This window comes from Vigna unguiculata, chromosome 6, assembly GCF_004118075.2.
Source record: "Vigna unguiculata cultivar IT97K-499-35 chromosome 6, ASM411807v1, whole genome shotgun sequence".
Taxonomy (NCBI): Eukaryota; Viridiplantae; Streptophyta; class Magnoliopsida; order Fabales; family Fabaceae; genus Vigna; species Vigna unguiculata.
Genome location: NC_040284.1, coordinates 4,927,910 through 4,999,998, shown reverse-complemented (window position 1 = coordinate 4,999,998; position 72,089 = coordinate 4,927,910). Strand labels below are relative to the sequence as shown.

The 72,089-nt window shown below is 33.8% G+C and overlaps 4 protein-coding genes across 6 annotated transcripts; 3 read left to right on the top strand and 1 right to left on the bottom strand.

Annotated features, from left to right (window-relative positions):
* The first annotated feature begins 33,223 nt into the window (after window positions 1-33,223).
* On the top strand, window positions 33,224-37,066 carry LOC114188658 (zinc finger CCHC domain-containing protein 7-like). The gene is made up of 7 exons (XM_028077234.1): window positions 33,224-33,641; window positions 34,240-34,356; window positions 34,464-34,622; window positions 34,697-34,858; window positions 34,994-35,110; window positions 36,071-36,178; window positions 36,318-37,066. Exons 1-7 carry the CDS (start codon window positions 33,318-33,320, stop codon window positions 36,906-36,908), a joined length of 1,578 nt encoding a protein of 525 aa, XP_027933035.1. The 5' UTR covers window positions 33,224-33,317; the 3' UTR covers window positions 36,909-37,066.
* A 1,664-nt stretch (window positions 37,067-38,730) lies between these two features.
* On the top strand, window positions 38,731-49,965 carry LOC114188319 (cysteine-rich receptor-like protein kinase 25). Its single transcript, XM_028076916.1, has 8 exons — window positions 38,731-39,490; window positions 39,581-39,715; window positions 39,769-39,914; window positions 40,005-40,215; window positions 40,337-40,574; window positions 40,659-40,806; window positions 41,180-41,420; window positions 49,934-49,965. Exons 1-8 carry the CDS (start codon window positions 38,731-38,733, stop codon window positions 49,963-49,965), a joined length of 1,911 nt encoding a protein of 636 aa, XP_027932717.1.
* Window positions 43,409-48,115, bottom strand: LOC114188675 (GPN-loop GTPase 3-like). 2 transcript variants are annotated; one of them, XM_028077262.1, is made up of 10 exons: window positions 47,860-48,114; window positions 47,374-47,583; window positions 47,153-47,261; window positions 46,976-47,057; window positions 46,770-46,855; window positions 46,365-46,468; window positions 46,105-46,235; window positions 45,928-46,021; window positions 45,189-45,244; window positions 43,409-43,746 (listed from the first exon to the last, which is right to left on the bottom strand). In XM_028077262.1, the coding sequence occupies exons 2-10, from the start codon at window positions 47,416-47,418 to the stop codon at window positions 43,650-43,652; spliced, it is 804 nt and encodes a 267-aa protein (XP_027933063.1). In that variant the 5' UTR covers window positions 47,419-47,583; window positions 47,860-48,114; the 3' UTR covers window positions 43,409-43,649. The 2 variants fall into 2 exon arrangements, with proteins under 2 accessions (XP_027933063.1, XP_027933064.1); XM_028077263.1 differs by having other exon boundaries at window positions 43,415-43,746; window positions 47,374-47,431; window positions 47,860-48,115.
* An 11,526-nt stretch (window positions 49,966-61,491) lies between the features above and the next one.
* On the top strand, window positions 61,492-69,375 carry LOC114188082 (lysM domain receptor-like kinase 3). 2 transcript variants are annotated; one of them, XM_028076598.1, is made up of 12 exons: window positions 61,492-62,309; window positions 63,878-63,911; window positions 64,009-64,016; window positions 64,147-64,305; window positions 64,557-64,750; window positions 65,636-65,725; window positions 67,621-67,714; window positions 67,829-67,983; window positions 68,060-68,154; window positions 68,527-68,665; window positions 68,794-68,892; window positions 68,980-69,375. In XM_028076598.1, exons 1-12 carry the CDS (start codon window positions 61,682-61,684, stop codon window positions 69,142-69,144), a joined length of 1,860 nt encoding a protein of 619 aa, XP_027932399.1. In that variant the 5' UTR covers window positions 61,492-61,681; the 3' UTR covers window positions 69,145-69,375. The 2 variants fall into 2 exon arrangements, with proteins under 2 accessions (XP_027932399.1, XP_027932400.1); XM_028076599.1 differs by having other exon boundaries at window positions 61,495-62,309; window positions 64,150-64,305.
* Window positions 69,376-72,089: the final 2,714 nt, after the last annotated feature.

Below are 72,089 nucleotides of genomic sequence, written 5' to 3'. Positions count from 1 at the left end.
AATATGTTTCACCCTCTTTACTTAGATTTTATTAGATAATAAGAAAATTTAACTATTCATATTATCGTAGTAAAGGATAAGTAAAGATAAAAACACTAATTTCGTATGAGTTTCAAAAGGAAATATAACACTAAATAGAAAAGCAAGTAAAGAAACAAACTAAATTAATGATAGACATGACCAATCCCGAGGAAAGGGTCCCTAACCGAAAGATAGAAACTCGGTGACCATTACCATGTAAAGGATCCCGATCCAAAAGAGAACCTACATTTGACCATTTCCTAGCAGAGGGCCAATGGATCAAAGGAAAATCAGAATTCAGCAACTCCCTAGCAGAGGGCTGATATATGAACGAAAACCTGAATTCGATCATTGCCTAGCAGAAGGCTGATATACCAAAAGAAAACCTGAACTTAACCATTGCCTAGTAGAGGGCGAATGGATCAAAGGAAAATCAGAATTCAACCATTGCCTAGTAGAGGGTTGTTATACGAACGAAAACTTGAATTCAACCATTGCCTAGGAGAAGACCAATATACCAAAATAAAACCTGAACTCAACTATGCCTAGCAGAGGGCCGATATACCAAAAGAAAACATGAACTTGACCATTGTCTAGTAGAGGGCCGATATACCAAAAGAAAACCTGAACTTGACCATTACCTAGCAGAGGGCCAATATACAAACGAAAACCTGAATTCTACCATTGCCTAGCAGAGGACCGATATACTAAAAGAAAACCTAAACTCGATCATTGCCTAGCAGAGGGCCGATATACCAAAAGAAAACTTGAACTCAACCATTGCCTAGCAGATGGCCGATATACCAAAGGAAAACCTGAACTCGACCATTGCCTAGCAGAGGGTCGATATACAAATGAAAACCTGAATTCGACCATTGCCTAATAGAGGGTCAATATACCAAAAGAAAACTTGAACTTCATCATTGTCTAGCAGAGGGTCAATATTGAAATGAATGTTTGTAACCATTCAATAAAGAGCATCCTAATATGAAATCAACATGTGAAAGTCAAATTGAATTTTGTGAATGCATGAATGAAAGAGACTCATATTTGTTCTTGACAAATCATGTGATCACTGTATGCTTGAATCTCTAGATGGACAAAATAAATAGGCTTAATTCATCTTTTAGTCCTCTAATTATGATGTGTGGTTCATTTTGGTCCCTTAATTTTTTTAAGGTTCAATTTAGTCCTCTAGTTTGTTAAAATAGTATAATTTGGTCCCTCCCGTTAGTTTTAGTTAAATGGCGTTAGAATAGTGTCACTTTGGAACAGAAACGTGGCAGGTTTTTTAATAGCTGAGCATCAATGTACTATGATGAGGTGGCAACGAAGTATATGGAGGGAGAATTGGTCATTTGCCCTAATTTCACAGTTCATCTTCTTTGTGCGGGAGTTCTTCGACATTTGGTGTATGTTGATTGTGAATGATGTCGAGGGGGCACTATTCTTCTTCTTGGTCGTGTAATTCGCGGGGAATGCAAAATCCTAGCTTATCCAGCCATAGTGGTGGCTTTTCCTCTCACGGTGGTGGCTTTTCCTCTCACGGTGGAGCACAATATTGCAACTGTCGGTAGGTTTTTGTGTTAAGAACAGCTCGAACTGCTAAAAATGGTGGGAGACAATTTTGGGGCTGCCCTAATTACAACGTTAGATCCATCACCCATTTTTTTATGTTTGTTCATGAATAGGTGTTTCCAACTAAAATGAGATTGTTTATTGTTATGACTGTTTTGAATAACAGAACAGAAGTGAATCCTTCATTGGTTATAATTACTTCAAATGGTGCTCCGAAGATGGTGGTGACGATAGGGATGACACTATTATGAGTGATGAGTGCATATTTTTGCCCTCATTTAATGTTTATTTCTGGGTATTTAATTGAATTTGTGTGCTTAAAGAGTGATTTAATTGATAATTCTGATAATTAGGTTGTTTGAGCTTGTGTGATAAAAATGTCTTAAAAAGTGATTTTTAGTTGCATAAATTATTTCTTGGATATTTTAACGTTTGTTGATGCAGCTGAAGTTAAGATTAAGCTCATTCAAGGCTGAACTTAACAAATTCTTCAAAGAAACGGTCAGGAGCTAAATGCACTCCCAATTTTTATTTTACACACTCCTCCTTCAATTAGATCATCCAAAAACCTATTATGCACCCCTAATATTTCTATCTACACACCTCCTTCCACTCAAAGTCCAGCCCCATTTATAAGATGCCATGTGGCAATCCTCCACTAATGAAATTGTCCAACCATGTGTTGCCACGTGTCACTATCCTATCACTCTAAGCATAACCAATGGAAGGTTGCCACCTCATTATTTCCTTCCCATCTCCCAAATGAGAAACCCTAGCTTCCATCAACATCACTGTCAACTACCTATTTCAACGTTCCACCATTCACACTGATCTGCACGCACCTACAATAGCCATCGCGAAACCACAATGGACCACGCCTAAAACATCAATGAACCTGTAGGGACGCAACGCATGCCACAGAAGACACATATCCAGTCAAGAGCGAACCAAGCTTGTTATTCCTACACCTTTGACGACGCATTAGGCACGTTCATGTCACACAAACAACAGTTCTACAGCATCGTCGGAAAACGCGAAGTAGCAACGAACACAACCTCCATGCTCATCACCTTCACGAGCGCAACGAACCAAATTCACTGTAACGCCCTGCACCATCAATGAATCATAACAGATCCGCGCACAACGCACAACTTCACCTACCACATCTCAGTCTCTGATAGGGAAATCAATTGGTCAAATAGTCAACTCTAGGCAACGACTGGTCAAAGTTGGTCAAATTAGAGGGGTTTAAGTGCAAATATTCATGTTTTTGGATTTCCCAACAAATTTGGACTATAGGATTGACAATGACTTATTTAGAAAATTAATGTAAATATTATTTAGTGATAATTTATCAGATATATTTAAATAATTTGTTTATTTAATTATATCATAAATTATTAACCAACTATATTTGTTAAATATTTTTAAAACTAACCATCTCTCCAAATATTTTTAAAATCACTATAAAGATAAATAATATTTATCTTTATTTTAAAAGATATTTGAGAGGTTTTAGCAACCGAAAATCCCAGTCCAAGTCCTATATAAAGAGACTAAGGGAAAAGCTCGAGTTTTAGAACCCTTAAGGGGGCCTAATTTCGTTCCCTTTTCTCTCTATTCTTCTTTCTATTTTTATTTTACTTTTGCATTCTATGGTTTAATAAAATTCTTGGGTTGATTCCATTGTAATTTCATTATGGATTCTGAGATTAGAATGAAATAATTTCTTTGTTCTTTTCATTATTGTTGAGGTTTTAATTCATTTGTCTTTTATCTTTGAATCACGTGAAAAGTAATGGTTTTTACATCATAGGTAATTAGTGAGAAGTTTTAATCTATGTGCATATCAATCATATGAGTTCAAAGGTTTTTAATTTTAATTGAGAATTTACTTTGATTAAATTTAGAAACTTTCATGTGATTGAATGGGTTTTTACCAATGATTGAGAATGTACTTTGATTAGAGGTGAAAACTTTAACTAGAATTAATCAAGAATGTACTTTGATTAATTAACTTTTTTCTTGATTTTAGAGGTAAAAGAATGGACATGATTAAGGATAGTAATATTTAATTGAGAATGTACTTTGATTAAATTTACTATGATTAATCTACAAAGTTCTTGCATTTGATTGAGAATTTACTTTGGTTAATAGTGAGAACGCCAACAAATTAATTGAGAATTTACATTGATTAATTTGTAAATCTATAACAATAATTAATTGAACAATAATCTTTAGATAACCGATGATGGATCTATTTTGAAAAAATAGTGGAATCAATCTATTTTTCTTTATTATTGTTTTTTATCTTTTCATTTTTTTATCTTTTTCAAATTTTATTTCTTTATTCCTTGTTCATTTGATTAACTCTTTTATATAGTTTTTATAAGAACTAATTTGTTAAAAATCAATTCCTTGTTCGTTGGGGGACGACTTAGGTTTACTTTACCCTCTCTATTTTCTTGACTACTATCTTAGCAATACTGAAGTTGCTATAATTTAGTAGTACATATATCCTAGAGAAAGAACTTAAGGGATCCAGAAAGTCAGTTAACATTTTAATAGGGATAGTTTGTTTGTTGGTTGTAGTTAGTTTCATTATGGTGTCACGAATGATGAGAAGTATGTGATATAATCTGTATTGGGTGGGGTTGAATGTTGTATTTTTGTGACTTGACATATGTAATTACAAGTTTGAATTGGTGTATCCTTGAACGTTAGTAAATTAATGAAAAGCTAGCATTAAAGAAATCAATGTGTGCTGACCAATACATCCATTAAAAACACTGATAAACAGAAATTTTGAGAGCCATAAAACATTATATTATATAATCAAACCATTATACTTGATGCTTTCATCACAAAATACATCTAATTGCATAGAATATTGTTCTGGATGTTTTAACTAAAAATGTAAAAGTTGAAATATAAAAGTAGACAAAGCAATCTGAAATTAGAAACTTAAAAGCTACAAAATACATCATAACCCCAATATTCTAAGGTGCAGCAAAAAAGAAAAGCACAAATAAGCTTCATTGCTTCCACACACGTCCTTTCCTATGCTGGAGTTTTTGCCTTTTATTGGGTATAATTATGGTTGGACGAGGAATTGGAGGGTTGCGTGGTTGACTTCCTTCAACTATTGGTGTTGTTGCCTGGTGTGATGTGTGAGTTGCTTCAGTTTGTCGTGGTGGTGGCTGAGATGATTCAGGTAGCTACTGTGATGGTTGAGGTGCTTAACTTTGTGTTGGTGTTGGTTGTTGTGATGATTCAGGTGGTTGGGTCTGTGTTAGTGGTGGTTGTTGTGATGATTCAGGTGGCTGAGTTTGTGTTAGTGGTGGTTGTTGTGATGATTCTGGTCCTTGGCATGTTTGTGGTGGTGGCTAGTCTGATCCCACATTAGTTGGCTGAGTTGTTTGTGTTGGTGGTGCAGACTGAGGTTGTTGAGGACACTTTTTCGATTATGGCCTACTTCTTTACGTATGCCACATTTTTTAGGCTAGCCATGTTTTGTAATCTACTTCTCATTCTTGTTCTTCTCCCAAGCTTCAAGTCTTCTTTTCTTTTTGGGTCTTCCAGGTAGAATTCGTTTAGAAGGGGGCAATACATCTGGAAATTATGTTTCTACCCATAGATACTGACCATTGCAAGGGTCTATGATGGAATTATAGATCTCTTTGTAGGTTGAGATTCTAAACCAATGAGTGATAAAATCTTCTTCATTCAAGTTCAGAAACTTCATTGCAGCCATTACATGACAACAAGGTATCCCTGTGATACTCCACTTCCTACAGGTGCAGTGTTTGTTGCCTATGTTCACCATAAATTTCACCCAAGTAAATGATTTGTGCCTAACCTAAAATATCTGATTTGCTGAGTAGCTATCACATTAAAAAATAATTGAATACAAGTATAAATGGCAACCCAAATACAAGTATAAATTAGATTGATTTCTTGGTGAAGTACCTAGGAATCTAGTTTATGGAATTAGCTGTCTCATTTTTCAATCTGGTCTTAATTCTTGGGCAGATTGAGTTCTTGAATGATTTAGCCTTTGATCTATTTTCAGCCCATCTTTGCATCATATAAAGACGTATTTCCTCCATCATGGACACTATGGGCTTACTCCTTACTTCTACAATTACACTGTTGAATGTCTCACTCATGTTATTGACGATTGTGTCACACAAAGTTCTGGGTATGAACCTTGATTTTGACTAATACCTATTTAAGTGGCATATAGACATCAGAAATGGTTCAAGAAATATTTCACATAAATAGTTCACAGATTTACCTTGGGGTATTGCTAACAGATGTTTCAAAGCATCAATGTTAACTTCTTTAATTTTCCTCATGACTTTCTCCCAATGTTGTGGATAAGTGCTATGAGTTGCTTCCCACATTAAAGCGTTCAAATTCTTTCTCGAGAATTTCTTCCTAAAGTTTGCATATAAATGCCTCATACAAAACCTTTGGTCAGCCCTAGGCAAGAGAGATTGAATATCAGGCAACAAACCCTGCACCAGAAAATTAAATTGAATTAGCAGCAACACCCCATATGTCGTAGTGCACCAGAAAATTTTGGGTGTTCATACTTGACAATTAAAATTACTAAAAACAGCAGTGTGCATAATTAATAGACATACCTTTTGTTGGCCTGACATGAAAGTGTATGATGAACAAATATCTGGTCCTCCAAGATCATCAATTAACAACTTCAAAAACCATGTCCATGTGTCCTTATTCTCCACTTCAACAACACATGCAATTAGTAACATATGGTCGTTGGCATCCCTTCCAACTGTAGTTAGGAGTTCACTCCCATACTTGTTTTTCAGAAAACAGACATCCAAACCAATAAAAGGGCGGCAGGAAATCATATTATCTTTGCATGCTTGGAGACACATATAAAACCTGGCAAAATATTTTTCCCTTTCATTTCCTTCGACCTTCACCTTCGTTGTAGAACCCGGATTTGATTGAAGAATCTTATGTGCGTAGTCATATATTCGTTTAAATTGTTCTACAAAGGACCCATCCATTTGCTCAACAACCAATGTTTTTGCTCTACGAGCCATGGACTTTGTGACAGCAATATTCCAATTCCTAGTTACTTTTTTGCGAATATCAATTGCCCTCAGTCTTGGATTCTCTCTTAATGTGTTTTCCAACCTACTGCTTAACCACACAACATTCAACATTTTTACATTGAATTCTCTGCTGCACTTGTGTTTGTCATTAGTTCTCCTCAACTGCCACATGTTTGTTGCAGCAACATAAGCACAATAGGCAAACCAAGTACATTTTCCTTTCGTACCATAACAAATGACTCTACATCTTCGTTTATCATTTTTTTTTTGAAATTTTAGCCTTCTTACAAATTGCACTCTATATGTCCTTATTGCTTCTACAAATGTCTCTTTATCTTGAAAATATGTTCCAACTTCCCAATTGTATTGGGCCATGCTTTTGGGCATTTTAAAGGTCCCAAAATTTGCCTTACATTTGCTGCCACTGCCTAATGATTGATCACTATTTGAATCATCATTGTCCATCTTATCTGATTCCCAATCATCATCAGATAAACCCCTATCATGGATATCTACATGGACATTGTCATCAAATTCCAACCTTTCATCCTCAACCTCTTCTTCCTCATTACCTTTGCTTAAATTGTCCTCGTAATGAACACTTACATCATGTAGTTCTCCATCACTCACAATATGATCAGAATCAGTTCCTTCATCTTCAATCCTAATTTTTGCCTCAAGTGTAGTAGTTGCATGAACATCAGCATCATGGACAACACCTTCAACCTCAAGTGCAGTATTTCCATGTAGTGGTGGGTGACTTTGGACACCACCTTCTGCTTCAACCTCAATATTTTCTTCAATCACAACTTTAGTTTGTGCTTGAACCTCAGCCTCATTTTGACTCCAATTTCAACATGAACTTCACTTTGAGTTTGCGCCTGAACCCCCACCTCACACTCAATATCCACCATATGATAACTATCAACGTCATCTAGGAATTCAGATTTCATGTGACAATCACCTTGTACCCCTTCTCCTTCTCCTCCATAATTATCTTGTTGTATGTCAACCTTATGAAGGTATCTCCATCCCCACAACCACTATGACCATCCACCTCACCCTAGACCTCAACATTTTCAGTGGCTACTGGTGCAACTACCTCTTTCGAGAAATATTCCAAAAAATTATCCACAACTTCAGCTTCAAAAATTAAGTGAACCACAAACATATGCACCTGCAAATTCCTTCCAGCAATATCAACCATGTGAATTGCACCCTTATCATCAAACATCCTCTGCAAATTGTTCTCCAATACAGCGGACTTACGAAATTTATACCATAACTCCTTAATGTTTACATAAACCATTTCCCTAAGTATTCCAATTATCTAAAAAACTCCACATATTTAGGTCACAAGACAACGTGCTCATTTCCCCATTACTATACTTCAGTGTTTCCTTCATTTCAAAGTATCCCCCATGGTGGACCACCACCTCAAAACTATCATCACACATCCTATCCTATAAAAAAAACATATGAGTTACTCTATGCACTACCAATGCCCACGAATAAAACATATTTTACCACCCATACCCCAAAAAAGTTAAACACACTCTCCTTTGAAAGAGGACCACAACCCACTAACCACAAAGAAACGGGACCACAACCCACTCACCATTAAAAACAAACAAACAAAATCACACATAAAAATAACAACAACCTTCATAAACAACATACTTTCAATAGTAAAAAAGTAAAACGAAACAAATACACAAGCAATTTCCTTCATAACGCAAATACCGCAAAAACTAACCTTCGAATTGGCGACACTATGATTACAACAATGACGGAAAGCCACAGCCAAGGTGACAACGAACACTTCGTCTTAAAATCCTTCTTCTTCGATTGATTATGCTTCTCCACCAAATTCCCAAATTTGTTCTTCAATTCCCTATTTTCTTCGAACCCTAACCCTAACAACATTTATCCCCTTTGAAAACAAAGTTATTTTTTAACTAAATTCCACATCACCCAATCTCAATACACTACCACGTAATGCACAAATGCCATTGTATCACATTAAAACAATCTACTATTAATTTTTTTTAATGTTATTAACGTCGAGGACTAAATTGAACCTCCTTAACAAACTGGAGACTAAGTTGAACCTCAAAAAAATTAGGAGGCCAAAATGAACCACACATAATAATTAGAGGACCAAAATATGAATTAAGCCAAAAAAAATATGAAACCTAAAAATTTGCCCCAATTTATATACATGAAGCAAAAGAGATGACTCAGATGAATTGGTCTGGGAACCTTGATTAACGTAAAAAACAATATGCAAAAAATAATGGCAATGTGTGAAAACTTTGACTAACATAGAAAAAATATGTAGAAACCTTAGCAAGGTGTGGAAAAATGACACAAAAAGAAGGTGTAGAAATCTTGACAAACATAGAAAAAAGGTTTAAAAACCTTGGCAAGGCGTGGAAACCTTGACTGACTTAGAAACAAGGTATAAAAACCTTGGCAAGGTGTAGAAACCTTGACTAGCAAAGCTACAAGGTGTGGGAACCTTGGCAAGGTGTGGAAACCTTGACTCACATAAAAACAAGGTGTGGAAACCTTAGCTCATATAGAAATAAGGTGTACAAACGTTGGAAAGGTGTGTAAACCTTGACTCACATTGAAATAGGGTATGGAAACCTTGTCAAGGTGTGGAAACCTTGTCAAGGTGTGGAAACCTTGACTCACGAAACCAGGTGTGGAAACCTTGGCAAGGTGTGGAAACCTTGACTCATATAGAAACAAGGTGTAGAAACCTTGTCAAGGTGTGGAAACCTTAACTCCCATAAAAATAAGGTGTGGAAACCATGGTAAGGTGTGGAAACCTTGACTCATATAGAAAAAAGGTGTAACACATTTGGCAAGGTGTGGAAACCTTGACTCACATAGAAACAAGGTATGGAAACCTTGACAAGGCATGGAAACCTTTACTTATATAGAAACAAGGTGTAGAAACCTTGACTCACATAGAAACAATGTGTGGAAACCTTGGCAAGGCGTCGAAAACCTTGACTCACTTAGAAACAAGGTGTAGAAATCTTAGCAAGGTGTAGAAACCTTGATTGAGACAAGAGAACCATGATGATTAAAACTAGGTATATTATTATTTGTTTCATTTTTTTTTTTTTGAAAAAGAAAGATTCAACAACCACTCATATGAATGAAGATGGTTTTGGTTCGCACAAATAAAAATGATACCTTGGACATAATGAGAATGCATGATACGTGATAATATATTGTGATTCTTTTTCTTCTTATTTTTTCAAGACTAGAAACTGGGCCTAAAGGTCAAGAAATCTAAGCTTAAGGAGTCAGAGAAAATGGTTATGGGTCAAGCAAAACTGGGCTTAAGAGCCAGTGTGAAATTGGGCTTGGGCCAAACAACGTTGGGCTTAGAAGGCCAATGCAAAACTGGGCTTAGGCCAAACAAACTTGGGCTTAGGGGGTTGTAAGATCCGCATAATTTAATTAATTAAATAAATAATTAATTAATAAATGTGGGTAGGTAGTGTATTTATGACATTAAATTCTGATGGGTATGACGTTGAAAACTACTAGCTCAAGTGGTTGAGAGTACTTTGATTGTATGAAAGGACTTGGGTTCACGTCCTATGTGTGCCAAATTATGTGTTATTTAATTATTATTGTTTTAATAATCTTTTTGCTAAAGATTGGTATGGCATGAATATGAAAAGGTGGAGAGAACCCTAACAGAAGGGGGCGGCTAGGAGGGCTGAAAATAACTTTAAGGCCCCTTTAAAAGGAGAGGATTGTGGCAATTGAGAGCATAGTGAAGGGAAGGTGTTAGGCTGCCTAGTGATCAAGGAGGGATTCCCAACACTCTGCATTTTTCTAAGCAAGGGAAAATTCCAAGTTATGGGAGCTGAACCCGAAATTCTGTGTTAATTGCATTGTCTTGCATGATTTTGATGAAGTTATGCTCTGAAATTCGTGCTGCATGAGAGGGAATTTGGGGTTGTGGGTTTTGGGTATTGTTTCATTGAAATTTGACCTAAATGTATGTATATAATGGGGTGGTGTTCTGTATATTATGTGATTGTGTAAAGTTGGGTCGTTGGGGTATATTTTCGTGTCCAATTATGCTCATATGCCTAACAAAATTATGCTGAATGAATGGTATGAATTTGGAGTGTATTTTGGGTTCAATTGTTGTTGTTGTGTGCGTAAAACAATGCTCAGATTCAGGCTCTGCTCGAGCATCTCGGTCAGGCGAGGTAATTTTGGTCTTGGGCGACAGGCCATCTCGCTTAGGCGAGTGTGCCTCGCCCAAGCGAGAACTCGCGTGTGTTTTGTGTGGCTTGGTTGCACCTCTCGCGCAGGCGAGATTTATTGTTTTGAGCGAAGGCACGTCTCGCTCAAGTGAGAGCCTCTCTCCTAAGCGAGATTTCGAGTGTGGTCCCGCTGTCTCGTTGAACTCATCGCCTAGACGAGGCAGTTTAATCCTGGGCGAGTGAGGGTCTCGCCCAAGCGAGAAAGAGCTCGCTTAAGCGAGACTTCGCGGCTACAGTTATTCTAGAGGCTCGCTCAAGCTAGCTGGCCTAGCTTAAGCGAGATAGGCTGGACTGTTCGAACAAGGGCTTTTAGCCTAAGTGAGCAAGGGTGTTGTTGTGCGTTCAAGGCAAGTGTTACTGTTGTATTGATGGGATGAGATGGAATTTGTAAAGCGTGGTCTATAAGGCTTCTAAGATATCTCAATGGTGGGCTTGCTGATGTTCCTTAGGTTGTGGGCCGGAACGTATCCTTAGGTTGTGGCCCAAGATAGGGGTTAAGCACGTGGCATTCTATAGGTTGTGGCTCGAAATGACTTCCCTTGAGTTGTAGCTAAAGATAGTGGATGAACACGAGGAACTCTTGAGTCGTGGCTCGGGTTGGCGAGTGTTGCCAATGAGTGTGCTGGTTGTGGCCAGTACGGATGGGTCCAGAAGGATTGCCCTCTTTAGTGATTTGCTGACGAGTTTGGTAGTCCTAGGACGTTACGGACTATGTTCGTATTTGGGAACTCCACCTGGCGTTATGGTGTGTGATGCGTAGCATGGTTTCCGCATGTGCTCTATCGGTTGTGGCTGATAGGTGTGGCAGCAAGGCGCCTTGAGATACTCATTAGAAGATGTAGAACACTACTACCATGGTTGTGGCCATGTGGAAAAGCTAGAACGATTCTCCTTGATGTGTACTCATATTATATGGTTATGGTTATGGCCATGTGGAAAGAAGGAAACGAGTCTCCCTTGATGTACATTGATATTACATGGTTGTGGCCATGTGATAGAGAAGGAGAAGGTTCCTTGGTGGTGGAATGATATCATTCATGGTTATGGCCATGCGGGATAAAAGATGGGATTTTATTTTGATGTATTTTATTATATATGTATGATTGATGTATATTTATGTGTTATCTTTTTAGTTCACCCTATCTGCTTGTGTTTGGCGATGATGGTATACGCAGTACACGTGAGCAAATGATATTGCAGGAGGAGCTGGTGAGGCTTAGCCTCAGAGCGTGGGCTAGATTGGGAGTTTTGATGATTTGTATTTTGAATAATAATTTGTAAACATTATGGATATTTATTATACTTTGCGTTTATAAATTATGGAATATTGGACTTTTCCTAGTTTAATAAAGTTTTAAATTTCCCGCGTTGTGACTTAATTACTTTTCTTTAATTTATTATTTAAATCTGTAATATGCGGTCGGAATGTTATAGGGGCTAGTGCGAAACTGGGATTGGAGGCTAGTGCAAAACTGGGATTGGAGGCTAATGCAAAACTGGGCTTCGGTCAATCAAAGTTGGGCTTGAGTTTTAGTGAAAACTGGGCTTGTAGGCTAGTGCGAAACTAGACTTAGGCCAGACAAAGTTGGGTCTGGGCCAGACAAAACTAGGCTTGGGCTAGATGAAGGTAGGCTTGGGCGATACAATGTTGGGCTTGAGGGCCAATGGGAAACTAGACTTGAGGGCTAGACAATGCAAGGCTTGGGAGCTAGTGCGAAATTGGGCTTGAGGGCCAGACAAAGTTGGGTTTGGGGGCTGGTGCAATAATTGGGCCTGAGGATAAGATAAAGCTGGGCTTGAAGGCTAGACAAAGCTAGGCTTGGAGGCCATTGCAAAATTGGGCTTAAGGACATATATATCATTCATATGAATGAAGAGGACCATCAATCCAGAAAACATCAAAGAAGTAGATCTTGTATCTTTCTCATTTTCTTTGTTTTGAAGTAGAAGGATTTGACAACCTTTCATGTGAATGAAGAGGGTTTCAATCCAAAAGTAAAAAGAAATTGTATTTTTGAACGAGGATTCAATAACCATTTATATGAATGAAAAGGGTTTCGATCCAAAGGTAGAATGACTTTTCTTTTTAAAAGAGGATTTGACAACAATTCATATGAATGGAGTGTTTTTGATCCAAGAATGGTAAGAATTTTTTCATTTAAAAAAAAGAACTATGATGCATGATTATTAAGACATATGTTATGAATTTTTCTTTTTGAACATTTAGATGATTGTGCATGCATGAATATGCTAACATAATGTGTATGTGCATGAATATGCTAATATGATATGTGCATGAATATGTTGGCATGTATATGAGTTTTTTTTCTTTTTGAACCAAATATTGCATGGAGCCTAATTTTACTAACACGTGTTTGGATTTTTTTTTGTTTCATAATTGATGTGATATGTGTATGAATGCATGTAGATGCTAACACACATTATGAATTTTCTTTTTATGAATGAATGAAAATGTTGATGCTTATTGTGACTTTTTTTTACTTTTACATGGTATGTGTAAAAATGCTGACACATGCTATGTTTTTTGTTAACATTCATTATGATGTGTGATAATGTTGTTATGTTTATTTCGAACATGCATGATGAATGATAATGTTGGCATGATTCATGGATTTTCCTTTTGAACACTAATACAATATTAGTGTATGATGCACATGTTATGACTTATTTTATTTTTATTTTTTACTTCATATGCATGAACAAAGTTGAAACCTTGATGTATGAATTAATGTATGAATGCATGACGAAAGTTCCTTTGTTTGCTATTTTTTTTTTCTTTTCAAAAAAAAATGAATGATGTATCTTTGATTTTATATGAATCTATGCATGGAGCATGCCCTCTTGTATTTTTTTCACTGTTTACATTGTATGAAACTTATTTCAATTAATCTCCAATTTGTTCTTATTTTTAGATTTATGGAATCCTTCTATTTTGACTTTTTTCTTTGAAAAATATTATTTGGTCTGACCAGTTTATTGAGAAACTCTTTTCTGTATCATTGTTTTTAGAACATTATTTGAGTGACATACATGAAATTACCAAAGGTCTTAGAAGGGTTTAGATGAGATAATTGACTAAGGAGTTGCCCCAATTTGATAGTTAAGAGTTAACTTCGGGGCATAAGGTGTGTTTGGGCTTACCCCAGTTATTGATAAAAAATAGATGGGGACTTAAAAGTTGACCCAATTTGAGGGTATAGATTGGCCTCAGGGCGCAAAAAGTGTTTGAGCTTGCCCAAGTTGTTGATAGAATGAGAATGTTGAAAATGATGGAAGACTACATACTAGTTGCCCCAATGTAAGCCTGACAATCAAAGTCAATAATTACCCAAATTCAAGATAACCAACTATAATGTATGAACAACAAGTAAAACATTTGCCCCAGTGTAGATTCAAAGTGAGAATAATGAATAATGGTAGGAGAAAGGTACATCAAAGTTTAGGCTCAAAGCAGATAATATGATAGGAAACTCATGAAGAATGAAAGAATGAGAGCGAATGGCCTTGATTTAACTTGACTACTCGTATTAATTTTGGATTTCTATGAAAACATGTCAACCAAAAATAAACTGCCCCAGTGTTTAAAAGCAAATCTTTGAACACACTTTTTCAATCTTTTTTTTTACAAACCTCTTACATGACAAAATATTTTTCTCTAAATTAAAGTTTTCAAAGAACAACAACAAATCATTGATTTGTGTGGACTTTATTAGGCTTATATTATGGCCAGGCTAAGGGATATAAAAAAAATGGATAGTGAAGGCTTAAAATAAATGGTGTAAAGGTTATTTAAAACAAGGTTTTTAATTAACGTTGGACCCAAAATTTATTTGACTATCTTTGTTCACCATCTCTTTTTTTTTATAACTTTCAAACTCTTATTTCTCTTTTTTTTTTGCATAACCAATTTTAGTTTTTTGTCTGTCCAAACTTTTTTATTTTTTTATTGGTGAATTACAACAAATGAAATAGATTCAAACATTATGTCAACCTCAGTGTGAAGGTGACCCTTGTTCAGGGTAATTAGAAAAGAAATTTTGATTTTTCATAGGCTCAAAATAGGTAACAAAGGAAGATCATTCTTTCTTGATAAAGAAACATGGCCACACATCATTTCAAGTCATGATTGTTTTACTTTCAAAAGCTTTAATCCAAAGGGGAAAAAATTCAATCACATTAGAGGTTGCCCTTGTTTGCCCTTGCTTTTTTTTTGTATTATTTTCTTCTTTTTTTTGTCTTAATTTTTGCCTAGACCACCCTCTTGGGTTTTCAGTCTAGCAGACTTTTCTTTATTTTATTTTTTTTTTCCTTTTTTTGTGTTCAGATACTCACTTCAATTTGAATTCATTCTAAGGCACATGCCCCCTTTATGATGATCCTCCATGGAATACAAAAGAAAGATTTATGGGGAAAAGGTGATGGGAAAGGAAATGTATTTGAATAATTTCATGTACACAAATTAGAACAATGTTTCAAAAGTATGCCACTTTTCATTTATTCAACTAATGATTTGACCAAAGAATAATTTATTTTCTCCTTTTTTTTCATTTTTCACAAAATTCCATGAATTTATTAACAAAAAAGGTAAACAATTAATTTTGAATTTATTGTAGTGCAAATTTTTTTCAAGATGTTGTGTTGATGCATGTTATATGTTATGCAAAGTGACATGAAAAGGCAAGATGCTACAAATTTCGAAGCTACCTATACACATGTATATATACTAACAACATATGGATGCATGTTATACATTATGCAAAGCGACATAAGGATGCAAATATGAAACATGTTATGTTGAATTTGGAAACTACCTAAATGCACGTGCATGTGAGTGTATGTATGGTATTACTATGAAAAGTGGCATGAAAAAGCAAGGGGGTGAATATTATGCACTGTACATTGTGACTTGAATCCAAAGTGGATCCATGCTACGTGTCATGTGAATGTCAAAATGTTATTTACCTTAAAACTATGTGCATGGTATCATGCATGAATACAAGACGTGGATGTAATGCATTCTTATGGCTGAAGAGGCACTTATTTACATGATATGTTGATGCAATTGTGATGCACTTATTAAAAAGTAGGCTTAAATATACATTTGGTCCCTATCTTCGTTGTTTTTATTCAATTTGGTCCTCATTTTCGTTTGTGTTCAATTAGGTTCTCATTTTCGTGAAATTTTGCTCAATTTGTTCCTTTTCACTGACGGTGTTTAAATTGATAACATTTTTTAACAATACATGCCAAGTGTCAACTCCTGGTTTTTTTGTTTTTTATCAAATTTTTTTCTTTTTTTTTCATTTTTTAAAATTATTAAATTTTTTTTAATTTTAAAAAAAATTATTCATCAAGTCACAATTGTGTCATGTGTCAATTCTAGTGCCACATGTCAGTTTGTGGTTGTGTTATTTTTTTTGTTCAATTTAGTTCCTATATTCGTTATTTTTGTTCAATTTAGTCCCAATTTTTTTTAAAATAAATCAATTTTATCCCTTTCAAATTTACACTAAATTTAATATCTTTTATACAAATTATATTAATATTTTTTCTAAAATTAACATTTTTATTAATTATTTTTTAAATTCAATTATAAATTATTAAATTTAATTATAAATTGAATAAAATTCTTATATTTAATTGCTAAATAGAATATAATTATTTAAAATATCATAAGAATATAATTATTAAATGTTTTTTATAATATTTATATTCTAAAATACTTTTAAAATTAATATTTAAAAATATTCAAAATATTTTAGACAAATAAACTTATATTTGTAAAATTAACATTTAAATATAAAATATTTTAGATTTTAATATGTAAAATGCAATAAAAATATTAAATATTTTATATTTAAATGTTAATTTTACAAATGTTAATATATATTTTTAAAAATTTAGTAATTATATTTTAAAAATATTTAAATAAATATATTTTATTTAACAATTGAATCTAAGAATTATATTCAATTTATAATTAGACAAAAATAGGACCTAATTGAATACAAAACGAAAATGAGAACCAAATTGAATAAAAATAACAAAAATAGGGATCAAATGTATATTTAAGCCTAAAAAAACATGCATGATATGCATTTCACTGACTTGCCTAAAGAGATGTAATGCATGTATGTGCCTCAAGAGGCCCTTATTTACATGATATGTTGATGCAAATGTGACACAATTGAAAATTAACTACTTAATTTTATAAAAAAATGAAAAGATTAAAAAAATATAAAGAAATAATGCACGCTCCCTTTGTGTCCTAGAAGGTGTAGAGAAAACCTAATTTCTAGTCTATAGACTTTTACATGATAATTCCAAGGATAGTTCTAAATAATCTCATATGCCTCTAGAGTTGAAGTCAACCTTAGGACATAATCGACAACGATAGGTGACCTAACATACGTACTAACCTAACGTGTAGTGTGTGAAGAGAGCAACCTAAGACTACCTAAACCCACACCTGCAAAATAACCAGAAAATTCCTAAACAGATATAGCAATTGTCTTCTACCTAGGGTTCAATAATTTCAACAATATAATCATATGAGGATATCAAAGCAAGTAAAGATGACATCAAGACAAACAAAGATAGATAAATACATATATAAAAAATAATAAAGATAAAAAACAAAATCATTTTTTATTTTTTGGCCTGACAAGGATTGTACATCGCTCCTACATATTTCCATTTGAAAAATCAAGGATCACGTAAAAATCTTAATATTTACGATTTGAGATGATGAGTTAAAATTCGAAATTTTAATATTTTTAATTATGAAGGGAATCCAATATTCAACATGATAAAAATCTTATTTATCAAGTAAATTCGAGACTTGAAATGATATTCAATAATTATATAAAAGGAAATATAATTTATAATTTTTATTTTATTTTTATTTCTTAAAATAAGATAATTAAAAGCCTACGAAGGAATATTTTAATTATCAAGCAAATCCAATCATATATTTTTTCAGTACATGAAGATCCCGATGCAACACATTACGTAAATCAAATCATAACATAATATTCATATAATTAATTCTAATTATTACCAGGAATATTTGCTTCTAACTGTCAAAATCGTACCCTTCTCTAACAAACATTATTACTGGGAATATTTGCTTCTAATTATTAAAATTGTATCATTCTTTAAAAAATATTATTACTCAGAATATTTGCTTTTATTATTAAAATCGTACATTTCTCTAAATTCAAAGATTTCAAAATTATCTTCTCGCGACATGTCCTACAAGAGTGAGGGTGAAGATATGTATAAAACCTTTGGGCCATTGTGCTCATGAGATAGGTTGTGAAAAAAAAATAAAAGGGGCTCTTCGTTCTTTTATTATTATTATTATTTTTTACTAAAATTTAAAGTTTGAAAATCTAAAGAAAGATTATTATATATTTTTTCCTTTTTTTTTGTTTTTTCTATCATTAATTAAAAATATATTTTATTTTTTATTTTTTTTAGAACAAATTTATTTATCCGGACAAAATTGGGGGTTGATAATAGGTAAAATAATAGACATGATTAGGCATAGTAATATTTAATTGAGAATGTACTTTTGTTAAATTTACTATGATTAATCTACAAAGTTCTTGCTTTTAATTGATAATGTACTTTGGTTAATCGTGAGAACGCCAACAAATTAATTGAGAATTTGCATTGATTAATTTAAAAATCTAAGACAATAATTAATTGAACGATAATTCTTAGATAACCAATGATGAATCTATTTTGAAAAAGTAGTGGAATCAATCTATTTTCTTTATCATTGTTTTTATATCTTTTATTTTTTTTCCAACTTTATTTCTTTATTTCTTAGTTTATTTGATTAACCATTTTGTATACTTTCTATAAGAACTAATTTGTTAGAAATCAATTTCGCGTTCGTTGGGAAATGACATTGGGTTACTTTACCCATTTTATTTTGTTGACTACTATCTTACCATACTGAAGTTGTTATAATTTAATAATATTAATTTCATCGCATTAGCAACAATATTATCAAATATTCAATTGCATCTTCTCGAATTTCCTAAACAATTATGCAACCTCAACATAAAAATGGCACTTAGACAATCCTCCAATATAATGGCATTAATTTGGAGATCATGAATTAATCAAAGAAAATGTTCCTTTTAGGTATTACTCTACATATAAACATATACAAGGATACAAGTACAATGATTTTCATTATGATGACTACTCCTTTTAGCTACATCCATCAACTTTGATCTTGTAAGAAAATGTGATTATGATGATAGATGTAGGAAAGCAACAAAGTATACAAAACGATTTCATCAGAAGCAAGATTTCCTAACATTATCTTTCTAAACCATATGAAAAGGTATTTGTAGCAAGACGAAATTATGTTCATAATATTAGAGCAAGAGCTTTAGTTAATTAATTAGATTGGATAAGATTAAATTACTTAGTTAGCCAACAAAAAAATGTGAACATGTATCTAGAAAGAAAAAAATAAAAAGAGCTACTAGCCATTGATAATTATGATTATATCAATAAATCCTCAACAAAGGAAAGCAAAAATTTTAATCCCTAACAAGAAAATATACCATCTAAAAATCAAAACCATCTTTAGGCCACCATGCTTGTCATCATTTTAAAAGTGCCTAAACCTACACCTTTATGGGACAAAAACTCAATTATTCAAATTCTATTGTGGTAGAAATAAGATATAAATCTCAAAAAAGAAAAAATCTTCCCTAAACAACTAAGTTACCTTCCTTTAAAGAATTGTTAGTCTAAAGAGAAGGAATGTGAAGAGGAAATGAGTAGTAAAAAAATGAACAAGAAAAAAAAAAGAAAAAACGGGTAATGGGTTTACGTGGAAAGCATAAATCTTTAAAGGGGAAACAAAAAGAATAATGATTCAAACACAAGGAGAGATTCAACTTATTCAACCAGTAAAAAAAATAAAGAACATACCTGGATGGGAGAGGAAGTTTGCGATGAGGAAGGAAGACGCAGAGGCTGGTATGAAGGAAGAAGGAGCACTGACGCGAAGGAGGAGCTACATCAGCAAGTACCGATGTGGAGCAAGAGCAACTACAACACAGACTAACGAACGAACACAATGGAGATGAAGCTCTATGTGGTGTATGTTTGAATCAAAGGCGATACAAGTTAGGGTTTGTGTAAGTCTACGAGGTGAAGCACTCTACGAGTAAGACGAAGCACTTTGCGAGACTTGGGTGATTGTTGTCTTCGAGAAATAAAGGAACATTTAATTAAATTAGGAAACTTAATTATCTTTAATTTAATTAGTTTTTTTAAAATATAGGTGGGGTGGTGGATTAGCTCACTTTAATCCGGCTTGAACCCACATAATCTGTGGTTTAAGAAAGTTGAACACGTTTTTACCCATAGTTGGTAAACTTTTTAGCTTTTCAACCCAACCCAGCTCGAACCCGTGATGAATCGAGTTAGCTCATGGACTTAAGCTCACTTTGACACGTCTATCTCCAACAGAACTAAGGTTCGCTCAATTTTTAACTAAAATTATAAAAAATCTTAACATAAGAATGCACCTAATAATAATAAATAATATAATAAATCTAGCAACGAACCTACTAATTAATCAAAGACATCTAAAGTATTTCTTATCGAAAACACCCTGCTACGAAAATTTAAAAAGTTCCTAAAATTGGTAAAAAGAATGTCTAAGATGAAAAAAATAATGGGAAAGACAAAATATAGCCCATGCCATCACATGTAATAAACATATATAACCAAAATGCAATGTTTTTTTATTCAAAACTAACCTTATATTGAAAACCAAAGTTTAGAACGAAGTGAGTGAAAGCACACAAATAGAGAATTGAAAACAACCTCAACCTATGGGCCTCATCATAGCGCAGGGCGAGTGAACTTAGAGGCTTGAAAACACACTAAACATGAAAACCATTCGGTCAAATCGAAGAAAAAAACACTCTCTATGCATGATAAAGACTACAATGTTGGTATCGCGCAGCGGAATGTTTGAGCGTGCAGACAAAAACTAAGAGGAGGGTGAATTGGATTCTTAATAAAAATTGTGCTTTTAATATTTTCCCTTTTTGTATCAAAGATCAATTAAAAATCTTTCCTTTATTTTAATAAACACAATAAAATAAAGAGAGTAGAGAAGAGAAAATTGCACAAAGTATTTATACTGGTTCAGATCAAAAGACCCTACGTCCAGTTGTTAATCTTTCAAAAACGAGATTAACTAAATCACTAAAATAAACCAAACTTACAATCAATGATAAGAAAGATTAGGGTTTAGAAAACACCTCTCTTGAATCACACAAGAGATGAAGACACCTCCCTTGAAATCCACAAGGGATGAAAACACCTTCCTTGAATCACACAAGGAATGAACACCTCCTTTGAATCCCACAAAGGATGATCGGCTTCTCCTAGCAACAGCAGCAGCACTCAATCACTCAAGATCCCACTTGATGAAAGTTATCGCTCTACCCACACTAGGTTTTTCAAAGCCTTTCCATAGAGAGTTCTCAAGTACTCAGACTTCTCTAACTTCTGTATTTTATAATGAAAGCCTACCACTCTATTTATAGAAGCCTATTTAGAAATTAGGTTAAGAATATGAAAAGTTAAGTCGCAACTGCCATAAATAATCGATTATCATAAGTGATAATCGATTATCACAGAAACTTTTATGAAAATATTTTTCTTGCTGTGATAATCTATTATCAGTCAGGATAATCTATTACCAGCAGGTGATAATCGATTATCAGCAGTGATAATCGATTATTCCAGAGGCTTTTCTCAAAAATCAGTTTTAATTGAGATAATCGATTATCACTAAGAATAATCGATTATTCCAGTGAGTTTTGCAAATATATAAAATTCTCTTACTGCTCTACTACATGGGTTTTGCTTTTTGACTCTTGACATACTAATTTAACTATTTCAAATAACATACACATATTACAAAACCTAAATAACTAAACCCATAAGTCTTCAATGTATCTCTTGAATCGAAGCATTCTTTTAAGTCTTCAACATTTTTTCATGCATCATCATCAAGTCTTCCATACTTTTTCATAAGTCATCATCATCATCAAAACTCCTTATTGGAGGAAGATGTTCATCTTCTTCTTTTTGTCAACAATCTCCCCCTTTTTGATGATGATCAAAATTTGCTGAAGACTTGTGATCTGTCCTGTTCTTAATAAATAACTTAAGAGAAAAGAGTAGTTAATTTAAATAAAAGATAATTAATTTTTCTCTCCTTTTTAAAACATAAGGTATTACAAGATATCAATAAACGCATATCTTCCCCTTTAAATAGGTACAACTTATCACAAGATAATAACACAAATATATCTCCCCCTTTTTGATCATAATCAAAAATGAATTCTTTAGACAACTCCCCCTAAATCAGATAACTTAAGTTCCCCTTAAAAAATATGTTTAAGATATAAAACTCCTCCTACATGTAATATTTCTCCTTTTTGATACAAACATTTCAAGAACAAATACTCCCCCTTTATCAAAGACTCCCCCTAAATGAAAGAGAGACTCTAAAGATTAAAAAATATGGGTTTAAAGAAGGAAATGTTATATTAACAAAATGAACTCCAACATTTAATTTGCATTTATGAAGTACTTAGTGGTTGCTCATGGTCTAAATTTTTGAAAAGCTCACTCAAACGGTAAAAAATTTGAAAATGTGTCCTACTATGCAAGATAATCTATTATCAGCTTAAGATAATCGATTATTGGTTCATACCCATGAACAAAAATTTCCAGATTTGCTGATAATTGATTATTACCTGAGATAATCGATTACTAATAATCGATTATCACCTGAGATAATCGATTATCACAGCGGAGTTTTTCGGAAAACACTGAAATTAATGATTTTTACCACTTTTTCACATATCTAATATTCTCAAACCCATTATAAAATCATATAACTCACCAGGATACCAAAAGTTTGATAAATATACTAGATCTTTGAACATCCAAAGGTACTTTCTTGATTTTTTTTTTTTAATAACCTGTGAGATAGAGAACAATAAAATTTTGGTCCCTAATAAACTTCTTTTGGTCCTTTGAGGTTAGAGACATGTTACTTTATAATAGGAATCCAAGCATATCTTCCATTAGGGACATCAAAATGTTTGATTCTACATTTATTTGAAGTGTGCCCCTTTAGCATACAATAAAAACATGTTACACAATTTATATTCCTAGAATAAGGTTTACCTTTTTCTACCTATACCCTATGGGCTCTTTTATTCTTATTCTTAGGAGCTTGCTTGTTGTTACTTAAATCATTTTTCTTAAAATTAGGCTTTTTAACACTTTTAATTTCTAATGCATCTTCAAGTTGTTTTTCTAGAATATTTAAATCAAACATATAGCTTTTACAAGATGCACATTCAATAATTTCAGTCTCTTTATTTTCTAAAATTGAAATTTTATTTTTCAAAATTTCTTCTTCTTCAAGAGATTTTTCAAACTTACTTCGTAACTCCTTAAAATCATATTTTAATTTCTTGTGAGCAGCATCTAACTTACTAGATTTATGAAGTAGTTGTTGAAATGCATCATACAAAGAATCATAATCATTGTCATTACTACAAGAACTTACCTCACTGTCAGAAGAGTCATGTTCAGCAATCAAACATAGATTTGCTTCCTCATCAGATTCACTAGAGTTGGATGAGCTTGAAGAAGAACTTGAAGAAGAACTTGAATCGTTATCCTCCGATTTCTTTTTATTGAAAACCTTTTTGCCGTTCTTCTCTTTACCCTTTTTAGCATTTGGGCAATCCGTTTTTACGTGACCTGTTTCACCACATCCATAGCAATTGAATTTTGAAACAAAGTTTTGGTTTTCGTTTTTATACCTTTTGTGATGACCTTTGCCATTGCTCTTCATAAACTTTGTGAACTTCTTTATCATTAGACTCATATTCTCATCATCAGAGTCATTATCTTCTTTGGGGCTTTTGCTTTTGATGATCTCAGATTTGAAAGCTATGTTCCTTTTCCTTCCTTGGTCCTCTTCTTCATTTAAACGCCCAAGTTCAAGTTCATGCTCTCTCAATTTACGAAAAAGAGCCGCCATGGACATTGTTGTAAGATTTTGAGATTCAGTGACCGCCGTAACCTTTGGCTGCCATGTCCTGTTCAAAGATTTTAGAATTTTTATATTTAACTCATCAATATCAAAAATTTTACCTAACCCAGAAAGATGATTGACGATGTGCGTAAAACGCTTTTGCACATCACAGATGGTTTCGCCTTGTTGCATTCGGAACATCTCATATTCTTGAATTAATGAGTTCTTCCTTGCACGCTTAACATCATCTGTTCCTTCATGGGTTACTCGTAAAATCTCCCACATTTCCTGGGCACTTGTACAAACTGAAATTCTATAAAATTCATCAAGAGTTAGTGCAAATGATATTATATTTCTGGCCCTAACATCATATTGAGCCCTTCTATTTTCTTCCGCAGTCCATTGGGAAAAAGGCTTAGGTTCCTGCAAATTATTAACAGTAATAGTAGGAACAAAAGGACCATTTAAAATAGCATCCCAAATACCTCTATCAATAGACTCCAAAAAGATTTGCATCCTGATTTTCCATAAAGGATAATTTTCACCAGTAAAAAGTGGAGGTCTGTCAATAGACGCACCCTCAGCAAAAGTTTGATTTTGTCCAACCATTTTCGAAAAATTTGAATAACTATCAAAGCAAGCTCTAATACCAATTGTTGGTATCGCGCAGCGGAATGTTTGAGCGTGCAGACAAAAAACTAAGAGGAGGGTGAATTGGGTTCTTAATAAAAATTGTGCTTTTAATATTTTCCCTTTTTGTATCAAAGATCAATTAAAAATCTTTCCTTTATTTTAATAAACATAATAAAATAAAGAGAGTAGAGAAGAGAAAATTGCACAAAGTATTTATACTGGTTCGGATCAAAAGACCCTACGTCTAGTTGTTAATCTTTCAAAAACGAGATTAACTAAATCACTAAAATAAACCAAACTTACAATCAATGATAAGAAAGATTAGGGTTTAGAAAACACCTCTCTTGAATCACACAAGAGATGAAGACACCTCCCTTGAAATCCACAAGGGATGAAAACACCTTCCTTGAATCACACAAGGAATGAACACCTCCTTTGAATCCCACAAAGGATGATCGGCTTCTCCTAGCAACAGCAGCAGCACTCAATCACTCAAGATCCCACTTGATGAAAGTTATCGCTCTACCCACACTAGGTTTTTCAAAGCCTTTCCATAGAGAGTTCTCAAGTACTCAGACTTCTCTAACTTTTGTATTTTATAATGAAAGCCTACCACTCTATTTATAGAAGCCTATTTAGAAATTAGGTTAAGAATATGAAAAGTTAAGTCGCAACTACCATAAATAATCGATTATCATAAGTGATAATCGATTATCACAGAAACTTTTATGAAAATATTTTTCTTGCTGTGATAATCTATTATCAGTCAGGATAATCTATTACCAGCAGGTGATAATCGATTATCAGCAGTGATAATCGATTATTCCAGAGGCTTTTCTCAAAAATCAGTTTTAATTGAGATAATCGATTATCACTAAGAATAATCGATTATTCCAGTGAGTTTTGCAAATATATAAAATTCTCTTACTGCTCTACTACATGGGTTTTGCTTTTTGACTCTTGACATACTAATTTAACTATTTCAAATAACATACACATATTACAAAACCTAAATAACTAAACCCATAAGTCTTCAATGTATCTCTTGAATTGAAGCATTCTTTTAAGTCTTCAACATTTTTTCATGCATCATCATCAAGTCTTCCATACTTTTTCATAAGTCATCATCATCATCAAAACTCCTTATTGGAGGAAGATGTTCATCTTCTTCTTTTTGTCAATATACAAGGTGAGTAAAAGGAAGCCAAATCACCTTTAAAGCTTATTGCCACTGTCATTGTGTGTGCTTGTGAAGAAACCGCAAAAGAATAGTGCAATGAAATAGGCTCACGCCGTTTCTTCTAAAAATGTAAAAAGCCAATAACATTGAATGGGCTAGGGGCCGACGTCATTTATCTCTTTGACGTCAGGGGGTAGGCAGGTCATCGTAATTAACATCAGAGGGTGAACAAGTCTACTTGGCTAACGTCGTACAAATGATGTTATAGGCTTTTTTGTGTTAGTGAAGCCTTAACTATTCGTTGGAGACCGTCGTCAAAACTGTGTGGATTTTTTGTGGTTGTCGCGTGGCTTGCAATTGTTAGCATGATGGAGGGCGTGTTGTTATAGTGCTTTTCCAGTGACTGGTTATTGGTGGTTGCTACCAGAGCTTTTACAATTTACATGGTATTTCACGCAGAGGTCCTACAAAGGTCCAATGGTTTGATGTTGTAATGTTAAATTGCTAGAGTTTTTTCTTAGCTAGAGTTTTTCTTGGCTAATTGCATTGTTTAGGGTAGATTAAAATGCTAATTAGGAGTTATTGGTCTAGAATTAGTTTAGTTAGGTTGTTAGTCTAGTTTTGCAAAAGTAGTTTATTTAGGTGTTTTTAATGTAGTTTTAGTGTAGTCTTAGGAGTACTATTAGTTATGATAGATGGTAGCATATTAGTTGGTTTTAGTTTGGAGACATAGGCTTAGAAGTAGAGTTGGTTTAGTTTTAGTCTATTTTTAGGAGCTTTTAGGAAGAGTTTAATGTGCATAACATCCAATTTTGAGGTTTTTGAGTTTAATGTAGAGATAAAAGTCAAGAAAGAGTGCAAATGTCCAGGGAAAACCATGAGAGAAGTCAGATCCAACCAAATTGCTCAAAATGGTAGAGTTGACATTTCGGTGCAGGTGTTAACCAAAGTTGACCCAAAGTTGACTTTTTGATTTTCAATTCCAAAAGTTATGGCACTTGTGGGAAAAGTTTTAGGATGTTAAAATACATTTGTGCTAACCTTGGTATGGTTGAAAAATGGTCACTAGATGAATGAAACTCTTGAATCTCAATTTTGCACGTTTGGTTCAATTAGGTGACTTTTAGTTGTAGCATAGCATTGAATTGTAAGTTCTAAACTTGTTTTTTAAGTCCTAAAATGCAAGAAGGAGTGTGTGTTGAAGCTAAATCTAAACCCAAGGAGGATTGTTGAATGGTGTGGAACATGATCAAATGAGCAAAGAGTGGAAATGAGGCCGAGTGAAGGCCCTTTGGAGAAGGAAAGTTAGAGCTGCTATGAGCCAATTGGCTTTGCTTACTTACTGCACCAAGTCCTGGAGTCTAAGATAGCACCCAAACATGATAGAATGGATTTGATTTAGCTAGTGGCAGCTACTGGGAAACCTTCCACCTGAGTTACCAGTTGAGATTGCAAAGTAGTTAGGCAAAATAGGTTAGTTTAGTTAGTTAAAAAAAACTGGTAGAACTAATTACAGGTGTTGCATTGTATTAGGTTTGGTGCCAATCCATTCATTCGGAAAAGTTCAACCACACAACTCACACACACTATCCATTTCCTCCACCATAGAACCACATCTTATTTTCCCTTTACTATTTTTATGCATATGATGCTGCTGATTTGAGGATTCTTGGAGATGTTTTAGAGTGACTCTTTCCATTGCACTGAACCAATTGTTGTAAGCATGTTCTTCTTTAGTAGATTCACATATTCTTTTCATTTTCACCATTCTTTTGCTATGATTTCACGTTTCTTCTTCTAAATTGAACTCGTGATTCAAGAGAGCTTGGTTGAGTGATATTTATCCATTTCAACATTGAAATTCGAATGAAGTATTCTTGAATTTCAGAAGTTGCAATCGTCATCTTATTTAGATATCAAATGTCTTTTGATCTAAGATCAATCATACATAAATCAGGTAGCTTGAATCACGAATTTTAGTTCTGCAAAACTCGTGCACTGTCACACACTGTTTCATTCACATTTCAATTTCAGATTTTGTGATTTTTGTGTTTCTTGTGCTTGATTCATGTTTGTAACTTCATCGTGATGTTATACGTAGTGTTTTTGAACCATTTCCACACTAAATTTACCAAGCATTGCATCCAATTCGTCGTTCACGTGTTTATTCGTTAATACCGTTAATTAGGGTTCATAAATTAGGATTTGCATTTTACCTAATCATTTCGTGTGATTTTGGTTCCTATGTTCAATAAAGATCACTTCCAACTATTTCACATCATTACATTTTAATTTTATGCACTATAATTTGAGCTTTGATGTTGCAATGTACCTACGCATATTAACACTCTCGGGAAATTTTCCAAATTTTTTATTTTTGTATATTTTAGTTTTAAATCGTTTCCAGTGGTTGATTTTGTGTTTCATTTAGATGTTAGAAGCATCCTGTATCCTGTATGTTTAGATTGTATTTAGAACATCCAAATTGTTGATCCATGCATAGACACACACTTAGTTCATCTTGAACTTTCATCAAACACTTTGCATTTACATACATTCATGTCATTTTAGGTGCAATTTAATTTCACTTTTAATAAGAGTTTAGTAAAGTTTGTATAGATTTCCTCCATTTCACAAGACATGTTCAATAAATCATTATTTTTTCCTTGCCTATCTTTCGGATTGATCCTTGGTTGATCACTATAATGTACTAGTTAACATTAGTGAGAAAATCGAGTTTTGATTAAATCTTTACATGATAAGAGGTTTATCAGTGTTGATAAGACATGCATTTTGTGTTCTTCATTTTTCAGCAAGGTGTGTATGCTCAATGGTTGCAACGTTGGTTTTCGACGCAGTGTGTGGTTTGTAATTGTTTCTTCGTTGGAGGCTGACAATGGAGCTACATTTCCCGAAAACAATGGGGAGGTCTGGTCCAATGTGAAACCAAGGTGAAAGCTTTTGATGAGAGAAGGTTTTGATGGGAGAAGATGGAGATGATTTATTTAATTTCACTTTTAATAAGAGTTTAGTAAAGTTTGTATAGATTTCCTCCATTTCACAAGACATGTTCAATAAATCATTATTTTTTCCTTGCCTATCTTTCGGATTGATCCTTGGTTGATCACTATAATGTATTAGTTAACATTAGTGAGAAAATCGAGTTTTGATTAAATCTTTACATGATAAGAGGTTTATCAGTGTTGATAAGACATGCATTTTGTGTTCTTCATTTTTCAGCAAGGTGTGTATGCTTAATGGTTGCAACGTTGGTTTTCGACGCAGTGTGTGGTTTGTAATTGTTTCTTCGTGGAGCTACATTTCCCGAAAACAATGGGGAGGTCTGGTCCAATGTGAAACCAAGGTGAAAGCTTTTGATGAGAGAAGGTTTTGATGGGAGAAGATGGAGATGATTTATGACTCCGGGTTGGTGCAAATTGATGGACACATGGAAGTTTCATAAGGGTTGATTTTGAATGGTAGGAGGGGTAAAAATAGAAAGTTAAGGAGATGTAAAAATAAATGTTAATTGTGTGTCCTATTACTAAATGGGAGCGTATAAGTAAATTAGGCTGTGCAGGACAATTTTTTTTATTGGGGTATAGAGAATATAAACTATGGATGTTTTTAGCCTCTTGTATATTATCTTTTAGGTTTTGCTGATTTTAATCTTATCTTAGAAGTGTTTTGTGGATTTGATCAATTTACACACCAAAAATAATATTTTTAATATATTTGTATGTTAGAAGCTCAATAAATAAAATTTTGACAAATTTTAATTAAATTAATCTTTTAAGCCCCAAAATCAATAAAAAAAATAACATTAAAGACTAAATGAGGGTTCAAATAAAAAAAATGAGAAAAATAAATAAATAAATAAAATAAATAAAAGTTAAAAATAAAAACACGTTACACTTAAACATTATGTATTTTTAAACAAAATTAGAGTTTAGTTGACTTTTTAAAAATAATAATTAAATATTTGTCACCTTAAAAAAAATTATACAATAAAAAATGTAAAATTGTTTCTTTTTATTATTTTTTTATAAAAATTAATTTTAATTTATCAATATTTTTATTTCAATAATTATAAATTCTTTCGTAGTTTATTACAAAATTTTGCTATATAGTAAAAAAAATCGACACAAATGAGTGTTACGAAAATATAAATGTAAGCATAAAAGATTATTAAAATTTATATTAAAGTTATAAACATTATATAATAGAAAACAATAATAAAAATAGTTTTTAATTAATTTTTATAATGTTATTATTATATAATAAGTATAGCTGTAAATTTTTCCAAAATGAAAAATAAAGTTACATTAAAACATATATAAAAAGTCATTATAAATATTTTTAATTTTATCCAAAAAATATATAATTATATTTATATAATGAAAATATTTTTAAAGCTTTTTATAATGGAAACTTAAAAAATTAATACATAAATATAAATATATATATATATATATATATATATAATATAAAAGAGAAAAGAAAAATCAATATTATAATAACTAGTGTAAAAATATCTACTAATATATGTACGATTTTTTTAAATATATATATATATATATATATATATATATATATATGATATTAAGTAATAATATTTTAATATCGCTAAGTGAATATATAAAAACGAAAATAAGGTAACTATATATTAAAATAATTTTTAATTTTAGAAAAATAAAATATTGTAAAGAAAAAATCTCTTTATATTATATATAATATATAATAATATATAGTAATAATATATATACTTACTCTTTATATATATATATATATATATATATATATATATATATATATATATATATATATATGGGGTTTAAATACCTTTTTGGTCCTAATTTTCGTGAGTTTTGTTTCGTTTGGTCCTCATTTTTTTGAAATATTTAAAATGGTCCTAATTTTTGTAATTTGTGTTCAATTTGGTCCTTTTTGCAGACATGCAGTTTAAATCGTTAACGGATGTGATTTTTTTAATTTTTAATTTTTTTTAATTTTAGAAAGTTGTTCACGTGTCAAGTCAGCATTGTGACACGTGGTAGTATCTCGTGGCTTATATTCAATTTGGTCCCAAATTTCGTTAATTTTATTCAATTTAGTCATAATTTTCGTTAATTTTGTTCAAATCAATCACAATTTTGCTCCTCTCCAAATTGACCAAATTTAATTTCTATGTAAGTGTTGTACTGAATCATTTAAAAAATAATGAAGAATTTTCTTTCTAATTTTATAAACAATGAAAATTTTTTCCTCTAATTTTAAACTAACTTTAACATGTACCAAAAATCACCCATATATAATAGTTCCCCTCCAAAAATATAGTTAGGTTTGGTATAAAAATAATGAAAGAAATATTTAAAATAAATGTGGATTTTAATAAAAATAAAATTTTCAATAAAATTTTTGTTAATTTTTTAAATTTGGTCATTTTTTATAGAGACAAAATTAGGACTAGGGATGGCAACGGAGTGGGGCGGGGACGGGTTTCGCTATCCCATACCCATCCCTGTAGAAAAAATTTATCCTCATCCCCATACCCAAATTCAACGCGTATCAAACTTTTGTTCTATCTTCATCCCCATGGGGTAAAGAGTATAATCTCTTACTCATACCCATACCCGTTTTCTTACTACTTCAATATCAATCTTAATTAATTTTTATAAATAAAAAAAATTACGGTAAAGAAAACATAATATTATCAAATATTCAATATTAGGAGGATGGTTTTTTCTTTGATATCAAATACTTTGAAATAAATTATAATTGTTTACATTTTATATTAGAATACTAATTAAAATCTCATGAGAACCAAAACATTTATTAAATTTGCAAACATTAATGAAACCTAATTGATAAAATTTAAAAATATTTTTTTAGAAATATAAAAGGAAAACAAATATTCAAATTAAAATATATTTTAAATGTTTGTTTATTTCAATTTTTTAAATTCTAATAGATCTCTTTTTTATGCACTAATAAAATCTATAATACATCACTTGATCAAAATGACGCAAAGAACAAATAATAAACATAATAATAAAATTTTGACATAGATCTTGTATCTTTTGAACTCCAATATAGGTTTGATGGCGATAACAAAATATTCATGACAATTACATTAAATTTTCATATTTTAGTAAATAAAAGTTATTTATACAATTATAGTGAAAAAATTACACCATGACTAATAATGAGTTAGAAAATAAAAATAATTAGATAAAATATATCCAAATAGTATTCTACTCATGATGAAAATAAACAAATAAAAATATTAAAAAATTAACAAATGTGTGTCTTAGAAACAATTTGAGATACTATTGAAGAAATAGCACAAAGAAAAACAAATGTATAATTAAGAATATGATAAGATAAAAAATACATTAGAGATCTAAGCAAACGTTTCAAATATCAAAATATATACTATATGGTTGAGAAAGAATGAAAATTATTTTAGCGAAATAAAAGAGTTATTCAAATGAAATAAAAATGAATAATTATAAGTAAATATTTTTTTTATGTTACTTAGTAAATGAAATGTTTAGACTATTAAACACTTAAATTAAGAGTATTAAACATTCTTATGTGAAAGAAAAATATACAATAATTAAAAATATTAAAAAATAATATAAATATTCAAATGTAAGACATAAATTTTTTTTAATTAACATACATCATTTTGACATAATTACATAAATGTATGATAAGATGGAAATGCAAATGAGTTTCATGATAAACGAAATAATTAGAAGAAATAAAGAATAGAATATATATATATAATTGTGAATATTTTAATAATTTAAACGGAGATGAATATTATGGTGGGGATATGTACATCTACATACTCATCCTCATACCCAATTGAAAAATCGGAGATTCCCCATTTCCATACCCATACTCCGTCAATGCAGGGAATGGGTTCGGACAATACCCACAAGGGCGAGTTTATTTGTCATCTCTAATTAGGACTGAATTGAACAAAAATAACGAAAATTAGGACTAAATTGAATAAAATTAACGAAAATTGGGATTAAATTTAAAAAAAAAAACACGAGATACTGTCACGTGTCACAATGCTAAATTGACACTTCCATTAACAATTTAAACGATTTCTGCAAAAAGAACCAAATTGAACACAAATTACAAAATTTAAGATCATTTTAAATATTTTAAAAAAATAAAAACCAAATAAAACAAAATTCACAAAAATTAGAAAAAAAAAGGTATTTAAACTTATATATTAAAAGAGAAGATCTTTTTCTTTAGTTTTCAAACTCTGGTCTCTCACTTGTGTCTATATCCTGACAATCCTCGGTAATTAGGGTTTCCATCCTCCAAGTCTGCAGTTGCAATAGCAGGGAATGGGGCGCAAAGAGAAGCCAAAATCGAAGGCAATGGAGGAGCGCGGCGATGACCATTTTACCGGCGCTTCGCCGTCACTTGTCTTCAGCAGCGACGACGACGAAGCCAACCAAGATCTCAGCCTCAAGATTGTCGAAAAAGCCATGCGAATGCGTGCAGCCAAGCACGCCGCCCCAAGCGACGACGTTTTGTCTTCGCAGACACTCGAGCTCGCTGTGGTCCGGAACGTCAGCGTTTCTGATGTGCCCAGTGCAATCGCTGATTCTGAAGTGAAGGAGAAGAAGAAAATAACTAAGTTGAAGATTGAGATTGGGGATGAAAGTGTAAGTCTTATTCCCTGTTTGGCTCATTCCATTTCTTGAGTAAAAAAGTTTGGTTTTTTTTATTTGTTGTTATTTTCATGTGAATTGAACTTTCTTTTGGTTTAATCTACAGGGACCCATACTCTCCTTATGGTTATGACATTGTTTTTGTTTTAGTCAAATAGATTCTGATTGAAGTGAAATTTGGAACAACTGATAAAAGTGGACCAATTGTTATTTGAAAATAGTGCAATTTTTCTTCTCCAAGTCTTTAATTATATGTATTGTTAATCTATTTCACTTGAAATAAAGGTTTTAAATTGCGGTTGTGGTTACAGCTTTGTCACTGATCTTGATGTTGTAAAAAAATTGTGGCTAATGCGGTAGCGAAACTGTGGTTTAGCGAAACTGTAGCGAAACCCTAAACCCTAAACTGTGGTCGTGGAGACCTCAGAAACATTGATAATGCAGCCAAAGTTGCTATTGTGGACCCATTTTTGAAACCTTGCCTATAATTTTTTTTTTCTTTTTGAAATATAATCAAATTTAAATTTCTACTTGCACAACCATGTTCATGATTATGTTTGTTTGAAAAGATGTATTCTTTTGTTTTCTTTAGGTTGTTATAGCCAATGAACAAGAGATGGAGCAGACCATCAAAGATAATGAGAATCATGAGTCTGTGGAAGGAGGTGCAGTTCAGACAGGCGACAATATGGTTCTGCGAAAGCTGCTTGTGAGTTGAAATCTTTGATCTGAAATGACATTTTTGAAAATACTACTGTCCATGAGAAAGGGGTAGTCGGGGATATATCATATCACTCTGTGTTTCTGTTCTATCAGCGGGGCCCGAGGTATTTTGATCCACCAAACAATAGTTGGGGAGCGTGTTTCAACTGTGGCGAGGAAGGTCATGCTGCTGTGAACTGTTCAGTGGCAAAGCGGAAGAAGCCATGCTATGTTTGTGGTGTTTTGGGACACAATGCAAAACAATGTACTAAAGTATGTCTTATTACCAATTTCCATCTTTTTATTGGTATATGAATGTTATTGAAATTTGTATTATGCTCCTGCAGACAAAAGATTGCTTTATCTGTAAGAAAGGTGGTCACCGTGCTAGAGACTGCCCGGAGAAGCATGCAAGTACTCCCGGAACCATTGCAATTTGCTTAAAGTGTGGAAATTCTGGGCATGATATGTTTGGATGCAAGAATGATTATTCATTGGATGATCTTCAGGTTGTTCTGTTCATTCTCCTACTTTTCTGGCAAATTTGGGAAATTTTTTGGTTCAATTTGCTTAAAAATAGTGACTCGCATTGTATGTGAATTGCAAAGTCACTGAGTGTTTGATTCTTTGTTCTGTTAAATTAGGAAATTCAATGTTATGTCTGCAAGAAACTTGGCCACTTGTGCTGTGTCAATTCTGATGATGCAACACCAGGAGAAATTTCTTGTTACAAATGTGGTCGGTTGGGTCATACTGGTTTGGTAAGTTTTACTTAAAGGCTTATTGATCTTGCCTGATGACCTCTTGCATAATCTACGCTACTCTTCCTGTGTGACTCTCCTTAGTTGGGGGACTTTGTTTGATTGTTTCTTTCTTTCTTCGTAATTGTCATCATTTTAATACTAGACCTGCCAGAATGCTTGCAAGATTATTTTTTTAATGGAAATAAACGTGCAAAAAGTTAAAATAGCCTGAAAATATTCAATCATTACTTTTGAAATTACTTGTTAACATGACCAAAAGCCACTACATGAAGGAATGAATCACTGTCCCAAACCTAAAACATCAATGATATCCTTATTGAACTTTCTTTTCAACCTTCAAAATCTGAAGTTGTCCTTTCATTCTTTTAATAGAAATTTTCATGCCTAGGTAACCAAAGGAGACTCTCAAGTCTTAAGCTATAGCACTTGATGATATATGATTGTTGGAGTAGGGACAAATGATCTTATATACTGTCTGTCTCATCTAAAAGCAGCAATGGCTCCTGGTTTTGAGCACTTTGCAGAGCTCAGAAAATGGAAGATTACAAAAAGCTGCCCCAAGACTTCCAGTTAGATATTTCTAAAATAAAAAGATGGCACATCATACACTCAGACCTGATTCATGTGCACTTTGTAATCACCACAAAATATTCCATTCTTATATTTACTAAACAGTGTCTATGTCTGGAGTGTACAGGAAAAGGTCCAAAAAATACTTGGTTACTGGTGACCTTCTCTTGTTAGATCTATGGTTCAATAGCATTATTAAACGATAGTTAAATCTGTAGTTGACTGAATGTCATTTTGAAGAACATTTAGGGGATTATTGTGATTAACACATGCATATTTCTGTGGCCTTGTTAAAAAACTTCCAGTTGTTTTTAAACATGAAATATTTTCAGTTCTTGAAACTTAAGATTATGGCTAGCATATCTAAATTTGTGTTAATTGATGCAGGCATGTTCAAGGTTGCAGGATGAGATTGCAAGTGGAGCGACACCTAGTTCATGCTTCAAATGTGGTGAAGAAGGGCATTTTGCCCGGGAGTGCACAAGTGCTGTAAAGGTACATTTTAGGATATTTTATTGTCCCATTATTGTTTCTTTAATTTATTACAGCTGTTTACCTTTTGTTTTTATTGTTGGTCTGAGTATCTTGTGGCTTAGACTAAGTAGTTTTTTGGGTGCTGTGCTTTCCTCTGCAGACAGTAAAGAGGAGTCGTGACTCATCACGCACAAAAGATAAAAGATCCCATAAAGAAAATGATTACATAGGAAATAGATCAGCACCTAATGATATGGATGTAGCTCGCAGAAAGAAACGATCTCCTACGGAAGAGAGAGGAGGCTTTTCTCTTCCCAAGAAATCAAAGAGTAGAGGTGGCTGGATGCAGGAGCATCCTGACGAAGAAAGAGGCTTTACAACTCCAAAGAAATCCAAGAGTAGAGGTGGGTGGACAACGGAGCATCCGGCGGAACATAAAGGCTATACAACTCCTAAGAAATCCAGGAGTAGAGGTGACTGGAGCACCGAGCATCCTGAAGAATTCTTTCCTCCCATGGCAATGAGGAACAGCTATAGGTTTTCAGGGTCACCATATTCCAGAAGCACTACAATTCATTCCTTCGGTAGTGGAAGTCATACTCCAGGTTATAAATCTTCCAAGGTGTGGACTGGTCATGATGGAACCCCTATGTCCCAAGGTTCAGCTTGGTCAAATCATCATAGGTTTTCAGCGTCTAGGTTTGGAAATTCTAGTAGTGGTGGGTATGGTAGGAATTACAGCCGGTGGTAGTGATCGTGCATACTGGATTATGTCCTTTGCCATTCCTTTTGTAAACTTGTAAAACAACGACCGCAAGTTTTCTAACTCATTAATTTTCCGTTCAGTCACTTGTTCTATGTTTTACTGTGATAATTCTTTCAAATTTATGGATGTGTTTAAGTGTGCAACCCGTGAACTTCATTATTGTTTGTACCACACGTCCTGTCAAGGGGAAAAGTATACTACGATTTGAACGTAGTACCTTTTGCTCTTCTATAGTTATATTTTGAATAGAGCAAATTAAGGCATGTTGTAGCAATAAACTTTTATTTACAAAAGCTAATTCCAGCATCGTCGTATTCTTTTTTCGCATGTCGTGTGTAGAGGTTAACTGATTCGATGGGAATTTCAGGCTTATTAGGATGCTTGCAATTGATTTTGAAGTCATATTTTTACTTAATACTAATGTATGAAGACGGACTATCTATTATAATTGTTTTTCGTTTACATAGTTATCTTTTATAATTTAGAATAGTGTTGCAGTAGCTGCATTTGTATTTGTGATAACTGATGTACTGTTTGTAATGACTTTTTTTTGAAGTATGTAGTAAATTGTCTTGTGTGTACAAAAAAGGTGGACTTGCCTAATGGTGCTCTATACTAAAACAATTGGAAAGGTGCTTGAAATAGATTTACGAGATTTTTTCTTTCATCTTTTATAAAATACAATTATTCCAATACTTCAGACTATTTTTTAACGCATTAGCTTATTAACATATCTTTTAGAAATGATATACAAATAAATACTTTACTTTTGTCTTCTTATTACTTTTTATTTGGTCAACTAATTTCGACTTTCGGTTCAAATTGACTTGTTTAAATATTTAGTTCGTCTTTCAGTTCGACGTTCGGCTTATTCTTTGGTTCGAGTAAGCATGACTCGACCTTCAATTCAAACGGAGTCATTTTTACCTTGTGTCCAACTTGATTCGATTTTTTGGATTTGTGGACTTTTCTTGTTCTAAGAAATTTCACAACTTGAAAAATTTCAATTTTCTTATTTCTTTTAGTGAATTTCAAACTATTATTTTATTTATATAAAATACATTCTTAAAATTTCTCAATTTGTATTTACTTTTCACTTTCTAATCCATATATGTCATTCTTCTTGAAAGAATTTCAAATTCTTCAAATAAATAAATTACTTTATTAAAATTTTTTATCCAAAATACCATAATGAAAAACATTGTCAAACATACTCATTGTAGATGAATGTAAACACTTTTAGAAAAAGAAATTAAAATTGAAAATTGAAAATTAAAATAATTTATATATAATTTAATTTGTAATAATTTTTATTGTTCTAAAAATCAAATTTTTTAATTTATATATACGTCTAATTTAGTTTGTAAAAAGTTTATTATTCACTTTGTTTCTTTATTTATAAGTGTTCATGGATAACTTTTCCCATGTCTTTTGTGTTGTTTTGAATGTGTTTACCACACCATTTGATCTCACCAACGGTTAGTTGATTTATTCTTGAAAAATCTTTCAATACTTAAAACTCCATGGCCATAATCTAACTTCCTTTTGCAATTTGTTATCGTGAGGAGCTACTTTTCTTATTTAACCATATTTTTTTTTGCATGTTGAGTAAATTCTTTAGCGATTATGACATATGAAGCATTAAATTAACCATGAGGACAATGCAATTATATGATAACATAAGCTTTCAAGACACCTGTATTATCTTAAAATAAAGACCAATTATTAAATCCAATTACTTCTTGAAGATTAATCCAAGTGTAGTGTATCATAGTCTTAACATTAAGCAGAAAGAATATCCCAAAACATGGCTTCTTTGATGCGTCAGAAATTGTTCTCAATTCTTATGTTTTACTTACTTGGCACCCTTAACATTTTACCAACTGAAACAGCCTCAACTTTCAGGCACTACAATTGCACACAGAAGCCAAAGTTTAGTCCCAAAAGTAGTTACCAATTCAACCTGAATAAACTCTTATCTAAACTTGAATCCAAAGTTAACAGCACCAACTATTACTACACCACAGTAAGTGGAAGAAACAAACAAGACACTGTCTATGGCCTCTTCATGTGCAATGGATACATGGAGAAATGTGGAGAATGTGTGAATACTTCAATCCAGACACTTAAATCAAAGTGTATCTTCAACAAAGAGGCTATAATTTGGACTCATGAATGCTTGGTTCGCTACACAAACATGTTTTTCTTCAACACTACTAAGAAATCGCCATCATGGTGTGTTAAGAACAGTGAGGATTATGAGGGGGAATTGGATATTTTCAACAGAATGCTGAGTTCCTTGATGAAGGATCTTCTGACTGAAGCCATTGAAGCTCCAATGGGTTCTGTTAAGTTTGCTGTGAAGAAAAAAAGTATCTCTCAGGAGAAGCACTTTTTTGGCTTTGCTCAGTGCGTGCCATACCTCTCCAAGGAAAATTGCAGGAAGTGCCTTAGGGATGCCATGGATTTTCTTCAAACATGTGCAAGAGGCAAGATAGGAGGAAGAGTTATATATCCAAGCTGTATTGTTAGATATGATCATTATCTGTTTTTCCCACTTCCTAGAGGTTGAATCATACTTTAATTATGTGTATCCTTTGTTTAACATATTTCAGAGAAATAGTTACTTATGTTGACACTAATCATCTCTATTGCAGGAAAAAGAAAGAATCTGGGAGTAATTGCATCAATCATATTTTTTCATGGCCTTGTTCCAGTCATTGTTTTGTTTTTTGTTTGCTATTTGTTGCACAGGGAGTTAAGGAAGGATCTCAAGCACCGAAAAGGAAATTGTAACAATCTTCATTTCTGTGATCATGTTATTCACTGAACTACTGATTTATAGCTAACATTACTTTTGGTTTAGGTGGGGAAGAGATTTCAACAGAATTGAACTCTCTGCAATTTGAATTGAGTACTATTCAAGAAGCAACAAACAAGTTTTCTGATGATAACAAGATAGGGGAAGGTGGTTTTGGAGCAGTGTACAAGGTTGCTAACTTATGTTTTGTGTTAAACTGTAATTGAGAAATTTTGCTGTAATGTTCAATTTAAGGTTTGTTAATAGCATGTATATTGCAGGGTGTGTTTTCAAATGGACTTGAAATAGCAGTAAAGAGGCTAAAGAAAAATTCCAGTCAAGGAGCTACAGAATTCAAGAAAGAGGTGTTGCTAATTTCCAAACTTCAACACAGAAATCTTGTTAGACTGTTAGGATTTTGCGTTCAAAGGAATGAGAAGATACTCATTTATGAGTTTGTGCACAACGAAAGCCTTGATTACTATCTGTTCAGTATGATACTTTAAACCTTATCTTTTGTCTTTTCTTCACTTGCAATTTGATCAATGCGTTTTCTTTTTCAGACATTTCTGATCATTAAAAATGGTTTTGTCTCATGTTTTTACTTTCACAGGCCCTCAAAATCATAGGAAATTAAGTTGGTCCGAACGTTACGAGATTATAAGAGGAATTGCACGAGGAATTCTCTATCTTCACGAGGATTCTCATCTTAACATTATACACTGTGATCTTAAACCTAGTAACATTTTGTTAGACAACAAAATGAACGCAAAGATATCAGATTTTGGATTAGCAAGGATTATTTCCATCGATCAAATGCAAGGGAATACAAGTATAATTTCTGGAACATAGTAAGTTTTGATGCTGACAAACTTTGTTCTCAAACAACACAAAGGAATTGTTTGGTTTCAGATATATTTATTATTGTTTTGCAGTGGCTACATGTCTCCTGAATATGCAATGCTTGGTCAATTTTCTATGAAATCTGATGTTTTTAGTTTTGGAGTTATAATTCTTGAAATCATCAGTGGAAAGAGAAACGTTGATGGGAACGGAAAAGATTTGGATGATCTCTTGAGCCATGTGAGTATCTTAGTATTAGATTCCAAGAGAAATATCAGTAACAGGTTATTCAACATATTTTAGCATACTTCTATACATTGAATGAGAATCATGAATCATCAGATATTATAAAAATTATAGGAATGTTAAGAAGTAGAATTTAAATCTAACTTAACTTTACAACACTTACTTTTTAAGTCAGGTTTGTACTCATTTATAATCAACTGGTCTTATTACTTGTCTAATGTGGGAATCAAACATATATGATGATTTTTATTCATGATTTTGTAATTTCTCAAAAGATTTAACTAATAAGGAGTGTTTTGTGAACATGTTAAAGGGGACTCATGATGGAAAGAGATAAATGAGCATGTATTTGGCATGTTAATTGCAGGCTTGGAAGAAGTGGAAGAAAAACAGAGTACTTGAATTGTTGGATCCCTCATTACAACACTCCTTTTCTGAAACAGAAATCAATAAGTGTGTACAAATTGGTTTATTATGTGTGCAAGGAAACCCAGATCAGAGGCCTATCATGGCAAAAATTGCTTTCTATTTTAGCTGTGATCAACTTGGGAAACTGCCTTTACCACAAGAACCAGCATTTTTCATGCGTGGAAAAACAGAAACCAAGGATTTCTAATTATCTGATTCAAGTTTATTCAGCAACATTAGTTATCTGTTGCTGAAAATATTACAATTAAGGATCATTTTTTTTTTTTGTAGTATGTTTGGGTGTATCTATATATACTTTGTGTGTTTATTTTGTTAACATTTTGTAACAACAAAATATTCAACACTAATTTGCTTATATTAGTGTATGTTTTAACCTTCATGTGTACATTCACTTAGGAACTGTTTTGATGCCAAAAAATTTTCTACTTTTTTGTAATGTAAAGTTTGCACTAGTGGGAGTTCCTTCGAATCTCCTAAAGGAAAATTCGTCAAAATTTGAGCCTCCAAACACATGCTGAGTTTTTGTTTTTTTATTTTAAGATTCCTCTGTATTATACCAAAATTCATGTGCCCAAGTTCAAAAAAAAGTTGAGGAATTATATAATTTGCAGCAAGACAATAAGGAATATGATAAAACTAAAAAAAAGAAACGAGTAAAGTAAAGATGATAAGGTAAGTCAATTTGTTGATTTGGTTCTTCCCACATTCGGTTCATTAAAAATAAGCTGAAGAGAATTTATATGGTTTATGAGTTTGTGGACAGACTCACATAAATTAAAAAAATAAAATCTTTTTTAATTTCTTTCAATATCAAATTTGAGTATTTTATAAAAACATGAATTTAACGTAAATATAACAATTACAAGAAAAAAGTTATGGGTTAATTATTTATTGTTTATTGCAAATAAAATATGAGCATGTTATGAACAAAATATATTAAATTAGATCAAAAATCAAATTTAGATTTTTAGTTATAAATATATGATATTGATGAAATAAAGAAAAATAATATTTAGTTATATTGAATACAAAAATGCTCAAAGGTCATAATGTTTCTTGTTGCTTCAATTTTTCATATCCAAATAGAGACACTTCATCTAGAAATGACGTGTTTATGCCCTTTGAGATAACATAAGATAAATGATTTGATTATTATTATTATTATTGAGAGCATTTGATATACAATATGCTTTTTCATGAGAATGAATAGTTCTAAAAGATATTGTGTTTGATTATTTTACCTTGCTTATGGATTAATTAGATCGACTATTCAAGTTTCAACACTGACTTGAGATTGAGTTTTCTATTCTAAAAAATTCAACTTGATGGTAAAATATTGATAATCTCACGTGATAAGTATGAAATATTCAAGTGTTGATACCAAGTAAATTTGATATTGAGAGATTATGTATATTTAATAAATAAAAAACCATTCTAAAGGTCGGAATATTTAAGTTTCAATCATAAACTGTAATTACAAATTATCATATTTTCTTGGGTATTTAACTATTTATTACGCAATTTCTATAACTTTTGTATGTCTTGTTATAAATGTTTGGTTTATTTATAAAGTGTGTTTAATTTCTTATGATAATGTAAAATAATAAAATTATTATTATTTTCTAAAACTAAATATAAATATTTTGTAATTTTATTGTAAATAATTTTTATTTATTTTAAAGGTAATTTCATAATTAAAAAAATATTTAAGTTTGAAAAGATACTCAAATCTAAAAAAAAAGGCTTAAATTTAAAGTAATAGTCACTTAAAAGATAAAATTGATAAAATAATTATTTTATTTTAAGAAAAACCTCTTTTATATTTATATAGATATAGATGGTGTAACTTTTTTTCAAGAATGTTAGAAATTTTTATTTTATATTTGAATATTTTTAATTTAAATAATATATTAAGGTAACTTAAGAATGAAATTTTAATTAATGACACAAATGCATACAAATTATAAAGCTTGTGTATTAAATAACAAAAATACATGATGTATATGTTGTAGCTTTAACATAAGATTTTAGACAAATTAACTAAAACTCGATTACATCCAATAGATAATTTAAGTACTTTTTAAATTGATATTTGTTTATTTACTTTTAAACGCAACTGAAGATAACAAAAACATGTATGAATACGTCCAGTAGCGCACCTTTGAAGTATTGTTTCAATTGATATTTGTTTATTGACTTAAAACATATCTGAAGTAGTGGTACACAAACAAAGACTTTTCATGTTACAACCAGACAAGAATAGAAAGCGAATCACCAACCTCAACCTTTCCAATTGAAGGATAAATTGTCTAAATGATACACTGTATTAACAATGTGAGTGAGCTTCATTCACCATCATGTCCAAGTAAAACAAAAATACAAAGAAGCAGTCTGTGGAAGGATATTTGCTACTCATCTTCCTCGGGATCAAAATCCTTAACCTTCACATCTGCATCTTCCCCATACTGGATGCAGTTGTCAATTTGCCCCAGCACATATTGTATACTGTAGATACAAGAATCCAACAAAAAGCATATAAAACAAAAATAGGTTAGATAGAAGAAGCATACAAAATAGGTAACAAATGGAAAGGAAATGGTACGTGAGACTGGCAATGGGCTATATAAGGATAATAAGGAGAGTGAGTGATTCCTGCAGTTTGACAATGTTATTTTACCACAACATTACTATATGCTATATTGTTACGAATTAAATTTATTGTTATAATAAATTTTAAGATAATGAATTGTTATAAAAAATGTATTTTTCTTCAAAAAGACAGTTGAAAATGGGAAAATAAGTTTGAATTCAAGAACACAACACAATACCAAGTTAGCATGTCAATTCCAGAGTACACCATACTTCATATATCTCATGAAGACAAGCAAGTCTATTTTCTTAAGCAATGAGACTTATTATTCTTCCCCCAACTCACTATTCAAACTGTATGTTCTATTCGTTTCAACCATTATACTACAGAGGCAAGCTCTAATACAAAATCAAGTCAAAGTTCGTTTATCTCATAGCCTGCAAGGCTGCAACGATTTGCCAACTAACAGTCATCCAACAGCTCTGGAAGCACAAGCTACAAGAGCCATAATTTGAGTTCATCTGATAGGAATCAGTTCCTATCTAATAAAACTGACTTGTATTGATTGAGAAAAGAAGAAAATATAACAAACACATAAGAAACTGCTACAAGTAATCTAGATATTCTCTTTATGACATATCTATATCTATACTTTCTGTCTGAATAATTAACATTCACTCCACTGACCAGTGCCTCATCTGAACAACGTCAAGCTTAAGCCTTTTGCCAAGGAAAACAGGTGTAATGTAATATCTAAACTGATATTACACGTTCTTCTCACCCAAGCTCCCTTTACTGTAAGGAAAGCTCTCACAAACTCTTACGTGTCACCAAACACACTACTCCAACACTCACTCACAACTTCACAACTTCAAAGGAAGATTGTAGAAGATACAGAAAACTAGAGAACTTCTCATTATTCCCTAAAAAGCATATACAAGACCTATATATAATTCTAGTTTCAACAAGAAACCAGAATTAACTAAACAGAATTATTAAATTCTTTTAAAAAGGTTGTTATTACAACAGGTATTACATGTAAACTAGGGCCGTCTTGGCCAATGAACCTCCAGTTGGTCCATGGTGCTATCATCAACTATTATAGTTTAATTTATGTCATTCTATCATTTTTCTTTTTACCATAGAAATAATTTACACCTGTTTCAGTTCATACCATTCAAAACTAATATTTCAGCTTTCAGCATCACACCCATGGTAGATATATCCAATACCAGTCTATGATGCACACAGCCACGAGCAAAATTATATCCGCTATATGCCAACTATATAAATATAAGATTATTCAAGAAATGAACCGTAGCTAGGATATGCAAGGAAAAGAAAGAGAGAAGCATACCTTTTTTCCTTCCTCAAGTCTAGTGGTATAAAACTCACCATGCTATAGTTATTAACCTGTTCAGAAGGAGGAAATAAATAAAAAAAATGATAGAATAGAAACAAAGTGCTGTGACAGTTCAATAGTGACTGATTGTCCCATGAAGATATATGGGAATTGGTTAAGAAGAACCAATTCCCATAATTTTTGTTGAAGATTCCCAAAGGAAACGCAAATTTCATATATATATATATATATATATATTGAAGGGATTGATAAGTGTACAGTGACTAGAAACAGCAAGATTGGGTTAGTTTAGTAGACCGGCCCCATATTTGGAAATAAAATGCATTTAAATAATAACACAGGTGGCCTATCTGAACCTCATGAGTATGATTGCATTTAAACAAAATATGATATTTAAAAAAGGAACATCAGCCCAATAATCTTGCCCAGAAATTCAATGACAATTCATGCTTTCTTAACATCACCCAAGTATTACTTTTACAATTCTAATAATATAGCTATCTATGTTCAATGTTCCTTGGTAGTAGTCCAACATTCTTCACAAACCCAGCACGCATATGATGGAAGTGTAAATTGCTATCAAATTGTGAAAATATAACATGACATGGTATATAACCCAGACATTAATAAACGGTTTAACATTGAAAACCAACAAGTACACATTACATTAACTTTAATATTATTGGGAAAGGAGGAAAATGGAATAACTTCCATAAAATCATAGATGACCTACCAATTCAATCAAAGCTTTATTCAGCTTAGCATACTGAGGACCCATCCGTTGATTCAATTCAGACAGTAAAAAGGTGGGCTCTGGATCCAAAAAACTAAGCGCAAAAGTATATTAAAATTTGAATGAATGAATATGAAAATATGAAAACAAATTTGGGAAAGAAAATTTAGTGATTACTCATCAAGATATTTCTTGTTAGTCACGAGGTCCATCTTTGAGAGGATATTAACATGAGGTAGTTCAAGTTGAACCATCGCAGAAAGGCATGCCATGCATCCACTTATAAATTTGGTTACATCTGTCATGAACTGGAAACAATTTAAAATAGTCAGTCAACAAACACGGTAGTTCAAATAAACAAACAGCTGCAAACCTAAAGATATACGAGAAAGCCAAAAGCTTAAAAGAAAATATGCATTCAGCAAACTACCACAAACCTGAGAATCAAGTACGTAAACAGCACAAACACTAAAATTTTTCCGTTTCAGATGTTCCACAAAATTCTTAAGCACCGGAACATGGGAATAAAGTTCTATCTGACCTGCAAAACATTACAAGGTAAAGCTAATTTATCACAACTTGTCAAAACAACTGTAATATAGACTTCAACATTACAGAAACTGGCCATACTACCGTTCTGTTGTAAAAGAACAAAATTAAAGTAGCTCATTATACCACCCCTTCTGATTTGTGGCCTTCCATATATGTTATTGCATTTTATAACTATAACAATATTATCACCACCTCATAATCACAATATCCTCCAAAAACTTTAAATATCAAACTTTCGCTACTAAAACATAAATAAATAACAAAAAAGGTAGAGAAGAGAGCCTGAATACCAGGGCAGTCAAAAACCAAGTAATCGTCATCTAAATAATTGTCCAATTCCTCAGTAAGCCAATCATCCAGGTTATCCTCAAGGTGCCTAAATATAATTATTAAGGCAACCAAATCTTAAATCCAATTTTTAAAACAGCACAAAATCTAACATGGGTACTCATGGAGATAAACTGTACTGCTAAACATAATTGAGGAAAAAGGATACTCCATGCAGTAAACAAGACCACCATTAGGACCCAATCCCAGCTCCTCCATAACATCATCCAGAGAAATGAGTTCCCTAATATCTGCCAGCATTGCAGCCCACAAAAGTCAAGCTCCAAGGATAACAAAAATCCAAACCCTCAAAAGAAATAACCACATAATAACACACTTTATTTACCCATTGCAACAGGATAGTCAAAATTTTCAGCAGCAGGATCAAGGTTCACAACATGAATCGTTCGCCGCGAAGCCACACAGTGTTCATACAAACTCGAGCAATAGGTAGACTGATTGCACAAAAAGCAAGACACACAGATAATTGTATTTTTGTTAAATAGCAAGTTTAAAACTTCGGTATGTGGTTTAAGTCAGCAAATTCTGTGAAAGCAATAGAATTACCTTGCCACTACCAGCAGGACCTATGACAAGTTGCGCATAACCCATGATGGTAACCTAGCTGCAAGGAGGTTTCAGAAAGTACAGAGGAAATTGACTGCCCGAAAGGAAGCGAGAACTGCAACAGTAATGTAAGCAGTACACCAAACCGCAACGGCCAACAGCAAATTCACCACATCACTGTAGGCCATACACCACACACTACTACAAAACCTGAACACACCAAATATCAAACGGAAAAAAGAGTAAAATGTTAAAAAAAAAAAAAAGTAGCCTCATTTCAACTTTGTGGTTCTCTCTAATTCCTTTAGCAGTGAAAAATGCTAAGTATTAAGGTTGTTGGGTTTTCTGATCGATTGCAATTATGGTTATCAAACTCGCTAGTTAACTCGGACGAGGAGATTACGTTTCTACACATAGCTTCCGAGTCAACTCGGAAGCAAAATCGATTTTGATGTAAACTAGCTAGAATCGGTGAAGAAAACTCACTGATTAGGGGATTAGGTTTCTACTCTTGTTCTTCTGCTGCCCCGCACTGGTTCGTTCCTTCTTTTGAACCGCTCGCCGTCGAGTCTCAGACTGTCGCCCTCGGTCGTCGTCGTCGCACGCCCTCGTCGTCGTCGCAAGCCCTCGCCGTCGGCAGGTTGAGGGTAGAAGCTGCGCGAGGTTGGATGGAGAAAGAGAGACCACTCCTCCTGCACTGTTTCGCTTCGTGTAAGTGGTGGGGAGCGTGGGATTTTAATTGGATTTAATCGCTCTCCATTACACTAATTCCATTTACGGAACAAATGATATTATATTATTTATAATATATTATTTTTATTACCTTTAAAAATTAGGAATTAGAAATTAATTTTATGAGAAGAAATAAGGTGTAGGGTTTCACTTTATAAGAGAAATAGAATTTTACGGTGTTAGAAGAGAGATAATATAATATGTATTAAGCTTAAATAATCATTTTCTTATAGTTTTAGTTAAGTTTTTTCAATTTAATCATATTTTAGGAATTGTGTTTAATTTGATCTTAAATTTCCGAAATATGGTTCAATTAAATCATTTTACTTAATTCTGTTATAATAGAAAACATAACATTGTATATGGTAGTTTGTTCATGCGACATGGTATATTATAGATTGACGTAGCTCTTTTGATGTGTATACAACAGAAGTTGAACTTGAAAGGAGATATGATTTTCATTTGTATACATGTGAAGCAATTAAGGGTTTATTCTACTTGAAGAATATAGTTGTCATCCTCCTTAAGTTCTAAGGGTGTGTTCCTTTGATAGGATGGATATGGGGGAGAGTGTGAAGATGAATTTGTGTAGATTTTGGTGGATGAATTTTTGTGTTTTTTTGAGTGGATTTAGAGGTTAAAGTGAGTAGATTTGGAGATAAATTTTATGAAAGTTAGTGAAAGATTTGATTGATGTGATAAATAAAATAAATTGTAAAAATAGATAGAATTAGAAAGTTACCAAAATACCCTTAACAAAAAAAGAGAATGATTTTGTAATTTGATGTTATAAAAATAATTATAATTAATTAATACGAATTAAAAAAATATTAAACGGTTACGTATATTTATATATAATTGTTCTGGTTCAGAAAAATGCGAGATAATTCCTCACCAAAACAAGAAGAAAGTTTTATGACTTATTTAGGCCAAAAAAAACTCTGTCCCTTGACCATGGGAGTAACTCTCTTATTTATATCATAACCAGTTACAAAATATTGATCCCCAAGATTCACCAAATAATAACTAAAAAAGCACTTATTATCTAATTTCTAAAATATTTCCTAAAAATAACCACCTCCCTCATAAACGAAATTATCCTCTATCTTTTACACCCAAAATATTTACAAAATACAACAACCACCCCACTAATCCCAAAAATATCGCCAGATGTAAAACTGACCAATGTGTTCTCTCTCGCCATAATACCGAGGCTAAATACCGAGATACCAGCTTCTCCTACTCGGTTTGACTCCAACTCCCCTTAACATAATATCCGCACTCGGTACCTTGCCGATACGACGCCCCCTCCTCCTCTCAACTTTAAACCGACTTCCTCTGGTCCAGGACATAGCTCTCCAAATTGTGCACGATCTCGGCCTTAGGACGAAGAGAGCAGAATTTGTCTTGTCACTCCTGTCTTTCACTAATTCCCGTAAAATCATCATTACTCCCTGCAGTTACGCGTCCACACGTAACGTATCTGCCGTTACTCCCTACATCCACGCCCCCACGTGTAAATCATCCAACGGTTACTCTTTCAACATTCCCCTTTTGAATACCAAACGACGCTTATTTCCCCCTCTTTCAACTCCCTCCATTAGCCATTTCCTCACTCCCTCACATTCACCTCATTTTTCACTCAAACTTTCCACCTCCCTCGTCTTGCTCAACCGCCATTTTCTTTCTCCAGGTACCTCCTCTTTTCCTCTTTTCAAGTTTTTACAACTGCATTTTCTGGTTCTTTGCTCTGGTTTCTTATACATTATTTGTGTGTATTGTGTTTTAGCTTGCACCCTGCACCTTCTTTTTTTTCAATCACCCTAACTTATTTCAAGAAAAACCCTTTCTTTGGTATAGTTTAATCGCCCTTCATGAACGACCATTACAATGCCCTCTATTCTTGGGCCCCCTTGGCCTTACGGCGAGAAACCTCCACCATGACCACCCTGACTAGGGTTAGGGCTTTTAGACGCCATCAAACACTGTGTAAGAGCAATGAGTCTGACGTAACTGTAATTGCTTGTGACAATGACGAACCCATCTGTAGGGACGGCAACTTGTTCCCTATCCCCCCTCACAAATTTACCTTTATGTATGTTACCTTATTTGAGAAATTAGGTTTACGCCTACCATTTAACACTTTTGAAAAGGAACTCCTCACTGTTTTGAATGTCTCACCTAGTCAACTTCACCCCAACAGCTGGGCCTTCATTCGTGCATTCCAAATTTTATGCACCCACTTTGGTATTACCCCCTCAAGCAATATGTTTCTTTACTTCTTCGAGTTGCGATCCCCCCATAAACATCTTCTAGCCTCCCTTAGCGGAGTCAGCGGTCGAGGCCTTCTAACTTTATACAACTCCTCCTACAAAGGTTTTAAAGGGATTTTTATAAAAATAGTCGCCCCCGAGCAGAATCCTTCCCTCTTAGAAGGCTTTCCTTTGTATTGGTGTCAATCACCTAATCTCCAATCAGCTCGGCAATTAGACGACCTGGACCCCTCCGAGAAAAAAGACTGTCTGATGCTGGAACAACTAGATGTTGTTTTTGACACTCGAAAACTTTTAGAGCTGGAATTCCGAGTGGTAGATCTAAAATTCCACATCGGTACTTACCTTACAACTGTTCCTTTATTATAGCAAGCTTACTAATGATTCTCGCATTTTAACCGACCCTGTTTCTTTTTACAGACAACCTGATGGCGATGTCCCACGAAGATATGCTTAAGCGTGCTCGCCAACTTAAAAGACAAAAGACTTCCACTCCTGGCGCAAGCCCTTCAGCACCTCCTCCCCGGATTGAACTCCATGAAGAAACCTCGGAACCCGACCTCGAAGCCTTAACACGACGATCTAGAGCTCGGGGTAAGAAGGTCATCGAGAGCACCTCCCAACACTCAACCTCCCAGACTCCAATAGCTCCGCTTCATACCGCGGACAATACCGAATTAAGCTTCTGGCACCCTCAATTCCTTCACTCTCAACATAGCCGAAAACACAACTATCTTCACCACGACATCAATCTTCTAAGAGCCCAAGATCCCCAATCTCTCCACGAAAACCTCCTAGCTGATCTTCATAGGGCCGAGGCCACTAGCATCATGCTGATGGACCAGTTCACTCTACAATCCACCCAAAAATCTCTTGATCTTGAACAAAAAGATCAAGCCTTGGCCCTTTCCAAGACCGAGACCTCCCGCCTGACCAATGAAGTATCTGAACTAACTGCTCAAGTCAAAAAATCAGATGAGTTAATTGCCGATTTGCAGAACCAACTGAAAGCCTTTGCAACTGAGAAAGAAAGCTGGGTCCTCAAAGAGAAAGATTTCATCCACAACTCAGAACTCCTCAAGGATCAGATCGGCACCTCGCTGAACATGGGATTTCAACTAGCCCTGGAGCAAGTTCGAGTTCTTTACCCGGATACAGACTTATCAGCAACGGACATCTCCAAGACGGTAGTCGAGGGACAACTCGTTGATATTGACGACTAAGCGACTCTTTCTCCCGCTCTCCTTTCGTTCTTCGAACTTTTAACTTGTCTATTTCTATATTCCTACTTTCCACCTTTTACTTGACACATTATGCTTTAAGTTACATTTTTACTTTTCCTTATTCTCTCCTTTCGTAACACACATCATAATCGACTAGATAACCCTTTCCCTTCCTTATGTTAACCGACTAGATAATCATTCGTTTATAAACTGATATTTCGATCTCTCAAAACACTCAAATAATAAGTCGTCTACACCTCAAACTCTTAACCTTTATCAAACTAAACAAGAACTCGTTTAAAACCCGAATTGCTCAATCCTACAATCTAAACAAACACCAACTCATTTATGAACCAAATTTGTTAGACAACAAACAAAATTAAATAAAAACCTGTTTAAAAAACCAAACTCTCCATCCTGCAGTCTTGCTCACAAACCAAGCTCTCAATCTCGCTTGCGAACCGAGCTCTCAGTCCTGCAAACACCAAAATGAAACTAACACAACTCGTTTATGAACCGAGCGGCTTAACCCTGCAATTTGTTTAACAAACCGAGCTCTCAATCTCATTTATAAATCGAGCTCTCAGTCTCGTTTTTAAATCGAGCTCTCAGTCTCGTTTTTAAATCGAGCTCTCAGTCCTGCGAACACCAAAATGAAACTTCTTTTACATCGAGTGTACAAACTCGGAATTTACATCAAGTGTGTAAACTTGGAATTTACATCGAGTGTATAAACTTGGAATTTACATCGAGTGTATAAACTTGGAATTTACATCGAGTGTATAAACTCGGAATTTACATCAAGTGTATAAACTTGGAATTTACATCGAGTGTATAAACTCGGAATTTACATCAAGTGTATAAACTTGGAATTTACATCGAGTGTATAAACTCGGAATTTACATCAAGTGTATAAACTTGGAATTTACATCGAGTGTATAAACTCGGAATTTACATCAAGTGTATAAACTTGGAATTTACATCGAGTGTATAAACTCGGAATTTACATCAAGTGTATAAACTTGGAATTTACATCGAGTGTATAAACTCGGAATAGAACAGGTGAAACAACACTATCGTAGTATTAGAAATCAAAACACACATGTTCTTACAAAAAGCAAAACAACTTAAACAAACTTTTAACTGAAATAAAAACGTAAATTAGTCGCATTCCATGTTCGCGGAATTTCCTTCCCCTCTAACGTCTCCAATTTATAAGCTCCTTCTCTCAACACTTGTTTGACACGATAGGGCCCAGTCCACTTCGGGGCCAATTTGCTATCCAACTGAATCAATTGCGCTTTCCTTAATACCAGATCTTGTTCTTGGAACCTCCGAGGCACCACCTTAGTCTTGTAACTTCTCTCTAACCTTCTCTTCATTGCTTCATTAGCAATCTGGGCCAAATCTCGAACCTCATCTATAACGTCAAGGTTTGCTTGCAAACCAACTTCTGAAATCTCCTCATCAAACAACTTCACTCTCCCAGTGTTTTCCACGACCTCAATGGGAATCATTGCATCAGTACCATATACTAAAGAGAAGGGAGTTTCTCGGGTAGTTGTCTGAGGAGTAGTATGATAAGCCCACAGCACCCGAGGTACCTCATTTGGCCATTCCCCCTTCGTCGCCGCCAACCTTCGCTTCAATCCCCTTAATATCACTCTATTAGCCGCTTCCGCCTGCCCGTTTGTCTGAGGATGCTCTACCGACGAGAAGACCTGTTTAATCCCTACTTCCGCGCACAACTGCTTTACCTGCGAGCACGCGAACTAAGTTCCATTGTCTGAAATAATCCGACGTGGTACCCCAAATCGACATATTATATTCTTCCAAATAAACTCTCGGACTCGCCCCCCCGAGACGACAGCAACCGGCTCGGCTTCAATCCACTTCGTAAAATATTCCACAGCCACGATCAAAAACTTGAATTGCCTCACCGCCTTGGGAAACGGACCTAGGATGTCTATTCCCCAACTGTGAAAAGGCCAAGGTGTACTAATAGAGTGCAACACCTCTGGCGGAACACTACTCCAATCGGCATGTTTCTGACATGATTCACATTTCCTGACGTACTCTACACAATCACTTTTCATAGTGGGCCAAAAGAACCCCCCTCGGATTACTCGCAGCATCAATGCTCTTCCCCCTACATGACTCCCACAAACTCCCTCATGGAGCTCGGCCATAAGCCGATCTGCTTCCTTCCTTCCTACACAAATCAACAAAGGTCTGGAATACCCATACCTGAACAAGTGACCATCTATCAGTGTATACCTGCTTGAGTTTTTCTTTATCTTCTGTGATTCGTTGGAATCCTTAGGTAATTTACCATCCGCAAGATAACTCTTAAAAGGTGTCATCCAAGATTCTTCGGTTGCCAAGATCTCCAGCACTTGATGTTTTTCCTGCGCGTCAATTCGAGGAGCTATTAATGTTTCCCTTATCACCGATTTATGCTGTCCCGGTTTCGAACAACTAGCCAACTTGGATAACAAATCAGCTCGGGAATTCTGCTCTCTCGGAACATGCACGAACTCAAAGAGGACGAAGTTCTTCGCAATAGCTTGGACAACTTCCAAATACTTAGCCAATTGCGGATCGCGAGCTTGGAATTCTCCATTCACCTGACCTGCCACCAATGCAGAGTCACTTTTAACCAACAACTTGGTGATCCCCATCTCTTTAGCTAAAAGCATACCAGCTATCAAAGCCTCATACTCCGCTTGATTATTACTAGCTTTGAAAGCAAACCTCAAGGATTGTTCAATTAGTACCCCTTCCGGTCCTTCCAAAACGATTCCAGCGCCACTACCCCTTAAATTAGAAGCTCCATCCACTGACAATATCCACATTATCTCCCCTACACCCTAATTCACCAGAGGCGGCTCAGACAATTCCACCACAAAATCAGCTAAGAACTGGGCCTTGATTGACCCACGTGACTCATACTGTAGTCCATACTCTGACAGCTCTATCGCCCATTTAACCAACCTGCCTGATATATCAGGTTTTTGCAAGATGTACTTAATGGGAAGATCCGTCATCACTTTGACACTATGATTCTGAAAATAATGTCTCAGACGCCGAGCTGAAACAACCACGACCAATGCAGCTTTCTCTATAGTGGGATACCTCACCTCGGCACCATGGAGCACTTTGCTCACAAAATACACTGGTTTCTGCTCTCCATCACCCTCTCTGACTAAGACCGAGCTAACAGCATGTTCTGTTACCGATATGTATAAAGACAACTCCACACCTTTTTCAGGCTTACACAATACCGGCGGTTTGCTCAGATATTCTTTCAACTTCTGGAATGCCTCCTCACACTGATCAGTCCATTGGAATCGCTCATTCTTCTTCAAACATTGAAAGTAAGGAAAACCACGATCCCCACTTTTAGCAAGAAAACGGGATAAAGCCGCCATCCTTCCCGTCAACCTTTGTACCTCTTTAACGTTACTAGGACTCCTCATATTTATAATAGCTGCACACTTATCAGGATTGGCTTCTATCCCCCTCTCAGTGAGTAGAAAACCCAGAAACTTCCCCGCTTTAACCCCAAAAACACACTTCTCGGGATTAAGCTTAAGTCTGTACTTGTTGATGGTAACAAATAACTCCTCCAAATCCTCCTCATGCTTCTTCTCTTCCACCGAGGTGACTACCATGTCATCCACATACGCATGCAAATTTCTTCCCAACATGGGTGCTAAAATCCGATCCATCAGCCTCTGATAAGTAGCTCCCGCATTTTTTAACCCAAACGGCATTACTCGATAACAGTAATTTGTCGTTCCTCCCATAAACGCCGTCGTCTTATCTTCATCCGACCAGTGCATCTTGATTTGATTATAGCCCGAATAAGCATCTAAGAAGCTTAGCAAAGCACAACCCGATGCGCTATCAACTAGTGCATCTATGTTAGGCAAAGGATACGAATCCTTTGGGCAGGCATTGTTCAAGTCCGTGAAATCCACACACATCCTCCATCTCCCATTAGACTTCTTCACCATCACCACATTTGCTAACCAGGTCGGATACTGTATCTCTCGGATATGAGCCGCTTCTAATAATTTATGTATCTCCTCTGTGGCTGCCTGAGCTCGGTCTCCGCTCAACCGCCTACGCTTCTGAACTTTAGGCTTAGCCAATGGGTTAATATTAAGCTTATGACATAGAAAGTCGGGATCAATCCCCGACATATCAGTCACACTCCAAGCGAATGAAGAAAGATTCTTCTTCAGTACTTGGATGAGCTGTTGTTCTTGCTCCTGACTCAGATCACCCCCAATTCTCAACTTCTTCCCCTCTATAAGTACCTCCTTCACCTCTCCCACAGGCTGAGGCCTTCTCTCAGGGTGCACCAATCTTGGATCTAACTCGGGATCCAATACTACTCCAGTTGTGCTCACTGAGTATGCGACTTTCCTCCTTAACCTCAGACTGTCCTCGTAACATTTACGAGCAGTCTCCTGGTTTACAGCTAAAGTGAGTACTTTCCCCTCATCCGTGGGAAACTTCATCTTTAAGTGTATTGTTGATATCACAGCCCTTAACTTATTGAGAGAAGGCCTTCCCAACAACAAATTATATGATGAAGGGGTATTGACAACTATGTAGCGTATAAATACGGTCTTCGCATCTTCCTTGTCTCTGAAAGTTGTTCTAAGATCAACATATCTTTTAACCTCCACTTGATCTCCAGAAAAACCGACAAGCACTCCATCAAACGGCTTTAATTGATCTATCGGAATTTGTAAGCCTATGAAAGTACTCCAAAACATCACGTCAGCAGAACTCCCCTGATCAATTAGCACCCTGTGGACATTCCTTCCCATCATGATCACCGACACCACTACAGGATCATCTTCATGTGGGATTACCCCTTTCAAATCATCATTTGAAAATGTTATGTCAGGAGCTTGCCTTGGCCTAACCATCACTGCTGTGGTCATGACACTCCTTACATATCGTTTCCTAGCCGAGCTGGTTTGGCCTCCTCCCGCGAAACCTCCTGCTATCGTATTAAAATCCCCTAAAATAGGTGTCTCATGTACTTCGGGAGCCGTGCGAATCTCAGATGATTTCTCCTCAGCGCCCGTCTTCATGAATTTTGTCAGGAGTCCCCGGTTTGCCAAAACAGAAAGTTGATAACGCAGACCATAACAGTAGTTGGTGTCATGGCCTCTGGTTTGATGAAACTCACACCAAGCACCCAGTCTATTACCGAGCGTTCTCCCCGCGATGTCAGGATAGCGCAAATGTCTAGCTACCTCCACATCCCCCAAGACTTGGGCCATCGGGACTTTCAGGTTCGGTATTCCTTGCACTTGCGGGTGATCGGTCCTTCGTTGTGCCACATAAGGGACAAAACGCCGATCTGTTTTCATTTTAGGAGGAGTTCGTTCTCTTCGATAAGGTCTCATATCTCTTTCACTCCTGAAATGAGTGACTGGTTTCTTGTCTCCTGCCTTTTTGTGTCGCATGGCCTCCTCAGTTTCTATTTCCACAGTTGCCCTTTGTCTAATCTCGGTAAGGCTTTTCGGTAGATATCGGTACAGGGACTCACCAAACGAGCTGGCCCGAAGTCCTTTCATAAAGGCTTTTACGAGCAAGCCCTCGTTAGGATCTATCAGCCTCATGCTGATATTGGTGAATCGGTTAAGGAATTGCTTTAACGTCTCTTCGGTGGTTTGCCTTATATCAAACATGTCTGCCATCTCCACTGGTTTGGCTCTATTTGCTGAGAACCTCTCCAAGAAAAGACGCTTGAAATCATGGAATGAGCTGATAGACGAATTAGGTATAGTGTTGAACCATTCTAGGGCAATTTCCGTCAACGTACCCACAAACATTTTGCATCGTATAACATCATTACCACCTGATATCATCATCCGAGCTTGGAAAGCTTTTAAATGTAATTCCGGATCAGAATTCCCCGTAAAAGGTGTGATTTTAGGAATTACAAAGTTCTGTGGGATCGGCTCATTCATGATTGCCTCTATCAGAGGGCTGGTATCAGTCACATCGGCGTTCAACCGAGATGAGTAGCGAAAACCAGCCCTGGTCGACTCCAATCTGTTTTGCATATCTTCGTTCGCCTTCCGCAATTGTTCTTGCTGTCGCAGTGCCTCCTCCAACCGTTGATGCGTTTCCTCTGCATTTTTTCGCAACCTCTCTCTTTCTCCCAAAGCTTCCTCCCTTAACGTCTACAAGTCTTCTTCTGCTTTCTTGCGAGTTTCCTCTCTCTCTTTTTCAAGTTGAGCCTGATCAGCCTCCGCCTTCATCCTGATCTCCTCGTTTTGCCTTTGCAGCTCCAGTATACTCTGCATTATCTGTTGCCTAGTAGGCCCTTCACGCGGTGCTCCTCTTCCTCTATTCATCCTTCACTTCGTCTCCCTTGCTTCCTTTTCTTTCACTGTTTATTCTCTTGATGGGGTAAGGATCGAGTTTTACCGTACCCCACGGTGGGCGCCAATGTTCTGGTTCAGAAAAATGCGAGATAATTCCTCACCAAAACAAGAAGAAAGTTTTATGACTTATTTAGGCCAAAAAAACTCTGTCCCTTGACCATAGGAGTAACTCTCTTATTTATATCATAACCAGTTACAAAATATTGATCCCCAAGATTCACCAAATAATAACTAAAAAAGCACTTATTATCTAATTTCTAAAATATTTCCTAAAAATAACCACCTCCCTCATAAACGAAATTATCCTCTATCTTTTACACCCAAAATATTTACAAAATACAACAACCACCCCACTAATCCCAAAAATATCGCCAGATGTAAAACTGACCAATGTGTTCTCTCTCGCCATAATACCGAGGCTAAATACCGAGATACCAGCTTCTCCTACTCGGTTTGACTCCAACTCCCCTTAACATAATATCCGCACTCGGTACCTTGCCGATACGACGCCCCCTCCTCCTCTCAACTTTAAACCGACTTCCTCTGGTCCAGGACAATAATAAAATAATAATAAGAACAATAATTATATATAATTATTAATAATATATATTTTAATTGTAATTTAAAGATAATATAGTGTGTAATTATTAATATTTGAAATATTGTGAAAGAAAAGTAATATATGAGAGGTTAAAATGGTAAAGTTAGTTATTACTTTTGTAAATCTTCGCATTTTAGCGGGATGAAGGTTTTGTTCAATCCCTTAAATCTGTCTTGGTACATGCTTCTAAATCGGTGCAATGGAACATGAAAAGTAACGAGAATCCATCTGCGCAAATCAGTGGATTCGTAAAATCAGTGCAAACGAACACTGCCTAAAGGTACGTCCCATAAGACATCATCTTCTTTTTATAATATTTGGGAGCAATTGCGGATCTTCACCAAAATTTTTGGGGGAGCCAAAATAATATACTCAAAATTTATATATTTAATATTTTTTTGACTAATTCAATAAAAATGAATACATAATCTAGTACATATATAATTATCAAAGAAATTACACAATCTAAAGGAATGTTTATCGTTTTTGTCATATTTTTGAACTCATGAAAATTGATTATAATTAGATTTTTCAGTTAACATTTTTTTTATGTAAATAATCATATTATCTGCAAAATATTCATCTTCCGTTTTATTAACATACATTTGATTAAAAAAATATTCACAAACTTTCATTTCATTATTATGTGATAAATAACCATATTATCATGTTTTCATCTTCACCAGTAGTTTCTCTATCAATTTTAAAAAATAAATTTATTCTTTTATTTTTCATTAATATACCTATTTAGAATATAAGTTTAAGACTAAAAAATAATTTATCATAATCTAATCAAAAGTTGAAAGACATAATTACTAAAAAAAACTATGATAATCAAGTTACAATTAAAAATTGACTATGAAAAATCACATAGTATATTGTTTCTTCTTTTATATTAATAAAAAATTAATATACAAAAAGGTCATGAGATAAAAAAATAATACTAAATGTTAAAGAAATAGTTTACTATCAAGTTTGACAAGAGAAAGTTTTATTTATTTAATAATGGAAGAGAAAATATAAAAAGATGAGGATAGAAATACTGAGTTTATGCCTAACTTTTTTTGAGTAACAAAAGAAAATAAATAAACATAAAAGAAGAATACAACTTATAAAAAACTCAAAAGATAATTAAGAGAGAAAATAAAAAAATATTTTAATAATTTTGTTTTCTTATATATTTAATTATTTATTATTGTACTTTATAAAATAAATAAAAAATAATTAATTTAATTTTTATTAATTTTTAATATAATATTATTTAATTTAAAAAATATAAAATATTTAAAATATTTAAAAAAAATTAAATGTAAAATAATGAAAAAAAAAAATAAAAAAAATTTGGGAGGAGGGCCCGTGGCACCCGCCTGCCCCTTGTATGCTCGACCACTGTCTGGGGACAACAAAGTTACGATTCATACTATGGTAGTAGTTATAGGCATAAGCGCAACTTAGTAGGGACTAAGGGAGGTCATGGCCCCCTATTTTTTTTAACATTTATCTATGTAATATATAATTTTTAATATATTTTTTAAGATTTTATATTTTTAATATATTTTATATATTTAATATTTTAATAAATTTGTATATATTTATATCTATGTATAAAGAAAAGATTTTTGTTGTTGTTCATATTTATTTTTTAATTTTACCTTTTAAATATTTTTTAAATAAAAATAATAATTTTATTAATATTATCTTTTAAAATATTATTGATTTGATTTAATTATCTTTTATTTGATTAGTGTTTTAAATTTAATCGTTATAAATGGAAATTAATTATAATAAAATTATAAAAATTATTTATATTTAATTTACTAATTATAATAATAACATAATTATAATTTTATTATTTTTTATTATTATAAAAGAAGTAAATATAATGTTTTTATTAATTTATATAAAAAATTTGAAACTACTTTTTATGCTTCTATTTTTGTTTAAAAAAGTCATTCCATCTTTTTAGTCTCAATTTAGTCACGATTTTGAAAAAATGAGGCAATTTTATCCTTTTTTCCGTTAATTTCTTGAATCGGATTAAAGTTTTTTCATAAAAATTGAAGTTGTGAATAAGAATGATTTTCTTTGTTGATATATTTGACATAATTCTAATGTCAGTTTTGATGAAAAATTTTTGCTCTACTTTAAGAAATTTAACTAAAAATATCAAATTGCATCAATTTTTAAAAAATCAGAACCAAATTGAAACTAAGAAAATCTTAGATGACCAACTTGATATTTTTTGAAAGAAAAAATGGACCAAGAAAGTAATTTCATCAAAATTTTGACACTTCCAAAATATTGGCTGAAGATTCGCTACTGATTATAGGATTTTAAGCATACCACCTATTTGTAATCGCAGATAGAGATTAAATATATTTTTAGTTCCTGAAATTTGAAGTAAAATTCATATTTATTTATGTATAAAACTTTGATACATTTTGATTCAAAAACTTAAAAAATAAATAGATATAATTTTTTTAGTTTAATAATATTAAATTATTTTTTTATGTATTAAACACGTTTTTTCAACCCAAATTAAAATGTGAACATGTAAAAAAAACTATACTAAAATACTAACAAGCATACATGAAATGTTTAATTAAAAAATTTAAAGTAGATCAAAATTACTATATTTATTTATTTTTAAATTTTAAAAATAAAAATATATTAAAATATTAGATAAAAACAAATTTTAAATTAATCTAAATAAATTATGAAAAGAAACATAATTATCAAAATAGTTTGTTAAATTGTTTCCAAGAAAGAAAGTCATTATTATGATTATTATTAGTAGCCGAGAAAGATTAGTGAGTCTTTTGTGTGGTGGTGTTTTCCGAGTCTTTCCATAAGTCTAGAACATACACGGCGGCTGTCTGCTGTTAATCGATATTCAATCAATATATTAAATAATCAGTCATTGTTCAAAAACAAATCATCTTCTTCTTCTTTTTCTTCTTTTTTTTCTTTTTTTTTCTTTCTCCACCACATCACCGTTCACCTGGTCAACTCAACTCAGCTTCTTGAATCCACAACCTCTTCCCCGTTCTCTGTTCTCCGATGGAAGCCAGATTGGGGTTTGTGGTGGTTCCCCTTGTGCTATTTTGTCTTGTGTTGGCAGCAGAATCGGCGTGCAGGCAGGGTTGCTCTCTGGCGCTGGGCTCCTACTACATGTGGTCGGGCTCCAACCTCACCTACATCTCCGAGGTCATGTCCTCTCCCCTTCTCACCACTCCCGACGACATAGTCCTCTACAACAAGGACACCATCCCCAACAAGGACAGCGTTCAGGCCTTCATAAGGGTCAACGTCCCCTTCCCTTGCGACTGCATCGACGGTCAGTTTCTCGCCCACACTTTCCAGTACGATGTTCAAACGCAGGACACCTACGAGTATGTCGCCAGGACCGTCTTCTCCAACCTCACCGATGTTACCTGGCTCAGGAGGTTTAACTCCTATGAACCGAATAACATTCCCGACACCGGCACGCTCAACGTCACGGTGAATTGCTCTTGTGGGAACACCGATGTTGCCGATTATGGCTTGTTCATCACGTACCCTCTCAGAACCGGGGAGACTCTCGGTTCGGTGGCTGCTGATGTCAGCCTTGACTCGGGGTTGCTGCAGAGGTACAACCCTGACGTCAATTTCAACCAGGGGAGTGGACTCGTTTATATTCCCGGAAAAGGTCCGTGTATTTCGCTTGTTCTTCTTTTCTTGAAGTGGAAGATTTTTGTGTATTCTTTTTCTTACTTCAACGTTACCAAAATACCAACATGTTTTCCGAGTGCGAGCTTTTGGTTTCGAACGTTGTGAGTGATTGGAGGGAGATTCTACAAAAGTGACCAACCATGTTTTCCCAGGGATGTTGGAAATAGGTAGATGTTCACTTATCATAAAATGGTTTAAAGAAATACCTAATTTACTTTGCACTAAAAATGCTAGTTGTTGTATTGTAGTCCGAAGAGGCTTGGGGACTCCATGTTAGAACTTTCAGTGTCACCATACTTAAGATCATTCAAGATTTATTTATGGAAACTGTTGCCGTTTCAATATGCTACCCCTCCTCTTATTTAGATTGCATTACTTAAATATTAGAACATAAGTTCAGATCATATACCTCCTAATTACCCGGAGTCCATGATCTAAGCGATTCAGTTAAAGAAGCAATGGTTTTTAATTTTCCGGGGAAGTGGTTAGAAAGAAATAAGACAGTCTTTTAAGGTTGATCTACAGACGGGAAATTTGTGGATAAATTGAGCTGATGTGGTTGCAAATCTGGCTGCAGAGACCCTTAAAACATTGATGTTGTGCACTAGGAAGTATTTTAAAACGTTTTCATGGGTTTTGAGACTAGACTGTTTTGATGTTTTTGTGTGTGTTAGTTTGGATGCTTTATTATATTGCCTTTAATCTGATGTTGTTTTGATCGTTGATATGGGCAATATTTGTGGATTTTGGGTGTACTTCAACCCTACAAACCGGTTTTGAAGTTGCAGGCTACCCAAGTTTTATAATACTTTTTGAAATCATACTTGAATTGATATGGGAATAAACCACCATCCTTGAGAATGCAATTAAGGCAACCCCTAAAAGGCTGCAACTAAGATGCGCAAAGGATCATTACAATTTAGGCAACTTTTTGACACTTCCCCTCACACTTAGGACTTCTTGCTAAAGCGTGGAAAATGCTAGTGGATCCAAAAATGGATTTAGGATAAACTCTAGTATCATTTTGGAAATTGATCTTTAGGGCTTAACTGGACTCCACAAAGTCAACTTTTTTAGATTAAGACTGCCCAAGTTTTATGAACACAACACAAGTCATTTCTTTTAGAAGACATGGAAAAAAAATCTCTACCCTTGAGGTTCCAATTAAGGCTACCCTAAAAGAAGCCACAACTGGGTGGGCTTGGAATGGCAGCAATTAAGGTGACTTTCTTAGTTTTGACTCGGTGTTGCTTTGACTTGGTGCCCGCTTATTATTCACCTAGGGTTTAGGTGCATGCCTTGGAAGTTGAAATAAAATTTAGAGGTCTTCTAACTTTTTATTTAAAGGGTTGGAACGAATTTTGTCTGATGACTTCAATGAAGCATCCATTAGTGAAACAGTAACCATTTCAGCTGGATTTTGCCTACGAATTGTGTAGGCAAAATATATATAGCTCATATATAGCTCAATCTTTCGAATATTTTTCAATAAACTAAAAATTTCAATATATACCACTAACTTCTTTCTTTTCATTTTTTTGACAGATCAAAATGGTAGCTATGTGTTTTTGCCGTCCAGGTATTACTCTGTTTGCAATGTACTCCTGATTGCATTACTTTTCAATCTCCAATAAATTGACAATATCCAATGACTATCTTTTAATTTTTTTCTGCAGTTCAGGAGGTTTGACTTTCTTCTCAAAAAATTGGTTATGCGATGTTTTTATTTGAGATTCTTACTAAACATATGACCAGTATATACTAAAATCAGAAGGATGTTGACATATGTTGGCTCATTTTTTCTTCTATTTAAGCAGGTCTTGCTGGTGGGGCTATTGCTGGAATCGCTGTTGGAGTTGTGGCAGTTCTTCTGGTATTAGGAGTTGTTATATATTTTAGAATATTCAGGATGAAGATACAGAAGGAAGAACTTTCACGAGATTCTAGTGCACTATTTGCTCAAGATGGGAAGGGTATTGCTCTTTCTACTTATTCTCCTTGCAACACCTCCCTCTATCTAACTCTTTAGATAGACTGAATAATACAATGCTGAAAAAGTACAACTGAATTACCAGTTCTATTGTAGTCCTATTGCATATTACGAATAACTGAAATAACCTCTATTCCCTTTATCTGTAGATTACATATCTCAGTTGTAGTAAAGTTCTCTTAGAAAAAGTTCTCTAAAATATCGACATAAATGATTTGGTGCTTTATTTTCCAGATGAAGCTTCTCGTAGTAGTGCGCATGAAACTTTAGGACCTGGTGGTCCTGCCGCCATCACAGGCATAAAAGTGGACAAATCGGTGGAATTCACATATGAGGAACTGGCAACTGCCACAGATAACTTTAGTTTGGCAAATAAAATTGGTCAAGGAGGTTTTGGGTCAGTCTATTATGCGGAGCTGAGGGGAGAGGTTAGCAATCACATTTATAACTGCCTATTATTGGAAGCTTTTCTTCAGTTTCACTTTGATATTTCTTTTAGGGTTTTGTCATAATTGATACAATCGGTATTTTGTGTTTCTTAACATGAAGATAAATTGAAGTAGAAGATTGAAGAATAACTTTATAGATACCATGTGACATTTTATCTAATATGGTAAGCTTTTATACAATATGATCGAAAAGCTAAATGAAAAGAAACGAGTGACTGAAAAGTTTGAAATTGATCAGAATTCAGATCAGTATATTTTTCTTGCCAGATTGGGACTGAAGATTACAATGTATGGTCTATCCTGAATCCTTTGTTGGGCCACCTATGAGATTGGTTTTGGGATTGAGTTAGGCTGAAATCCAAATTTTAAGGTTAATTTTAAATGTCACCTTTTGATATTTGGTATTTTTAGATGCATTGTTTTCTTGTTGAGATCCTTTCTTGTGAGGAAGGATTGACATCTTCTTTGAATTATTTATAATCATTTATTAGGAGACTTGAACAACTAAACTATTTGATCAATAGTTATCTTACTGTTTTCTCCGTTTCAATAAATTAGTTTATGCTTGCTTCCTTGCTTGAAATTTGAAATTATCGCGGAATGTTTATTATGTATTTCCTTTGTTTTGAATTGCATTATGTTGTGTTTAAATTTACGAACAAAGTAATATTTAGTATGTCTTTCCTTTGTTTTGAATTGCAGCATGATGTGTTTAAGTGGATGAACAAAGTTCAAATATTTCTTCATATAATGCTTTATAATGCTACATGATGGAACCGAGTCTGTTTGTTCTTAAGAGCCATTCTTCGTGTTTGTTTTGAATTAGTATACTTATTATATAAGCCAATAAATTTGTCCATGCAGAAAGCTGCAATCAAGAAGATGGATATGCAAGCATCAAAAGAATTTCTTGCTGAATTGAAAGTCTTGACACGTGTTCATCATTTAAACCTGGTACTAGTCCTTTAAAACTTAAAGCATTTTTTGCATTGTTACTGTATGTATTCCAATGGAATTGCTTATCAGCAGGTGGAGAGTTATTCTGAGAGGTTTTAAGTGATTTCAAGATGGGATCTAGCATTAGCCTCGCACATATACTTTGGGTTTGAATTTAGTCATCTTGAGATAGGATAGGAGTAGCATCAGGAATTCATTAAATTTGAAAATGGTCAATTTGTATTATCTTTTATTTCTCTTTGTTATTTTGTCCATCTTGGGAACTGATTTGGATTTTTTTTAAATCAAAAACTCATGCTAGGGATCACTATGTACTGTGACATCTCAATTATGCTGACACCCCAAAATATATTTATCATTTGTTATCACATTAAAAAATTATTAAAAGGAAAAAATAAAGAATAATAAATCATGATGGGACTAGACCAAACCCATGATAAAATAATACAAGACAAAAGCAAAGCACGCCTGTACATAGGAAGTTGGTACCTATTATAAAGAAAATCCGAACTAATGCTAGGAGGCATAAAAGAATACCATTTATATTGTTACCTATTCACCAGCCTAAATTGGCCAATTTATCACCACAATGGTTCCCTTCCTTAAAAATATATGAAACTTTAAATTCCATATCAGTACAAATCTTCACACATTTCCTCCATGCCCGTTCAATTTACTTTCATTTTTTTTTTCTGAGCCTTAATATTTGTTTCTCTAGCGCATAATATATAAGGAAGTATATATTAGTGACAATCTCTTTATTATGTTACTATCCAATTTTAGTTATGAATTCAATTTGGTGCATCCTCTTTCCATGCTTCCATTACCTGAAAACAATTCTTTGAAGGTATCAATATCAGGCTTGAATAGCATAAATTAGTTTTGAATCAGTTAATACTTATGAAGGCATTACTAGATTGAGTTTGAATCTCAGTTTATGCTATCTTGCAAAGCAATTATTTGATTAAGGATTCAACATGCTCTATGCTAGATACTGATTCAGAATTAGGGAAAACAGCCAATCTTTATTTCAAATAGAATACAGTCTAACTGGTACTGAAATGACTGTAAATGTACAATATAAATGAATCACCTCGTCCTTCCATTAAACAGACCTGGACTTTACTTCCCAAAATCCATTCTCAAACCAAAGATTCTTCAGTCCTTTTCTTACTATTCTTATTCATGCCCTGTCATCTCTTAATTTCTAAAAAGCATCGATCTATTACAACTAACTAACATGTCATTTAATGCTATTGCTATGTTTATCACATAAATAAGCCATCTCCATCTGTCTTCCACTTTTCCCTTGAAAAACATCACAACAGAGAAAACAAAAGGGTGAATCTATGTCAGTGAATTGGGCTCAAAATCTAAAATTTCAATTAGTGTTTGTACACATAAGATGATGAAACCAATATACAAGGCTAAGCAGTTATCTTCGTTGACAAAGGAGTTTTGCTTGATAACTCATTTGGTCCTATACCAGAGCCATACCAGTGCCTACTTTTGATTTTGGTCCCTATATCCTACGTTTTAGTCCCTATATAAGCATTTTTTTTATGTTTATGTTTGTCGTCAATTTTCTAGCAGTTTAAACCTCCACAATATGAAGGCATAAGGACTAAATCATAAAAAAAATTGCTTGCATAGTGTACTAAAACATAACATTTTAGGTATATAGACTAAAAAAAATTGATTAAGATATAGGGATCAAATGTTACTAAGCTAAACATATATTGCTGGAAGAACTTCTATTACATTCTTGATTACTCCACTTATATGTTTTCTGTTTGTACTATATACAAAGACACTGGGCATGCTTTATTATAAAAAAAAAAAAATTCTTACATCTGCTTTCGGGAATGGCATTAACTCTTATCACTATGTAGGTGCGGCTGATTGGGTATAGCATCGAGGGCTCTCTTTTCCTTGTCTATGAATACATTGAAAATGGAAACCTAAGTCAACATCTGCGTGGTTCAGGTTGTATAACCCTTAGTTTAGTTTTTGTTTACCCATGATGTGTTGAAATTGTTCCAAGTTGACAGTGAATTGATAATGGCGTGTTTAATTACTATGGTGTGTTTAATTACCTAGGTAGTAGAGAACCACTGCCATGGGCTACACGTGTGCAGATTGCTTTGGATTCTGCCAGAGGTCTTGAATATATTCACGAGCATACAGTGCCTGTATATATTCATCGTGACATAAAGTCAGCAAATATATTAATAGACAAAAACTTCCGGGGCAAGGTCTAATGCTTTGATATCTTATCTACTTTTATTATTTGGATCACTTTGGGAGCTCACAAAATGTTCATATATGCAGGTTGCTGATTTTGGATTAACCAAACTTACAGAAGTTGGAAGTTCATCACTTCCTACTGGTCGTCTTGTTGGAACATTTGGATACATGCCACCAGAGTATGATAATATTCCTTTTAACATTACAGTGTTGATGTTCAGATTGAAAATTTACTTTCCAAGTTCACGTGGCAGTTTTTTTCAAACATAGATTGAATACTACCATTGCATTTGGCAACTATTTTATTTACGTTTCCAAAATAGGAGAACATGATCTCATGTGGCTAATTGTGACAAATGTTGATGCAGGTGTTACATACGAATAATGTAACAATACATTACACCCTAAGTCGTCATAATGTCAATAACCCTTCAAACATTTAGTAGTTACATACGAATAATGTCCCTTAATACATGCTAATTTACAACTTTTTCACTATATCAACCCTTTGTTTTCTACAACCCTTTTGACTGCCATGGCTTTGTCTGAAGGTATGCTCAATATGGGGATGTTTCTCCCAAAGTAGACGTGTATGCTTTTGGAGTTGTTCTTTATGAACTCATTTCGGCTAAGGAAGCAATTGTCAAGACAAACGACTCTGTTACTGACTCAAAAGGCCTAGTAGCTCTGGTCAGTGTTGATTTCTCCAAAGACTTTTTATTATTGTAGTCATTGCAAATATTAAGAAAATCATCATCATGATTCTTCATCAATCCAAATTATGAAAGTGAGTTTCTTAATTTTATTATGCAATGCAGTTTGATGGAGTTCTTGGTCAGCCGGATCCCACTGAAGATCTCTGCAAACTAGTTGATCCAAGGCTTGGGGATAACTACCCAATTGACTCTGTCCGCAAGGTAAGAAATTTGTTAAGAGTTTGAACGTTTGTTTTTTGTGATTTGAACATTGATCAACCGATATATGGTCACTATTTGGGCTTGCAGATGGCACAGCTAGCCAAAGCATGTACACAAGACAATCCCCAACTACGTCCAAGTATGAGATCCATTGTGGTTGCGCTGATGACACTTTCTTCAACTACAGACGAGTGGGATGTTGGTTCCTTCTATGAAAATCAAAATCTTGTGAATCTAATGTCAGGAAGATAGGATGATAGAGATCAATTGTTTTGTATTTACAATTACACGTTTTGGACTAATTTTAGGCAACACAATTGTTGAAGCATGTGATGTGTGTAAAATGGATGTAGCATTCAGGAATTTGTACTTGGATTCACTAGAAAGGGATAGAGTTTAACATTTATCCTCGTAAATTTGTAAAATAAATTATATTTGAGGCATATTTGATTGGCAAAGGTTCATGGGTGTTACTGTCGCAAATGAAGTATTATTTCTAAGTACATAATAATTATCAGTTCTAAACCTATTTTGATAAAGTTGAAGGTTCGGAGATCAAGAATCCTCTACTCTACACCTCTGTGACTTTGTGATAATACTTGGCAATTAGATTTTTAAACATTCAATATGTGAAAGTAAAGGTTTTTAAAGAAGTGTCAAAAATCGGAAATAGTTGCAAGTATTGAACTTATTAACGGAGCAATATGAGTTAATGTCTAAATGTCCTCCATAACTCGCTTCGAGCTCAATATAGCCCTGATGGTATGCTTCATATGAATTATGAGTGAGTTTTTGTAGTAAAATGTGGAAAACCTCAAGGATAATGATACAGTAACATACAGAATTTGACTACTTCTCTTACAACCATACGTGGTAGGTAAGAGGGTATTTTTTTTAATTGAAAATCATTTTAACGTTAGTAGGAGGTAGATAGGAAAGAGAAAGGAAAGGGGTTTGAACAAAGTGGGTTTCAGGATGTCTTGAACTCCTATTCTTCTTCAAGTCCTCTTCTTCTTCAATCTCGCACGAAACTCTTGAACCCTTGTTGTTGCATCTCGCATTCGTCTTCATCTTCGAACTCCTCTTGTTGAAAGCTTATTAATCCTTGTACAAGTTTCAATTTCCTGTAAGTTTTGAAAATCCTAAACTTAATTTTAATTTTTTTCGTCTATTTTCAATTGGGGTTTTTATCATAAAATTCTTTGTGTAGTTTAGGTCGTTCGTTGCGGAAGAGTGGTATTGGTTGATTGGTAAGCACTTTATGGTTATGCAATGGTTAACTGTGTTTTTATTCAGTCTCTTCTGCATTCCTTCACCAACTAAGAACAAGAGTGAATTCTAATCCCATAATTGATGAAGGTTTTCAAATTAACTTAGGTACCTACTATCATAAGTACTTGCAAAGTCAAATGTAAATAAGTGTCAACCCATGTGATTTCTTTGCACTTTTGTGATACCTCTTAGCATACGTGACTAAGTAAGTGTTCACTTTAAGTTTTTTAAGTAAACATGATATTTCATGCATTTACGAACTAGTTAAATTAAGCTCACACGAGGTCCTCTATGATTACATTGCAATATGTATGTCATAACACGTGAGTAAATAAGTGTGAACCCAAGTATAAGTATTTGGACACTATGTTCCCAAGCAAAGAATACTTCACAAAATATCATTTTGAAGAGTTGAGTGAATGAGTAAAGTTTTGGTCATCATTTTGGAAGTATTTCAAGTTATTTTTACTAAATATTATATTGCTTTCCACTGTTTATTATTTACAGTGGGTTCTACTGACAAACTATTTCTTCATCACAGGTAGAGCTTCAACAATTTAGACAAGACTACATATGCGAATGGGTTTTGGATCCAAAAAATATTCATCGTGATATGATTCATCATGCAATAGAGTACAACACTTTTGATTTCTTAAAAGAGGAATGAAGTTGTAAAAACTTATAGTATTACCATTTGAATATATTGGAAATTAATATCTTTATTTAACATTACAAGTTCAATGAAAACAATTTATGGAAAGTTTGATTGTTGTTGAAGGTAAATTTGTGCCCTCTTGTTTGTTGATTCCACTATGAACATTATGTGCCTTGTTTAAAGCTATTAAGTGCCAACCCACGATATTTGAATTGCGCATTACTTGTCGGTGTTGATTATACATGTCCCACCATGATTGTGACTGATTCGCATTATCAGTAACATGTAACTGTCAACACCCAATTTCGTCCATATGAATGCCTTTGTTTTGTTAAATAAAATAAAAAATATGTTTTTGATTGATGGTAAGTTTTTTAACTTTAATTCTACTATGGGAAAAAAGAAAAAAAAAAAGAAAAAGAAGCGAGAATCTAATTTGTCTTTAATTTTCACACCCTTTTCATGAGCTCAAATGTTTTGCATATCCTTTCACCCCCACTATTTGCTATTTACACTCCACACATGACAGGTTAGAAAAAGACATTTTATAATCTCTGTTTTTTAGAGAAGGGTATAATATTATAAGCAATATTCTTCGTAATATTTAGAATAAATATCTTGAATTTATGTTTATGTGATGTGTCTCATTGATTTTTCAGTCAAAGAAGATATTATTTTAATAATTAGAAGTAAATATTCTTGATAATAATGCTTTTTAGAGAATGATACGATTTTAATAATCGGAAGAAAATATTTCTAGTAATAATTAGAATCAATATATGAATAATATGTTATGATTTGATCAAGATCTTCATGTACCGAAAAATATATGATTCTAGTAATTACATACAATATTTTGTTAATAATTATAATCAATACCCTAGATATTATGCAACGATTTAATTTCTATAATATGTTTCATCGGGACCAATTCCTTTCTCATATATTTTATTATAATTAAAGACTAGAATTTCAGTGGTATCCCAAGTGTCTATATAAGCACAAAACTCTCCAATGCAAGACAAAGAAAAAAAATTCAAAAAGCTCTATTCTTTTGATGACCAAAGCACACACGCAAAAATGGGTCACCTTACTATCCTTTCAGTCGGTTTTGCTCTATTCGTGATCCTGGAAGGTAAATTCTTTTTGCTCCTAATGTTATTCATGTATTGTTGAGACTTCGTTATAATATATAGTGTATGATTGATTGATCCGTTGTATGGTTAAATGTTTTTGGGGTTCTAATGATAGGTGATTTTGGGTTTGGGTT

What these genes read in the sequence shown, in the direction of transcription:
- LOC114188658 (XM_028077234.1), top strand. Translation starts at nt 33,318, where the DNA reads ATGGGGCGCAAAGAGAAGCCAAAATCGAAGGCAATGGAGGAGCGCGGC. An exon ending in TGGTTCTGCGAAAGCTGCTT is followed by an intron (nt 34,357 to 34,463) that starts GTGAGTTGAAAT and finishes CTGTTCTATCAG; the next exon opens with CGGGGCCCGAGGTATTTTGA. An exon ending in GGTTGGGTCATACTGGTTTG is followed by an intron (nt 35,111 to 36,070) that starts GTAAGTTTTACT and finishes TAATTGATGCAG; the next exon opens with GCATGTTCAAGGTTGCAGGA.
- LOC114188319 (XM_028076916.1), top strand. Translation starts at nt 38,731, where the DNA reads ATGGCTTCTTTGATGCGTCAGAAATTGTTCTCAATTCTTATGTTTTAC. An exon ending in CCTTGATTACTATCTGTTCA is followed by an intron (nt 40,216 to 40,336) that starts GTATGATACTTT and finishes TTACTTTCACAG; the next exon opens with GCCCTCAAAATCATAGGAAA. An exon ending in TGGAAAAACAGAAACCAAGG is followed by an intron (nt 41,421 to 49,933) that starts ATTTCTAATTAT and finishes AATCACCCTAAC; the next exon opens with TTATTTCAAGAAAAACCCTT.
- LOC114188675 (XM_028077263.1), bottom strand. Translation starts at nt 47,418, where the DNA reads ATGGGTTATGCGCAACTTGTCATAGGTCCTGCTGGTAGTGGCAAG. An exon ending in GGTCTTGTTTACTGCATGGA is followed by an intron (nt 46,856 to 46,975) that starts GTATCCTTTTTC and finishes AATTATATTTAG; the next exon opens with GCACCTTGAGGATAACCTGG. An exon ending in CTTGGTTTTTGACTGCCCTG is followed by an intron (nt 46,469 to 46,769) that starts GTATTCAGGCTC and finishes AATGTTTTGCAG; the next exon opens with GTCAGATAGAACTTTATTCC.
- LOC114188082 (XM_028076598.1), top strand. Translation starts at nt 61,682, where the DNA reads ATGGAAGCCAGATTGGGGTTTGTGGTGGTTCCCCTTGTGCTATTTTGT. An exon ending in ATTTGCTCAAGATGGGAAGG is followed by an intron (nt 64,306 to 64,556) that starts GTATTGCTCTTT and finishes TTTATTTTCCAG; the next exon opens with ATGAAGCTTCTCGTAGTAGT. An exon ending in TCAACATCTGCGTGGTTCAG is followed by an intron (nt 67,715 to 67,828) that starts GTTGTATAACCC and finishes TTAATTACCTAG; the next exon opens with GTAGTAGAGAACCACTGCCA.